The sequence below is a fragment of the Lycium barbarum genome, chromosome 7 (genome assembly GCF_019175385.1).
Source record: "Lycium barbarum isolate Lr01 chromosome 7, ASM1917538v2, whole genome shotgun sequence".
Classification (NCBI taxonomy): Eukaryota; Viridiplantae; Streptophyta; class Magnoliopsida; order Solanales; family Solanaceae; genus Lycium; species Lycium barbarum.
The window spans coordinates 108,897,660-108,969,748 of record NC_083343.1 but is presented as its reverse complement, the minus strand read 5'-3'; the positions used below and the strand labels follow the sequence as shown (position 1 = coordinate 108,969,748).

At 36.9% G+C, this 72,089-nt stretch overlaps 2 protein-coding genes and 1 pseudogene across 3 annotated transcripts; 1 reads left to right on the top strand and 2 right to left on the bottom strand.

Moving 5' to 3' along the window:
* Nucleotides 1-35,376: 35,376 nt before the first annotated feature.
* On the top strand, nt 35,377-47,511 carry LOC132603737 (nuclear transcription factor Y subunit A-7-like). 2 transcript variants are annotated; one of them, XM_060316923.1, is made up of 6 exons: nt 35,377-35,719; nt 43,227-43,495; nt 44,971-45,071; nt 45,154-45,225; nt 46,736-46,906; nt 46,987-47,511. In XM_060316923.1, exons 2-6 carry the CDS (start codon nt 43,228-43,230, stop codon nt 47,146-47,148), a joined length of 774 nt encoding a protein of 257 aa, XP_060172906.1. In that variant the 5' UTR covers nt 35,377-35,719; nt 43,227; the 3' UTR covers nt 47,149-47,511. The 2 variants fall into 2 exon arrangements, with proteins under 2 accessions (XP_060172906.1, XP_060172905.1); XM_060316922.1 differs by having other exon boundaries at nt 35,377-35,740.
* LOC132601722 (uncharacterized) lies at nt 36,714-41,759 on the bottom strand. Its single transcript, XM_060314787.1, has one exon. It carries the CDS (start codon nt 41,757-41,759, stop codon nt 36,714-36,716), a length of 5,046 nt encoding a protein of 1,681 aa, XP_060170770.1.
* A 2,494-nt stretch (nt 47,512-50,005) lies between the features above and the next one.
* On the bottom strand, nt 50,006-54,689 carry LOC132601721 (putative late blight resistance protein homolog R1B-12; annotated as a pseudogene).
* Between the last annotated feature and the right edge of the window lie 17,400 nt (nt 54,690-72,089).

The window sequence follows — 72,089 nt, the reverse complement described above, 5'->3', positions numbered from 1 at the left end:
ACTAAATTGAAAAGCCATCTATTCTTTGGAAAAAATACCAAGTTTTAGCCATCGAGAGCGCTTTGAAGCAGAGGAGTTCCCCGTAGTTGCAGGGGATTTGTTTTTCGCATATCGGGTTTTTTTTAGGTCGAGCCCCTAAAACTCCTTGACAGTTTCGAACCCGAGCGTCGTAAGCCCAGATTTGGAGTGTTCGAGCGTGGATTCACGACTCATACCCAGATCGTGTTCAGTTAACAATGCTTTCGTATGTTTAAACCTGACTAAATAAGTTGTTTTTGTATGCGAATGATGTTGTTGTTCCAATTAGGTATGCATATGTCAAATGAGATACTTACCTTGAATATGCCCCTTTGATGTGATTACCTGGTTTGTATATTTACTTCTTTTGTTATTACTTTTTTTGTTTGAAATACATGGTTTGAGAAATAAAAGAGGCTGAAATCTTTTTCTCTTACACTCCCAAATAATGTTCATAAAGAACTCCCTGAATACTATGTTGAATCTGTCTACACTAAGACCAAAACTATGATGTTCCATATATCTTTGTTTGATGGATTAAAGAGTTAGGGAACTAATCCATCTATAACTGCTATCTGGCCATAAAACTAGCAGTTATTCAGATGCATTGGAGTTTGTTTGTATTGATTAAGGCTGCCCGAAAATGTCAAACTTGTTGGTTCTGTTATATGTTTAGTTTTAGCATTATATATATATCATGTTTAGTCTTGATTAAGTTCAAAATACCTGCTGTATGGTTTAATGGTTTAAAGCATAGTCTGTGGTGGTCACTTATGCATGACTCCTGATCCAACTGCTTACATCATTTGAATCTTGGTCACATGTTTAGTTAAGTTGGTCAGTTTGTTAAAAGGCTTATGTAGTATGTTTGATGGTTTACCAGATCTCTACGTAATTCGTAAGTGGTTGTTTGGTATTTGGTAGCATAAACTCATCTTTGAGCATGCATATGGTAGTTTGTTTAGTCAATAGATATAGTATTTCAAAAATAATGTTTGGCCTTAGGAAGTTTAAAATTTATTGTATGTTTAACCTTTATGATAATTTGCATACACAAATTTGTTGGGATCTAAAACTGTGATCATAAAGACCAAAGGACATGTGACTTGAGTTGTTAAATTGACCGAGACCTTTGTATGCCCTTTTTATGACTCTGTCTAAATTATATAGCTTGTGTTATTAATTTGCTATTGGTCTTAGGATCTCAGAATATGTTTCCTTAAAATGAGTAAAGTATTTAAACTTAATTCTGCTCCTTTAACACTATGTTTGAAGCTCTGTACTTACGGAATATGCTAATATTGAGTCTCCAGTTCATCTAGATTCTACTGTTTGTCTCGCTGGGCTTAATCCATGGGTTGAATTGCCTAGAATCCCCCTAATTGTTAATAAACAACCAGAAACTTGTGTATAGCATGCATGCTGTCTGGTTTTCCCCTTTCATATTACTCTTCCTCTTTGATTCTGTTCGACTGAGTCCAAATGGAGTTCGAAGATCTTGATGTTTTTCTCGTTGTCTTCTATTCTGTGTGACTGGTTTTAATCCTAAAATAGTTGGCTAAAAGGTAAGTGATTGCCTAGAGATACCCGTAGACAATTCAAACTGTTTTCTTTTTGTTTGGTTGAGATACATGGCTTAAAGTATAAACTAAAATCTGTTTTGACTCCATCAACATACATAGGAAATACTTAAATATACACGATGATATACATAATATATTGACTTGTTTTTTTTTAGTTTAATTTCACATGTTTATTCTCATTTTCGGTGATTATATGCTAATCCTTTTCCTTTCATTTTTTGCATGATCATCGCATACGAGTCTAAGGGACTCGTTCTTCGCTCGCATTTGGTGTTGGGCTGAAAGCCCAACGAAATCCTTCTCTGCCCAGCCTTGTGTCCACCCCACAGCAGTCCTGAAAGTTTGTTATTGGGCCAAAGCCCAACAACAGCCCTTTGAACGCAGCATTAAAAACGTGGGCTGAGCCCACTCCTACTGGCAGCATAATTAGTGGTCCGAAAGTGGGCTGAGCCCAGTTTGATATTATTTCCTCCCCTTATTTCATTTTCTATGCATTTGATTTGTATTTGTGCAACTAACATTTTATTTGTTTGTTTCCTTAGCTAAATGAACCCTAGTAGAATTAGTATAGAATTCAGTTTTAGTAAGGGGTAATTAATTTAAGGAAAGCTAATAATTAATTCTATAAGTTTCGGTTTTTCCTTTCATATCAAAATTACTTATAGTATTTATAGTATCCATTTTTTAGAATAATGGATTTCAATAGCGTGAATTCGCATTTTTCGAGTTAAAGGAATTATATTTTATTATCTCAGAATTCTAACACCACTAATATACAAATATGAGCTTAAATATATATTTTATAAATAACCTTTTAAATTTTGAGTCAATTACGCACACTTTTAGCATAGTTAATAAAAGGATAAAGAAAACTCACATCTTGTCTATACGCCTAAATTGCAAAAAAAAATCAATAAATACTTCGCCATTTGAGTTATTTCTAATATTTATAAAACGCAGCACAAACCTGCCTTTTCTTTTACCTATATGCAAATTATTATGTTTTCTGTAAGTCTTATTTTAAACAACATTATTATCTAAAGCATCATCAACATTTATGAGTCTTATTTAAATAAGCATTTGAAGTCTTCTTTGAGGCAAATTATTATATTTTCTATGAATCTTATTTTAAATAGCATTTTATTCAAAGTTTTACCAACATTTACAAGTCTTATTTTAAATAGCATTATTATATTTTCCTTTAAAGCCATTTTTCTTAAATTTAAATGCTATATTTGTATCTTTAGCCTTAATTCATTGACCTAAGCTTTAGTCGGACGACCGTAAGTTAACGGATTCTAAAGGATGCCTAACCCATTCCCTTTAGGATAATATAGAACCCTTACCTAGAATCACACTGGTTAAGCAGACCATTAACAGAGGTTTAGTTTTAACTTTACCTTAGTTAATAATTTGGTGTCCTAATTCACCATAAAAATCAATTAGGTGGCGATTCTTTAAACAAGCAATTTAGGAGTCTCCAATATGTTGTACTCCGCTTCAACTCTCGGGTTAAAATGGGGTGTAACAATGTAAATATTTATTGTTCATTTTTCTTCAGAAATGCACAAGACACATTTAGACCTCTCTGTAGCGGCATCTTCATATAACAACATCTCTCTATAATAATCAAATTTTTTCGGAACTGATTTTTATGTTATATTGTACCTTCCTATAACAACTTTTACCTATATGACTTGAATGTAATTCAATGGTTGTTGTTTTAGTTTCTTTACTCATTTCAAGTTTATTTTATTAAAAAATTTAGAAAATATTTTTTTTTTCTATTATTTAGCTTAAAAGAAAAAGACGAAATGCCTCTATACGCTCGCGCGGGTATCATAATTTACTACATAATGTCCATTATGTACAATAGAAATGAAATGTATTAAAGAGTAGTATATATTTTGGCTTATTACTTGCAAATAAATTCTCTCTCATTTGTTCGACGCTAAATTTGTCAAGCTTGATTTTCTTTTATCATTTGGTAACAATCTTGAGAATATAATTAGAACAATTGATAATGTTACAGTTGGAGAACAGAGAGAATATGACATTAATGGGAGATCAAAGACTAATTCTTTAGTTAGAAAACTTATCAGTTTCCTTAATCACCGCACGAAACACAGACAAATTTCCTAGTTTGAAAGTGAAAATGGACAAGAGCATGTGCGGTAGTGATAAAGCAAATTGGAGTAGCAGAAAGATTTGCTGCCATTTGGACACAACTTGGTTTTTAAAATTCTTTTTAAATAAATATTGTTTGTTTATGAAATTTAATTAGTTTTTAAAGAAAAAATTTCAAGAGTTCTAAAAAATTATTTGAGTTTCTAGGTGAAATTTTTTCTTCCCCTCACAAAACTTTAACTTTTCTCAAATAAAATACATCTCCAAACACAACTTCACCTTTCAAAAATTATTTCAACACAACTTCAAAAACTTCTTTTTTCCAACTTGAAAAACTCTTTTTTTTTTTTTTTTTTTTTGCTTTTAGAAATCCATAAAGAATAGTCCTTTATACATCACACGACACGACAAAAGATTGACCTTTCTGTGATTTAGCTATGATGTGGTTCTTATTTGCCTACTGGTGATTAATACAGTTGATTAGTTACCAAAAGAGAAAAAGATAGACCTTTCTTTTTCTTTATGACTCATAAAGTATAATCACAACAAATATTTTTGTGCAACCTCTATATTTAATTTGCTAGAGCTAAACAAAATTGTGGTGATTTTTGAGTTTACAATCTTTCACCTCATATACGTAATCTATTCAAAGTTTGGGTATGAATAGTATTTAGAATTTATTTCGTGGTTTGTTTAGATTATTTTTTATAAATGACAACATGCAATTTATTTAGGCCGTATGTCGAATTGGGATTGTGGTACAGTGGCCGGAGCGATCATATTTCTAGTGGAACAATGGCTAGAATTTTCAAAGGGCTTCTTGAGAGGTTTTTGGTGATTGTGCTTATGGTTCGTTGGTCGACCGGTGATGTGGGATTTTGGTGCAAATTTGGGTCAGTAATTTAAATTCATTCACACGCTAAAATTTGGGTGAGAAACACATGAAATGCCATGTGAAGTGTTTAAGAACACTCTCGTCAAGAAGAGTTACATAAATGGTCATTGACATTATTAAAGTGTCTTTCTCATTGTTGGTGACAATTTTAAGAGGCTACTATGTATTTCGCCATTAAAAATGTTGCGTTCGATATGATAATATTAGGATTGAATCAACTCAACCATGAATAGGTAATATGGATGTGGGGGCACACTAGGAGAGATAAGATTAGAAATGTAGATATCCGAGACAAGGTGGGAGTGGCCCAGTCAATGATAAGATGCAGAAAGTGAGGCTGAGATGGTTCGGGCATGTGAAGAGGAGAGGTGCAGATGCTCCAGTAAGGAGGTGTGACTGGTTGACCGATGTGGGCATGAGGAGGGGTAGAAATAGGAGAAAGAAGTATTGGGGTAAGGTGATTAGATAGAACATGGTACGACTTCGGCTCACTGAGGGCATGACCCTTGACAGGAGGTGTGGAGGTCGAAAATCAGGGTAGAAGGTTAATGAGTATTCGACTTCTTTTCCGTTCCCGCAGTTTTAGCATTATTCTTGTATTCTCTAATTCTTAGATTTCTATTACTATCTGTTATTTCTTTTGTATCAGTTATTTTATTATCTTGTTGTTGTTTCCGCTTGTTGCTACTGCCTATTTTTCTTCTTTCTTGAGCCAAGGCTCTCTCGGAAACAACCGCTTTACCTTCTCAAGGTAGAAGTAATGTCTGCGTACACACTACCCTCCACAAACCACTTATAGGGTTACATAGTATTTGTTGTTGTATAACATAATAATTTAATTAAATCAATGAGTATAAGATGTTTGGGCAAAGCATATACGCTGGTCAATCATGTTTTTAAACACTTAATTTATCAACATGTTTGGTAAATATCGAAACTGTTTATAAATCATAAGTTGAGCTTATAATTACTTTTACTTTGATCGAAATTTTCATAATTGTGTCCTTAATATTTTTTTTTTTTGCAACCCTCAAAATAATCTTGCTAAAACAATCACTTTTTATTACCAGTTTCAATACTTTTATCTTCGAAACACGTAATAATCTTTTTTATAAAATAAATTGCTAACACTTAATACTATCAACTAGGGTTGTTCATGGTTTTGGTTAAAACCAAAACCAAACCGAAAATTTAACCAAACTGAATAAAAAAACCGACATTTGGTTTGGTTTTAAATTTTAAAAACCAATAATATTTGGTTTGGTTATGGTTCTATTAAAAAATAACCGAATAAATAACCGAACCAAACTGATAAATTATATATATAAATTTTATAATTATTTATATGTATAGTATTAGTTTTTCATAAATAATTATAAATATTTTATACCTTTTAATCATTAATTTGATTTTTGATCTACTTATTTCACATGATTGTTTAAGGCCCATGTTTTTAAGAATATGTCCAAACCCATGTCTTTAAGTCTTTTAACTATTTAAGTGTTAAGTGTAAACCTACTAACAGAAGCTCACGTTAGAGTCTAATGTCTTTAACTTAAATTTTTAGCCTTTCTTTGTCAGCCATTTGATTTTAGGTTGTTTCTTCTTTTTTTCCGAATTTATACCTTTCCTTTTTCTTGTCTGAAAGGGTCCTAAACTTCTAATATTTTTCATATGAAAAGGACAGAGGTTGTAGATTTGAAGGTTCCTATAGAAGATACTTCAGTAACATCAGCATTTGCTGCAACTCAAACACATGTTAATGCCCTAATACTTCTTCCGTGGGTAATCCTCTTAAAAAACAGAAAATAACAACTCCTTGTTATCGAGACCCTAGCCTTGGGGATAATGATAGAAAAACATCTAAAGTTTGGAATCGTTACACAAAGTTTTTTTTAATAAAATGGGAGAATTGAGGGCAAAATGCAAGTACTGCCCCAAAGTTTGGGATCATTACACAAAGTTTTTTTTATTTCATATATTTTCATTTTAATTTTAGGTAGTCTTTATATTTAATTAATATGTATGTTTGTAACAACAACTAAAAGCTCCTATGCTCTACTATTGCAAACCTGCCTTTTCTTTTACCTATGTGCAAATTATTATGTTTTCTGTAAGTCTTATTTTAAACAACATTATTATCTAAAGCATCATCAACATTTATGAGTTTTATTTAAATAAGCATTTGAAGTCTTCTTTGAGGCAAATTATTATATTTTCTATGAATCTTATTTTAAATAGCATTTTATTCAAAGTTTTACCAACATTTACAAGTCTTATTTTAAATAGCATTATTATATTTTCCTTTAAAGCCATTTTTCTTAAATTTAAATGCTATATTTGTATCTTTAGCCTTAATTCATTGACCTAAGCTTTAGTCGGACGACCGTAAGTTAACGGATTCTAAAGGATGCCTAACCCATTCCCTTTAGGATAATATAGAACCCTTACCTAGAATCACACTGGTTAAGCAGACCATTAACAGAGGTTTAGTTTTAACTTTACCTTAGTTAATAATTTGGTGTCCTAATTCACCGTAAAAATCAATTAGGTGGCGACTCTTTAAACAAGCAATTTAGGAGTCTCCAATATGTTGTTCTCCGCTTCAACTCTCGGGTTAAAATGGGGTGTAACAGCTTGGCGACTCTGCTGGGGATTTTTAGGTTCTTAACCATAACAACTTAGGTTAATAATTAAATTTGTTGGATGTTTGGTTGTTTTCTTTATTTTTTGCCTTTATTGTTGTTTTATTTTTTTCTTTTATGTTCTTTTAAGTGATTGTTTTATTATGTAAATTTTCTATGTAATATGTATGTTATTTCTTTCCTTAAATTGGCATTCCGCTCATATTTCTTCCACTCCTGGAAAACTCACACATATTCACACACTTAAAGCGGCTTCGCAGTTTGCGCCCGTGCACTACTAAATTACCCCTTTAGTTGGATTGGTCTAGTGGATTTAGTCGATCAGCGGTGCAGTCGACGGCCACGGACTTTCCACTTCCAAGTTGTCCGCTTGGGAGAGCCTTGCGTCATAGGAAAACAACTCCTAGTCAGCCTAAGATAGAGCTAAGCCAAAAACCTTTAAGGGCATGCACGAACCTAGGAGGCTTAATACCCAGGGTGTATTAAGTCCATTAGTCAACCTCTTCCAAATGTCCAGGTGGGTCTACGACCCCGAGCGACGGTTATCACGTTATGTGCATTGATTTGAAGGATGAATGTGCGTTATGTGGACCATGTGCTATTTAGGTAGAACTAACCATTTGTGAACGCAGGTAACCATGAGTCAACACAATGCCTACCCGAGATTCAACATGGTTTTGAGCGTCCCTTCCCAACTAACAGCATGGTGGGTTGATTTGGGGGATTACAGACAGCGGGTTGTACGTGGAGCATTGGGACTCTTACCGTCTTTGATGGATATCCAGCCCTGCAGAGACATCATCGAGGCTGCAACTGTGTTTTGGGATGAAAAAAGGGTCGTGTTTAGATTTGGCAACATTGAGATGACTCCGTTGTTAGAGGAAATAGGAGGCTATATAGAAAATGTGGCATTATTACGCAAACCAAGAAAATGGCAAAACTGTGGCATGATTATTCCGAGGCAACCTTTACCAAAAGAATTTGCTGACAACTTCGGGTTCAGGGAGGGTAAAGGTGTGGAATGTTTGCAAAAGTCTATGATACCACTCGAGTATTTGTGTCACAGATTCGGTTATCAAAGGAGTTTCGTCGATCATCAGGATGAATTCTTCTCATATGACTCTTGGAAGCAGAAACGGTGCTTCGCTTTCGCAGTATGTTTTTTAGGGACTATAGTATTTCCTAAAGGAACCACAAAAGACATTCACACCCATCTTGTTACTGTAACTAAGACTCTTTTTGGTGGCATCGACGGGAAACACTACACTCTGGTCCCTATGGTCGTGGCAGATATCTACCGAGCATTAGGGCGTTGTAAGCGCGGGTATAAGTATTTTGAAGGATGCAACTTGCTTCTGCAAATTTGGCTGATGGAACATCTTCAGAAAGTCAACGGGGGTCTAGCATTCCAGAAGCCGACGGGTGAGAATCACATTCTGGGTCATGTTCCAGGCGCTATCTTGACAGCAAAATCATTTGAGAAACCAAAGTGTGTGAAAGAGTGGGTAGAATTTCTTAGCCATTTGAACGATGACTCGATGCAATGGATGTTCAGTTGGTTTCCGTCTGAGGTTTTGGTGTTTCGAACGAAGATCGTACCATTTTTTGTCTTGATAGGACTTCGAGGTTTGCAGCCTTACGCCCCGCTGAGAGTTTTGAGACAATCAGGGAGGAAGCAAAACATACCTTTAGTGGCAGATATGAACCATTACTGTGTTGACTACAAAGAAGGGAAAATTCCTTTTGCGAAAGAGGTAATTCGCATGTGGAAATTGAGAGAGACTACAAAAGCAGATTCAGTTGAGCCAAATAGATACCAAGCTGGATGCGGGGACAACTATATGGAATGGCTGGCCGCTGATTTGGAGGAATCAATCAAACCCGACGTTAGTCTGAAAGATCGGATTAAGGATGGGGAAGCTGAAGCATGCATCTTACTCCGACAATTGCGTAAGAAAAGTCTTGTTTCTGAAGCCGAGCATCATGCGCAACTTAAGGAAAAGGAAAGGGAAGCAGAGAATTGGAAGCAGCAAGCACTTAGTTACGAGCAAAGTATGCAAGAGTTGGATACACTTCTGGCTGAACAGGGTGATACTTGTATCAAAGAAGGCATCAAAACAGGGGGTGTTTTAGCTATGTCATACCTTGCCCAGAATCGCCGAAAGATCAATCAGTCAATTCGGGCAACCAAGAGACTCAAGAGCGACGAAGGGCCTTCTTCATTTTAGTTAACTTGTTCAGTAGCAATTGTAATAATTTCTTTTGCATTGGGATTTTAAGCATTGTATTTGTTTTTGGGCCTTCAATTAATAGCACGCTGGAATGACACATGACTACATATTTTATCCTTCAAATCCACGCTAGGCCTACCTTTGGCACAAAAAGGTCCCTTGCATAATAGGACGCATTGATTTCCTTCCAATATGTTTTGTTTGCTATTCAATATATGCTTGTTTGCAATATGTTTTGTTTGCTATTCAATGTATGTTTGCTACGCAATATGTGCTTATTTGCTATGCAATATGTGCTTCTTTCAACATTGTCTGCTAAATCTCCATATTATTTTAAACAGCAATCATTCGCACCATACTAACACAACTTTCTTCATTCTTTAAAGGTTTACTTTTTACTATCCCCCAGAGGTTGATTCGCGTTGACTGTGAACTGGCAGACCACCCATACTTCACGAGATCAAAAGCGCGAGCATCCGGCGGTATGAATGATTCAGGGGCCTCCGAACAAACTGGCTTGTGACTCGTCACTCTTCCAAGAGAGGAACCTGAGGCTTCAGGAGGGGGAAATGATGAACTCATTGCCCAATTGTTGCAGCAAATGGCCAATATGCAAACCGAAATTGAGCGACTGCGGAATCTCACCAATCTGTCCATCACCCTGAACGCCCCTCACCCTGAACAAAGAACAAACGCGACAATTCCACCATCTTTTTCGCCTGTCGATTCGCCCGCTCCACAACCTTCTCCCTCAAACCCTCCGCTTTACACAGTCCACCCAAATACCTCCAACCCCCAACAAACTAACCAACAATCCGCCTCACAACAATCGAATCCACAACAAGCCATTCCACACCAGATCCACCCACAACCAACCATCCCGCAACAAACTGTCCAACAGCAAACAACCCCGCAACAAGCCAACATACAACAAACTACCTCACAACCAAATGACCAGCAACAAGCCAACTTCCAGCAAATTAACTTCCAACAAACCAATTCGCAACCTTTCACTACCCTTTACATTCCTCAACCTGCAGTTACCCAAATTAACCCACATACCCAAAACTACCAAGCAGTTCAACATACACCACTGGCGCGTATTGCTAGCCATAACACACAATATGTGGCAGAAGCTCAGCCTTTCACTACCCAGATACAGGCCTTGCAGCATCCAGAGGTTGACCCTTATGAAGAGTTGGAAAGGGAAGCCAGGGCAAGAACAGACGAGGATGTGGCAAAAGAGCTTCGCAGTCTGAGGGAAGCTGTCAGAAATATCCAGACCAACAGGGGATGTGAAGGGCTTGAATATGAAGATCTGTGCATTCACCCTGACATTGAATTACCCGCTGGGTATAAAGTGCCGAAGTTTGACATGTTCGACGGGAAAGGAAACCCTCGGGCTCATTTGAGATCATATTGCGATAAGCTTGTCGGAGTGGGTAAAGATCAAGCTATCAGAATGAAACTATTCATAAGAAGTCTAACAGGAGAAGCACTCGATTGGTATACATACCAAGACCCGCAAAGATGGCACAGTTGGGGAGAGATGGCCCAGGAATTTATGGACAGGTTCAGGTTCAACACTGAAGCTATCCCGGATCGGTTTTATTTGATGAAGCTGGAGAGAAAATCAACAGAAACTTTCCGGGAATATGCTATGCGCTGGAGAGCGGAAGCCGCAAAAGTCCAGCCCCCAATGGCAGAGAGTGAAATGACGATACTTTTTGTGCAATCTCTGAAAGATCCCACATATTATGAGAGAATGTTGAGCGTCATTGGGCAGAAGTTTTCTGAGGTTATCAGGATGGGGGATTTCATTGAAGAAGGGATTAAAACAGGGAGAGTTACAAATCTTGCGGCCTTGCAGGCCACAAGTAAGGCTATTCAGGCGGATCTTTCTAAGAAGAAGAGAGACGAAGTGTCCCCGGTCATGGCCATCCAGGATCAAAAGCCAACCCAAAAATCAACCTATCAATATCCTTCACCCCAGCCCTCGCACTACAACCCGCACACTCAAACACCTCAGCCTTATTACCAACCCCCACCTACCCCTCTTCCCGTCTATCACACTCAGCCAGCATACTATTCACCTCGAACCCCTTCCTATCAAAACCCACCACAACACCGGCCGAACTACTCACCACAACCCCAGTACCATTCACCAAACCACCCACAAAACACCCCCAGACCACGCCCAAATGTCGAAAGAAAACCAACCAGGACCTACACACCATTAGCCGAACCCTTAGCCCAACTGTACGAGAGGCTGAAAATGGCTGGGATACTCCAACCGATTCAAGGAAGAACTCCTGATCCCATCCCAGGGTGGTATGACGGGACTAAACATTGTGCATATCATTCGGGAGTTGCAGGGCATGATACCGGAAACTGTTTTGCTCTCAAGGATAGAGTTGAGACATTAATCAAGGAAGGGGTCATACAGCTTAAGGAAGCCCCCCTGAACATAAACAACAATCCACTGCCGAATCACGGCGATGCAAATGTGCACATGATCATTGTTGACGAAGATTGCAATCTGGAGGGGACTATCGTCCCGGTTAAGAAAAGGGAAAAGGTCGAATCGTCAGCTTGTGTTGCTCCCATAATTACAGTTCGGATGATGGCCCCATTCGAAGTGCTCACTCCAAGGCCCAGGATCACAACTTTCGTTGCCCCAGCACCTTCTCGCAACACCAAAGCGGTCCCCTGGGATTATCAATCCGGTGAAAAGGACAAAGAGAAAAGAAGAGTAGTCGTGGAAACCATTGCCACCGGAATGACTAGGTCTGGACGATGCTATGCCCCCGAAGAGGTAGCACGAGGGGCGCCAAGCAAGGAGAATGGCCCGAAGAAAACTGTTACAGAAGCTGAAGTGGAAGAATTCTGGAGAAAAATGCCGACGAAGGAATACTCTGTTGTAGAACAACTGAAGAAAACACCAGCTCAGATTTCCTTATTTGCATTATTGATGAGTTCTGAAGCTCATAGGAGTGCTCTAGTGAAAATACTGAATGAAGCCTATGTTCCGGCCCAGACTTCCAGTGAGAAACTGTCAGCTATGGTAGGGGAAATCCTTGAGGCCCACCGGGTCTCTTTTCATAACAACGAGTTGCCGCCTGAAGGTTTGGGGCATAACAGAGCATTGAACATCACCATCAGATGCAGGGATAAGTTCATCTCCAAAGTATTGATCGACGGAGGTTCAGCTGTGAATATATGTCCTGTCGCTACTTTACGAGCCTTGGGGATCGATGTCGGAAAACTCCGCGGCAGTCAGGTCAGTGTCAAAGGTTTTGACGGAGCACAAAGAGATGTTGTTGGAGAGATTGATTTGTTTCTGGAGATTGGGCCTGTGGAGTTCATGGTGAAGTTCCAAGTAATGGACATATCTACTAGTTACAACTTGCTGATCGGGAGACCATGGATCCACATGGCTGGCGCGGTTCCTTCCACTTTGCATCAGAGTCTAAAGTTTGTGTGGAATCATCAAGAAATAGTGATCCATGGAGAAGGCAACAATTCTCTCTACCCGGAATGTTCAATTCCTACTATTGGAAGTGTGGAAAGGCTAGACGGATATGTTTTCCGTATCAAGGAGAATGTGTGCGCTGCTCAAGCGAGGAAGATGGAATTGCCACAGGTACTTACGATGGTGGCGTGGGAGATGCTGAAGAATGGCTTCCGACCCGGTCAAGGCCTCGGTTTGAACTCGAATGGGATTGTGGAACCAATCCAACTGCCCGGACACAAATATACTTTCGGTCTCGGATATGAGCCCACCCCTGAAGAGATTGCTTTAGTTAGTCTCAAAAGAAGAAGTGACGGTCCCTTGCCAAAGCCTGTTCCTTTCCTGAATCAGTCATTTCTCAAGGCTTCCGCTGCCCAAGCATGAGAGGAAAAACTTGAAGACAACCTCCTAGAAAGTTTTAAAAACTTATTCATCATCGAAGAAGAATCTGGGTGCAGCATGGTTTCGAGTGGGTGTTCTGAAGACCCGACTATCCGGGATGCAGAGCCGGGATGCCGTTTGAATAATTGAACTTGTACCCCGCCCCCGTCTCTTCGGGAGTCTTGCAATCAAATTAATAAATCTGCGGATACTACGAATGTGACACATAATGAAACAAGCGAGCCCGTAGGAAATGCCGAGCAAGACTTTGAAGAATATGAAGGAGATATGCAACCTGAAGGATTAACTAAGGATTTTGAATATTTTGAAAATAAGCCAAAACCAAATTTGGATGAAACGGAAATTATAAATTTGGGTAATTCAAAAATCATGATGGAAGTGAGAATCAGTGTCCACTTGACCCCGTCGCAGAGAGAAGAATTGATCAAACTTTTGAAAGAATACATAGATGTGTTCGCTTGGTCTTACGATGATATGCCCGGATTAAGCACTGACATTGTTTCGCATAAGTTGTCTCTTGATCCATCCTGTCCTCCGATAAAGCAAAAGAAGAGAAACATTAAATCGGACTTGAGCTTAAAAATCAAGGAAGAGATCTCCAAACAGTTTGATGCCAAGGTCATTCGAACTACGATGTACCCCACTTGGCTAGCCAATATCGTTCCCGTGCCAAAGAAGGATGGCAAGGTTAGGGTATGCGTAGATTATCGGGATCTCAACAAAGCCAGTCCGAAAGATGACTTTCCCCTTCCGAATATCCATATGCTCATTGATAATTGTGCAAAGCATGAGTTGCAGTCTTTCGTTGACTGCTACGCGGGATATCACCAAATCCTGATGGACGAGGAAGATGCAGAGAAAACAACATTCATCACACCTTGGGGGGTGTACTATTATCGGGTGATGCCTTTCGGGCTCAAAAACGCAGGGGCTACCTACATGAGAGCCATGACCACCATTTTCCATGATATGATCCATAAAGAGATTGAAGTCTATGTGGATGATATTATCATCAAATCACGAAAGAGCTCAGATCATCTGACGGATTTGAGAAAGTTCTTCGACAGGTTGAGGCGATACAATCTGAAATTGAATCCCGCAAAGTGTGCATTCGGTGTTCCTGCAGGGAAGTTGTTAGGCTTCATTGTGATCAGGAGAGGCATAGAGTTGGACCCCTCGAAGATAAAGGCCATTCAGGAATTGCCTGCCCCAAAGAGTCGGAAAGACGTGATGAGTTTCCTCGGTCGTCTCAACTACATCAGTCGATTTATAGCACAATCGACGGTGATATGCGAACCAATAATCAAGTTATTGAGGAAGGATGCTCCTACCAAATGGACTGAAGATTGCCAGAGAGCCTTTGACAAAATCAAAGAGTATTTGTCTAGCCCGCCTGTTTTGGTGCCTCCAGAAGCTGGAAGACCTTTGCTATTGTATCTGTCCGTATCGGAGAACGCGTTTGGATGTGTATTAGGACAACATGACGAAACAGGAAGGAAAGAGCGAGCAATATACTACTTGAGAAAAAAGTTCACGCCTTACGAGGCACGATATACATTATTAGAACGCACGTGTTGTGCTTTGACTTGGGTTGCGCAGAAGTTGAGACATTATTTATCTGCATATACTACTTACCTCATCTCGAGGATGGACCCACTCAAGTACATCTTCCAGAAGCCTATGCCTACGGGGAAGCTAGCTAAGTGGCAAATGTTGTTGAGCGATTTTGATATTGTGTATGTTACTCAAAAGGCTGTCAAAGGGCAGGCGATAGCTGATCATCTTGCAGAAAATCCTGTGGGCGAGGAATACATACCCCTTAAAACCTATTTCCCGGATGAAGAAGTGCTGTTCATCGGGGAAGATATCGCAGAAGAGTACCCAGGGTGGAGACTGTTTTTCGATGGGGCGGCAAATTCTAAAGGGGTCGGCATTGGAGCAGTTTTGATTTCAGAGTCAGGCCAGCACTATCCCATTTCAGCCAAAATCAAGTTCCCGTGTACCAATAATATGGCAGAATATGAGGCTTGTATTCTTGGCCTCAGAATGGCCGCTGATATGCATATACAGGAACTTTTGGTTATAGGCGATTCAGACTTACTGGTTCATCAAGTGCGAGGCGAATGGACCACTAAGAACGGGAAGATACTGCCATACTTGCATTGCGTGAAAGATCTATGTAAGAGATTCATCAGGGTGGAATTCAAACACGTTCCAAGGACACAGAACGAGTTCGTTGATGCTTTGGCCACTCTGTCCTCTATGATTCAGCACCCGGACAAGAATCGCATAGATCCTATCAAGATAAATGTGCACGATCAACAGGCATATTGCTTCTATGTGGACGAAGAGCCTGATGGAGAACCTTGGTACTACGACATTAACAAATATCTTAAGACAGGAGACTATCCGGAAGGCATAACCAGTGTTCAGAAGAAAACACTTCGGAGATTAGCAAACCATTTCTTCCTAAGTGGAGAAATCCTGTATAGGAGGACTCCGGATTTAGGATTATTGAGATGTGTTGATGCTAAAGAAGCGGCCCGGTTGATTGAAGAGGTGCATGGCGGCACATGTGGGCCTTATATGAATGGCTTTACTTTGGCCAAGAAGATCCTTCGTGCAAGCTCTTTCTGGATGACTATGGAATCAGATTGTATCCGTTTTGTGCAGAAATGCCACCGATGTCAGATTCATGGTGATTTGATTCGAGTTCCGCCTAATGAATTGAATGTTACGAGTTCTCCGTGGCCTTTCGCAGCTTGGGCTATGGATGTCATCGGTCCTATCGAGCCAGCCGCGTCGAATGGACACAGGTTCATTTTGGTAGCCATTGATTATTTCACAAAGTGGGTGGAAGCATCTTCGCACAAGTCGGTAACAAAGAAAGTGGTAGCGGATTTCGTTCGGAGCAACATTATTTGCTGATTCGGAGTCCCAGAGTCAATTATAACAGATAATGGAGCTAATCTCAATAGTGATCTGATGCGGGAGATTTGCGAGACATTCAAGATCACTCATCGCAATTCCACTCCTTATCGTCCTCAGATGAATGGAGCAGTTGAAGCAGCCAACAAAAACATCAAAAGAATATTGAGGAAGATGATCGATAATTACAGGCATTGGCACGAAAAACTGCCGTTAGCTCTCCTCGGTTATCGCACTACTATGAGAACTTCAACGGGGGCAACACCTTATCTTTTGGTCTATGGGACAGAGGCGGTGTTACCTGCTGAGGTAGAAATACCATCTTTGAGAATCATCCAAGAAGCTGAGTTAAGTGATGCTAAGTGGATGCAGAATCGATACGAACAATTGATGCTCATTGACGAAAAGAGATTGAATGCCGTTTGTCATGGACAGCTTTATCAAAACAGAATGGCCAAAGCTTTCAACAAGAAGGTAAGACCGAGGCAATTCAAAACAGGGCAATTGGTACTGAAACGCATATTCCCATGTCAAGATGAAGCTAAAGGAAAATTTGCACCTAACTGGCAGGGACCTTATATGGTTCATCGGGTATTGACTGGAGGAGCGTTAATCCAAGCAGAAATGGATGGCGAAATTTGGCCGAAAGCTATCAACGTAGATGCCGTCAAAAGATATTATATTTAGAAACCTTCTCTTATTTGTATGTAATATTCTGCAACACTTTTCCATGTAATGGCACTACTCTCCCGTGGCGGGATGCATAACAAACCTATATCGGGTTAGGTCTTTAAGATAGAATTCCAATTTTTATTTCTGCATTGTATATGAACTACGCTTGACCTGATTCCCATGGGGGATACGTAGGCGGCCCGCATAGGCCTCGGTCACATCACTTTAATCCTTCAATATCATTTCTGCTTGTAATTATGAACTACGCCTGACCTGATTCCCATGGGGGATACGTAGGCGGCCCGCATAGGCCTCGGTCACATCATTTTATTCTCCCAATTTTATTTCTGCCTGTAATATGAACTACGCTCGACCTGATTCCCGTGGGGGATACGTAGGCAGCCTATATAGGCTCGGTCTCACCATTTTAAAAGCTCAACATCCTTTGCGCCAGAAACTGGGACAATTTTTTTTAAAGGCATCACCGCAAGATGACAACGAGAGACTTAGAAGGATATTGTTTCAACAGAGTCATCGGGCAGAAGAAAACTTCGGAAAAGGGGCATTCGCTTTTGTTTCACAATGTGTCACAGTTCCGAGTTCAGCAGAAATTATTTATCACCATACATATATTTTACTATGGCTATTTTTTTTCGAAATAATGTGATCCTAATCAGACTGTTTACTACTCGGCCAAGACTTAAAATGAGCGGGGTTACAAGTTCATACGAAGCTGGAGGCATGAAGCGCAAAGAGCCAGATTCTCAAAGTCAACTCGAATCAACCCCCTCCCCAAACTTACAAAATTTTCTTTGGATGCAGGTTTCCAAGTTGCAGAAGCTAAAATATGTACGACCTTGTAAGGATGGCGCGTCGAACAGTTTGAGCATTTCTTCTATCAATTGTGCCTTCAAATATCAATAACTTTCGGCAATCACAATAAGCTAATCTCGCAATTTTTTTTTTATTTTTTTTTTCAAATATATATCAACGCATTAATATTTTCTATTGCCTTCGAATACATTGCTTTGTTTATTTTTAAATGCCACTGCATATGCTCGCGGCCGCATTGCATTGCACCTGCATTACTCACCGTTTTCATATGATGCATGGGCTGCGCACCGCCCTTTGCATCGCTTTCATATATTGCCTGGGCCATGCACCGCCCTTTTAAATTTCTGCATAAGGCTGTGCACCGCCTTTCATATGATGCATGGGTTGCGCACCGCCCTTTGCATCGCTTTCATATATTGCCTGGGCCATGCACCGCCCTTTTAAATTTCTGCATAAGGCTGTGCACCGCCTTTCATATGATGCATGGGCTGCGCACCGCCCTTTGCATCGCTTTCATATATTGTCTGGGCCATGCACCCACCTTTTAAATTTCTGCATAAGGCTGTGCACCGCCTTTCATATGATGCATGGGCTGCGCACCGCCCTTTGCATCGCTTTCATATATTGCCTGGGCCATGCACCGCCCTTTTAAATTTTTGCATAAGGCTGTGCACCGCCTTTCATATGATGCATGGGCTGCGCACCGCCCTTTGCATCACTTTCATATATTACCTGGGCCATGCACCGCCCTTTTAAATTTCTACATAAGGCTGTGCATCGCCTTTCATATGATGCATGGGCTGCGCACCGCCCTTTGCATCGCTTTCATATGTTGCCTGGGCCATGCACCGCCCTTTTAAATTTCTGCATAAGGCTGTGCACCGCCTTTCATATGATGCATGGGCTGCGCACCGCCCTTCGCATCGCTTTCATATTGCCTGGGCCATGCACCGCCCTTTTTAATTTTCTGCATAAGGCCATGCACCGCCTTTCATATGATGCATGGGCTGCGCACCGCCCTTTGCATCGCTTTCATATGATGCATGGGCTGCGCACCGCCCTTTGCATCGCTTTCATATATTGCCTGGGCCATGCACCGCCCTTTTTAAATTTCTGCATAAGGCCATGCACCGCCTTTCATATGATGCCCGGGCTGCGCACCGCCCTTTGCATCGCTTTCATATTGCCCGGGCCATGCACCGCCCTTTTAAATTTCTGCATAAGGCCATGCACCGCCTTTCATATGATGCCCGGACTGCGCACCGCCCTTTGCATCGCTTTCATATTGCCTGGGCCATGCACCGCCCTTTTAAATTTCTATATAAGGCCATGCACCGCCTTTCATATGATGCATGGGCTGCGCACCGCCCTTTGCATCGCTTTCATATGTTTACTGGGCCATGCACCGCCCTTTTAAATTTCTGCATAAGGCCATGCACCGCCTTTCATATGATGCATGGGCTGCGCACCGCCCTTTGCATCGCTTTCATATTGCTTGGGCCATGCACCGCCCTTTTAAATTTCTGCATAAGGCCATGCACCGCCTTTCATACGATGCATGGGCTGCGCACCGCCCTTCGCATCGCTTTCATATATTACATGGGCCATGCACCGCCCTTTGTAAATTTCTGCATAAGGCTGAGCACCGCCTTTCATACATTACATGGGCCATGCACCGCCCTTTTAAATTTCTGCCTGGGCTGCGCACCGCCCTTTGCATCGCTTTCATATATTACAGGGGCCATGCACCGCCCTTTGTAAATTTCTGCATAAGGCTGAACACCGCCTTTCATATATTACATGGCCCATGCACCGCCTTTTTAAATGTCTGCATAAGGCTTTGCACCGCCTTTCATATGATGCATGGGCTGTGCACCGCCCTTTGCATCGTTTCCATATATTGCCTGGGCCATGCACCGCCCTTTGCATCGCTTTCATGTGTTACATGGGCCATGCACCGCCCTTTTAAATTTCCGCATAAAGACATTGCACCTCACCTGCCTTGTTTATTATTATTTTATTAATGCCCTGCATATGCTCGCAGCCGCATCGCACCGCACTTGCATCGCTGTATTTCGATATTTATTCTTACTGACTATTTTCATCTAGTTTTTAGTTTCACAGGAGCTTTAGCGCAACGTGGAACTATTTCTTCGGCAGCGAACTGGGGCAATACGTCGGGAAGGACAAGCAGACTTCTCGACAAGGGTCAAAGATCTACCTCGAACACTCGGCTCCAAATTTGAATTTCCCGTTCACATTCCAGCACAATCAATTTTCAGGGTTCTATCACGATACCCAGTGTCATCATAATTCGACACTGGGACAATATTTTTTGCGAAGGTTCGCATCAAATCGTGAGTTGCCAGTCATAGGTGTCGTAGTCTTCCCAGAACTACACACGGCCTGATTCTCGTGCAACCCGAGATATGTAGGCGATTCAGAGACCAGAGTTCGGCCGTAATTTTCTTTACCCTTAGTCCTTCATAATCCTCTAGCCGGGACAAAATAGGCTACTAAGTCAACGTCTTTGCCCGAAAATTCTTTCATCATTACCAGGCAAAGAGGGACAAGTTGTTGACACCCAATTTTGTCCCGCCTCTTCCCCGAAATACCTATTAATACTTCTGGTATTTTTGAAAATTAAAAATATGCACATGAGTTTTACTATAATTATTAGTCTTTTATTAACACCCACGTTTTATTTATTCTACTGCAATTATTAGTATTATTATTATTATTACTATTATTATTAATTATTATTATTATTCTCAAAATTGTCACCAATTATTATTATTCTTGTCATTTCTGTTATCATTATTATTATTATTATTAATCAGTATCATCAGTGTCATTTTGTTATTAATTATTAATCATCATTATCATCGTTGTTTTATTATTGTCATTATTTTTATCAACAATCGTTATTTATTATTGTTATTATCATTATTTTATTATTATCCTTATTATTATTATCATTATTATTTTGTCATTATTATTGTTATCACTATTATTATTAATTTATTATCATTTTGGTTATTATCATTATCCTTAATTTATCATCATTTACTATTATTTTTATTATCGATAATTGTTATTTGTTATTATCATTATTTTTATTATTAATTATTATTATTATTATTATTAATTATTATCATTATTATTACTGTTATTCTGTTAGTAATTATCAATATTTGTTATCTATTATTACCATTATTATTGTTATTATTATTATTATTATTATTATTATTATTATTATCATCATTATTATTACTGTTATTCTGTTAGTAATTATCAATATTTGTTATCTATTATTACCATTATTATTGTTATTATTATTATTATTATTATTATTATTATTATTATTATTATTATTATTATTATTATTATTATTATTATTGTTGTTGTTGTTGTTGTTGTTGTTATTACCACCACAATCATTATTATGGGCATCAGTATTATCGTCATCATTTATCATTATCATTGCTGTTAATTATTAGTATTATTATTATTAGCGGTTTTATTACCGCTAGTCATTCGTTACGGTTATTTAGTATTATTGAAACTTGCATTTCTCGGCATTTTATCAACTTCCGCATACACATCACATTTTATTTCGCACATTTAAAATGATAGCTTTATTTATTGTTTAAAATATTATTGCACCGTCATTGCAACATCATATAATTCTATTATCCGGGTCTTTTATAATTACATATCTCCGTACTAGGTGATATTCTGGCACCCTTGGTACATCGTCAGTCAAAATAGGTCTCTTATACAGATTTAGGAGCCAAACTATTTCTTGCACTCGGTCCTTATTTTGACTTACCGGACCCCAAATCAAAGTCCGATTAACTCCTAATATTTTTTGGACTAGCCCATATTTTGTCCCAAAATGTTAGATCAGTCATTGTTCTAATTCACTAGCCCATTCTTTAAATACCCAATCTAAAAATCGACCCGGTCCACAAATGGACCGGGTCCGGCCCATTTTTTAAAAAAAATAAGGGGAAAACCCTAAGGGTTTCCCCTCATCCCTTCATTCTCTTCCGCCTCATCCTTTCCTCTCCTCTCCATTTCCCTTCACCCCCCAAAAAAACCCTAGCCGCCTCTTCTCCTTTCCCGCCTCTCCGCCGACGCTCCCACTTCCCCCTTTCACTCCTGATTCTACGCTTCCCCCACTTAGCCCTGTTCCCCGTTCTTCTCTCTCTCCCGCTCCTCCTCTCTATTTAGTCAACACGAAGCAAAATAAAAAGGGGGAGTTGAATCGAGGGATGGAGAAACAACAGAGAGGGAGAACACGAGGAGAACACGAGGAAGAAAAAGGAGACGCACAGCAACGAACCAAAACCCTAAAAAAAGGAACAAATTTCCAGTGGTCCAAATCCTTAAAAAATCAAAATCGGAAAAACCCCCAAAAAGAAATCTGGATTTTGTTCAAGAACTAAATTGAAAAGCCATCTATTCTTTGGAAAAAATACCAAGTTTTAGCCATCGAGAGCGCTTTGAAGCAGAGGAGTTCCCCGTAGTTGCAGGGGATTTGTTTTCGCATATCGGGTTTTTTTTAGGTCGAGCCCCTAAAACTCCTTGACAGTTTCGAACCCGAGCGTCGTAAGCCCAGATTTGGAGTGTTCGAGCGTGGATTCGAGACCCATACCCATTTCGCTGCACCTGGAGAAGGTCAGCAACCTCCCTTCTTCCTCACAGTTCATTTTATTCCCTATTTGCTATTTATGCGAGCTATTTTTCGTATTTTGGTCGATTTTAGTTCAATATTACTCAGTGCAACTTCATACATGCTCAGTGTGTTAATCGTGTTGTTTGATTGATAGCTGATTTGGATTAGGCATCAAACCTGTTTGTATGTTTGATTAAATGCCCATGTATAGTGTAATCCATAGCCGTATGCTTAGTTCAGCGATTAGCATACTTACTGTGTTAAAATTCTGAGTCAATAGGTTTGATAGGTTTGATTATGTACACCACGTATTAACTGATAGCGACAGTCTTGAAATCATGTTACTAATTTACATTCATTAATATGTGTCCTATTTCGAGGAATATGGAAAGATCGTGTTCAGTTAACAATGCTTTCGTAAGTTTAAACCTGACTAAATAAGTTGCTTTTGTATGCGAATGATGTTGTTGTTCCAATTAGGTATGCATATGTCGAATGAGATACTTACCTTGAATATGCCCCTTTGATGTGATTACCTGGTTTGTATATTTACTTCTTTTGTTATTACTTTTTTTGTTTGAAATACATGGTTTGAGAAATAAAAGAGGCTGAAATCTTTTTCTCTTACACTCCCAAATAATGTTCATAAAGAACTCCCTGAATACTATGTTGAATCTGTCTACACTAAGACCAAAACTATGATGTTTCATATATCTTTGTTTGATGGATTAAAGAGTTAGGGAACTAATCCATCTATAACTGCTATCTGGCCATAAAACTAGCAGTTATTCAGATGCATTGGAGTTTGTTTGTATTGATTAAGGCTGCCCGAAAATGTCAAACTTGCTGGTTCTGTTATATGTTTAGTTTTAGCATTATATATATATATATATATCATGTTTAGTCTTGATTAAGTTCAAAATACCTGCTGTATGGTTTAATGGTTTAAAGTATAGTCTGTGGTGGTCACTTATGCATGACTCATGATCCAACTGCTTACATCATTTGAATCTTGGTCACATGTTTAGTTAAGTTGGTCAGTTTGTTAAAAGGCTTATGTAGTATGTTTGATGGTTTACCAGATCTCTACGTAATTCGTAAGTGGTTGTTTGGTATTTGGTAGCATAAACTCATCTTTGAGCATGCATATGGTAGTTTGTTTAGTCAATAGATATAGTATTTCAAAAATAATGTTTGGCCTTAGGAAGTTTAAAATTTATTGTATGTTTAACCTTTATGATAATTTGCATACACAAATTTGTTGGGATCTAAAACTGTGATCATAAAGACCAAAGGACATGTGACTTGAGTTGTCAAATTGACCGAGACCTTTGTATGCCCTTTTTATGACTCTGTCTAAATTATATAGCTTGTGTTATTAATTTGCTATTGGTCTTAGGATCTCAAAATATGTTTCCTTAAAATGAGTAAAGTATTTAAACTCAATTCTGCTCCTTTAACACTATGTTTGAAGCTCTGTACTTACGGAATATGCTAATATTGAGTCTCCAGTTCATCTAGATTCTACTGTTTGTCTCGCTGGGCTTAATCCATGGGTTGAATTGCCTAGAATCCCCCTAATTGTTAATAAACAACCAGAAACTTGTGTATAGCATGCATGCTGTCTGGTTTTCCCCTTTCATATTACTCTTCCTCTTTGGTTCTGTTCGACTGAGTCCAAATGGAGTTCGAAGATCTTGATGTTTTTCTCGTTGTCTTCTATTCTGTGTGACTGGTTTTAATCCTAAAATAGTTGGCTAAAAGGTAAGTGATTGCCTAGAGATACCCGTAGACAATTCAAACTGTTTTCTTTTTGTTTGGTTGAGATACATGGCTTAAAGTATAAACTAAAATCTGTTTTGACTCCATCAACATACATAGGAAATAATTAAATATACACGATGATATACATAATATATTGACTTGTTTTTTTTTAGTTTAATTTCACATGTTTATTCTCATTTTCGGTGATTATATGCTAATCCTTTTCCTTTCATTTTTTGCATGATCATCGCATACGAGTCTAAGGGACTCGTTCTTCGCTCGCATTTGGTGTTGGGCTGAAAGCCCAACGAAATCCTTCTCTGCCCAGCCTCGTGTCCACCCCACAGCAGTCCTGAAAGTTTGTTATTGGGCCAAAGCCCAACAACAGCCCTTTGAACGCAGCATTAAAAACGTGGGCTGAGCCCACTCCTACTGGCAGCATAATTAGTGGTCCGAAAGTGGGCTGAGCCCAGTTTGATATTATTTCCTCCCCTTATTTCATTTTCTATGCATTTGATTTGTATTTGTGCAACTAACATTTTATTTGTTTGTTTCCTTAGCTAAATGAACCCTAGTAGAATTAGTATAGAATTCAGTTTTAGTAAGGGGTAATTAATTTAAGGAAAGCTAATAATTAATTCTATAAGTTTCGGTTTTTCCTTTCATATCAAAATTACTTATAGTATTTATAGTATCCATTTTTTAGAATAATGGATTTCAATAGCGTGAATTCGCATTTTTCGAGTTAAAGGAATTATATTTTATTATCTCAGAATTCTAACACCACTAATATACAAATATGAGCTTAAATATATATTTTATAAATAACCTTTTAAATTTTGAGTCAATTACGCACACTTTTAGCATAGTTAATAAAAGGATAAAGAAAACTCACATCTTGTCTATACGCCTAAATTGCAAAAAAAAATCAATAAATACTTCGCCATTTGAGTTATTTCTAATATTTATAAAACGCAGCACAAACCTGCCTTTTCTTTTACCTATATGCAAATTATTATGTTTTCTGTAAGTCTTATTTTAAACAACATTATTATCTAAAGCATCATCAACATTTATGAGTCTTATTTAAATAAGCATTTGAAGTCTTCTTTGAGGCAAATTATTATATTTTCTATGAATCTTATTTTAAATAGCATTTTATTCAAAGTTTTACCAACATTTACAAGTCTTATTTTAAATAGCATTATTATATTTTCCTTTAAAGCCATTTTTCTTAAATTTAAATGCTATATTTGTATCTTTAGCCTTAATTCATTGACCTAAGCTTTAGTCGGACGACCGTAAGTTAACGGATTCTAAAGGATGCCTAACCCATTCCCTTTAGGATAATATAGAACCCTTACCTAGAATCACACTGGTTAAGCAGACCATTAACAGAGGTTTAGTTTTAACTTTACCTTAGTTAATAATTTGGTGTCCTAATTCACCATAAAAATCAATTAGGTGGCGATTCTTTAAACAAGCAATTTAGGAGTCTCCAATATGTTGTACTCCGCTTCAACTCTCGGGTTAAAATGGGGTGTAACAATGTAAATATTTATTGTTCATTTTTCTTCAGAAATGCACAAGACACATTTAGACCTCTCTGTAGCGGCATCTTCATATAACAACATCTCTCTATAATAATCAAATTTTTTCGGAACTGATTTTTATGTTATATTGTACCTTCCTATAACAACTTTTACCTATATGACTTGAATGTAATTCAATGGTTGTTGTTTTAGTTTCTTTACTCATTTCAAGTTTATTTTATTAAAAAATTTAGAAAATATTTTTTTTTTCTATTATTTAGCTTAAAAGAAAAAGACGAAATGCCTCTATACGCTCGCGCGGGTATCATAATTTACTACATAATGTCCATTATGTACAATAGAAATGAAATGTATTAAAGAGTAGTATATATTTTGGCTTATTACTTGCAAATAAATTCTCTCTCATTTGTTCGACGCTAAATTTGTCAAGCTTGATTTTCTTTTATCATTTGGTAACAATCTTGAGAATATAATTAGAACAATTGATAATGTTACAGTTGGAGAACAGAGAGAATATGACATTAATGGGAGATCAAAGACTAATTCTTTAGTTAGAAAACTTATCAGTTTCCTTAATCACCGCACGAAACACAGACAAATTTCCTAGTTTGAAAGTGAAAATGGACAAGAGCATGTGCGGTAGTGATAAAGCAAATTGGAGTAGCAGAAAGATTTGCTGCCATTTGGACACAACTTGGTTTTTAAAATTCTTTTTAAATAAATATTGTTTGTTTATGAAATTTAATTAGTTTTTAAAGAAAAAATTTCAAGAGTTCTAAAAAATTATTTGAGTTTCTAGGTGAAATTTTTTCTTCCCCTCACAAAACTTTAACTTTTCTCAAATAAAATACATCTCCAAACACAACTTCACCTTTCAAAAATTATTTCAACACAACTTCAAAAACTTCTTTTTTCCAACTTGAAAAACTCTTTTTTTTTTTTTTTTTTTTTGCTTTTAGAAATCCATAAAGAATAGTCCTTTATACATCACACGACACGACAAAAGATTGACCTTTCTGTGATTTAGCTATGATGTGGTTCTTATTTGCCTACTGGTGATTAATACAGTTGATTAGTTACCAAAAGAGAAAAAGATAGACCTTTCTTTTTCTTTATGACTCATAAAGTATAATCACAACAAATATTTTTGTGCAACCTCTATATTTAATTTGCTAGAGCTAAACAAAATTGTGGTGATTTTTGAGTTTACAATCTTTCACCTCATATACGTAATCTATTCAAAGTTTGGGTATGAATAGTATTTAGAATTTATTTCGTGGTTTGTTTAGATTATTTTTTATAAATGACAACATGCAATTTATTTAGGCCGTATGTCGAATTGGGATTGTGGTACAGTGGCCGGAGCGATCATATTTCTAGTGGAACAATGGCTAGAATTTTCAAAGGGCTTCTTGAGAGGTTTTTGGTGATTGTGCTTATGGTTCGTTGGTCGACCGGTGATGTGGGATTTTGGTGCAAATTTGGGTCAGTAATTTAAATTCATTCACACGCTAAAATTTGGGTGAGAAACACATGAAATGCCATGTGAAGTGTTTAAGAACACTCTCGTCAAGAAGAGTTACATAAATGGTCATTGACATTATTAAAGTGTCTTTCTCATTGTTGGTGACAATTTTAAGAGGCTACTATGTATTTCGCCATTAAAAATGTTGCGTTCGATATGATAATATTAGGATTGAATCAACTCAACCATGAATAGGTAATATGGATGTGGGGGCACACTAGGAGAGATAAGATTAGAAATGTAGATATCCGAGACAAGGTGGGAGTGGCCCAGTCAATGATAAGATGCAGAAAGTGAGGCTGAGATGGTTCGGGCATGTGAAGAGGAGAGGTGCAGATGCTCCAGTAAGGAGGTGTGACTGGTTGACCGATGTGGGCATGAGGAGGGGTAGAAATAGGAGAAAGAAGTATTGGGGTAAGGTGATTAGATAGAACATGGTACGACTTCGGCTCACTGAGGGCATGACCCTTGACAGGAGGTGTGGAGGTCGAAAATCAGGGTAGAAGGTTAATGAGTATTCGACTTCTTTTCCGTTCCCGCAGTTTTAGCATTATTCTTGTATTCTCTAATTCTTAGATTTCTATTACTATCTGTTATTTCTTTTGTATCAGTTATTTTATTATCTTGTTGTTGTTTCCGCTTGTTGCTACTGCCTATTTTTCTTCTTTCTTGAGCCAAGGCTCTCTCGGAAACAACCGCTTTACCTTCTCAAGGTAGAAGTAATGTCTGCGTACACACTACCCTCCACAAACCACTTATAGGGTTACATAGTATTTGTTGTTGTATAACATAATAATTTAATTAAATCAATGAGTATAAGATGTTTGGGCAAAGCATATACGCTGGTCAATCATGTTTTTAAACACTTAATTTATCAACATGTTTGGTAAATATCGAAACTGTTTATAAATCATAAGTTGAGCTTATAATTACTTTTACTTTGATCGAAATTTTCATAATTGTGTCCTTAATATTTTTTTTTTTTGCAACCCTCAAAATAATCTTGCTAAAACAATCACTTTTTATTACCAGTTTCAATACTTTTATCTTCGAAACACGTAATAATCTTTTTTATAAAATAAATTGCTAACACTTAATACTATCAACTAGGGTTGTTCATGGTTTTGGTTAAAACCAAAACCAAACCGAAAATTTAACCAAACTGAATAAAAAAACCGACATTTGGTTTGGTTTTAAATTTTAAAAACCAATAATATTTGGTTTGGTTATGGTTCTATTAAAAAATAACCGAATAAATAACCGAACCAAACTGATAAATTATATATATAAATTTTATAATTATTTATATGTATAGTATTAGTTTTTCATAAATAATTATAAATATTTTATACCTTTTAATCATTAATTTGATTTTTGATCTACTTATTTCACATGATTGTTTAAGGCCCATGTTTTTAAGAATATGTCCAAACCCATGTCTTTAAGTCTTTTAACTATTTAAGTGTTAAGTGTAAACCTACTAACAGAAGCTCACGTTAGAGTCTAATGTCTTTAACTTAAATTTTTAGCCTTTCTTTGTCAGCCATTTGATTTTAGGTTGTTTCTTCTTTTTTTCCGAATTTATACCTTTCCTTTTTCTTGTCTGAAAGGGTCCTAAACTTCTAATATTTTTCATATGAAAAGGACAGAGGTTGTAGATTTGAAGGTTCCTATAGAAGATACTTCAGTAACATCAGCATTTGCTGCAACTCAAACACATGTTAATGCCCTAATACTTCTTCCGTGGGTAATCCTCTTAAAAAACAGAAAATAACAACTCCTTGTTATCGAGACCCTAGCCTTGGGGATAATGATAGAAAAACATCTAAAGTTTGGAATCGTTACACAAAGTTTTTTTTAATAAAATGGGAGAATTGAGGGCAAAATGCAAGTACTGCCCCAAAGTTTGGGATCATTACACAAAGTTTTTTTTATTTCATATATTTTCATTTTAATTTTAGGTAGTCTTTATATTTAATTAATATGTATGTTTGTAACAACAACTAAAAGCTCCTATGCTCTACTTTATTTCCAAGTATGTGTATTAAGATGACAAAAATGGTGCAACCACTACTAAGTTAGTGTTTAGCTCTATATGTAATAGTTTAACAACTTTGGGTAACTTGAGTACTATACTATCACTAATAGTGAAAATGTTTCTATGATGTATGTTCCACCTTAAATTATAAATAAAAGTTATCGTTTGAACAAAAAAAAAAACATGTCTTTTTTTACTTTTTAATGTTTTATTGATAAGTTTCATGACCGCTAGTCATAAATTGAAAAATCGAATCAAACCGACAATAACCAAACCGGTGGTTATTATTTCATTTGATTTGGTTATGATTTTAGACATTTAAAAATCGACTAAATTGATTTGGTTATGATTTTAATCAATAACCGACCCAAACCGAACCATGAACACCCCTACAGTATCAACTACTTAAGAGTTGTAATCAATTAAACCAATCAAACCTGTTGGTCCAATTTTATGTTACTGAGGAGATGTTTAGAGCTTACACCTTATGTAACAGTCCAATTTCAACAAATTTACAAGTAATACAATAGTCCAATCTCAACCGCTATCACTTTTGTATATGATTTTAATCTCAAGAAGAGAAAAAGAGATTGCGATACATTTATTACCCTTCTTTTGGGGCGGTCTTTAATTTTTGGCCCTCAAATTGGTGGTCCATAATATTTGTCCTTCGCTTAACATCAAGAGGTCTTCGGTTCGAATCCAAGCTCAGTAAAAAAAATAAAATCACAAAACATAAGTTGAGGTTCGCAAGACAGAAGTTGGGATTCGCAAGGTATAAGTTGGGCCAACTTATGCCTTAAGGCAAACAAACTTTTACTCAAAAGCCTTAAGGCAAACCTCTGCTTTAAGGCCTAACTTTTGTCCCAAGAACGCTCAAAGTTCTTGGGCAGAGGTTTGCAAAATTCCAGCAATATATATATATATATATATATATATATATATATATATATATAGACACACACATATACTAGTCTCTATGAATGTGCCTCGCATGTTATTTCATAGCAGTTTCAATCGTCGCAAAAAATATTAGGTAATAGTATAACAAATATTTATTTATTGTCATTTACAGATATAAAAGTTTTAAAAATCATTACTAAATAAAATAAAATTATAATAATGTGTCAGTTTTAAGACTATTTCGTTATTTATTTTAAACAAATTTAAGTTAATCACAAAGGTGAAATATATTTATAATATTTTAAAAAAGGAATCAAGTCCTCAAGTTGCCGTAAATTTTTATGACTTCATGGTAGTTTTCATTATAAAATATTTAGGCGAAAAAATTTCAACTTTTATATTTTCTTTGACTTGTAAAAGATAATTAATCAATTTTACGATTGTTATTCTTGTTTTTTCTTATCCTCCTAATTTAAGCATATCGTTATTGATTGCAACAAAAATATCCTAACTGATGGTCAGTCAACTTTGAGTTTATCACATAAAAGTCACTTTTTATTTAACTTTTTTTTGGTTACATAAAAGTCATACAACTTGTCACACGCCAAATATTTTTCTATTTTTTGTTATGTAGAAGTTATCCTACTTAAAGTTTATCACATAAGTCATTTTTCTATTTTTATCGTTACATAAAAGTAATCCAACTTTGGCAAGTTAACTAAAAAGTATTTTCACCTGAATTATTATATTTGTATCGAAAATACGACATGACACTCCAAAATAGCTAGTTAGCTTACTAAAATATATTATTAAATGTATTGAATCAATTTCAGAGACCTTCCCCAGGTTTCTCTTCGTAACACTGATCTCCTTTGTTTTATGTAATTATGTATATCTTCTTATTTTGATTTCTTTGTAACAATTCAAAGCCATGGACATATCAAGCTTGTAGATTTTGTGTTTGTCATTGAATTGCTTAATGCTCTAACAACAAATCTTCTGTTAATTAAAGAAATGTATTCATAAAATTCACTAAACAAAGAGTATATTACCAACAGCAAAATAGTTAAATGGGAAAATGGCTTTTTTAGTCCTTGTGTTATTGCATTATTCATGTTTTAGTCCTTGTGATATGTAACTAAGCACATTTAACCTTCAATTAGCAATGTGTGTGCTTTTAGTCCTTATACTTAAAAAAAACCAAATAAATCAACGTGTTGTTAAATATTAACGAGGGCAAATGTGGGTTTTCATATTTCATTATGTTGTACTCCATGAGTTTTTTCTTGTATAGAGTAGTATTCCGGTGGGTTATTTAATAAAAATTTCTTATTAAATGAACATGGAAATTTGCTCTACGTACTACCGCAACCCAAAGCAATACGCACGAAACGGAATGCTTGAAGTAAATGAAATGGATAAATATTTAAGAGAGGAAAAAGTTTTAGAACAAGGGAAATGAAAATAAAGATTAGGCTAGGTATAAATTTCTAAATGGAAACTAAGAGAGAGAAGTGGGGAAGCTCCTTAATATTTAACTGTCCGTTGATATATTTGGTTTTTGTTAGTATAAGGATTAAAATCACACACATTATTTAATTGAAGGTTAGATGTACTTAGTTATATATCACAATGACTATAAGAGGAATAATGCAATAACTCAAGAACTCAAAAAGCTATTTCCCCTAGTTAAATAATATTTCTTAGATTAAATATACCTTAATCCCCGGCCCGCTCGATGCTTGCTTACGGTTAGCAAAGCTAATGCCTCACTTTTCACATCTTCAGAAACTAACAACTAACAGAGGCCTCCTTCTCAACGGTATAGATGGAAACAATATCACAATGAGTAATACATTTGTTAATCCAATGAAACAATTTTTTCCCATTTTCAAAGGTATCCACTACTGCCAGGGCGGTTTTATGTATTAAATTTTGGGTCACGTGAATGCATGGTCTCTCCGGAAAATTAGATATTTTATGTATATATTTTTTAAAATAGGTATAATATTAACTGCTGGACCACATACTACATGAAGACTAAATGGTGCACTTGGTTAAAGCTTGAGTTATTTACCTATAGGATTAGGGATTAATTCCCACATAATACATTTTTTTTCCTTCTTTTTTTTAGTTACGATAATGTCCAACAAATAATTATTTTTAAGTATATTTTAGCTTTGAAAGGGTATAAAAGTTGATCAATATTTTATGGCTATTTTGGTCAACTAATATATATATATATATATATATATATATATATATATATATATATATATATATATATATATATATACATTTTTTTCTTTTGCCTTAAGGCAGAGTTTGAAACTCAGTTTATGTCTTGCGATTTTTATTTTTATTTTTGACTGAGCAGGGGTTCGAACCCGGAACCAAGAGGCTTTTAGCGAAGGGCAAAAATTAAAGACTACTCCCAGCGAAGGACAATCCTACAAATTGCCCATTGTAATAAGTATGGCCGTTTGGATAAAATTTGAATAAAGTTTCTTTTTTGAAGTTGAAATTTTAAAAATACTACATTTGAAAGTTAAAAAGAAAATGGACGAAAAAAATAGAAAAAGAAAAAAAAAAGTGACAAGAACAGGTACAATAGTGATAAAGCGAGTAAATTCCCTAAAAGGTCACCCATGTATTGAAACAACTATCACTTTTTTTTTGGGACTAGAATATCACCTAACTATCACTATTTTCCTCAAAATATACTAGACAAAAAATTTTTTCTTCTCTCCTAGTTGACATGCTATGTCACATCAGATTCTATTTTTTTTTTTTAAAAAATAGGAATAATTACATAAACCTCCCCTCAAGTTAAGCCTTATAACACTAACTTCCCTTGTGGTTTCCGATATTACGCTCACCTCTCTTATTTTCATTTTTTTTGTAACCAAACTCCTTGTTGTGATAATACGTATCCAATATTTCAAAGTTGCCCTTTCTTGGCTTTATATTGAATATTTAATTGTGGGACGAAAATCTTTAAAATATATTACTTTATAATTAAAATATTCGACCTAAAGCGATCAATTGGGCACAACTTTTCATTAGATGAATTATTTATTTTCTTGTAAATTACCAAACTTGTTAACTGTTATACAACTTAAACATATTAAAGTTTTGATGTAATTTTTTCAGTTACATAATATTTAAGTACAAAAACTGTTAATTAGTTTATTATAAAATACAGTTTACTACCATAGAAATAAAATATTGTTTGGTGCATATGTGTAGAAAATCTAATTTTATATTTGAACATGATTTATTTTTTGTTCTTAAGTCCAAAAAAATTATCAAAATAAAAATGTATTATCTCATGTTAGATGAAAAAAAGTAATAGTTATATTATTTTTTATAATTTTACTTTTTTTTATAGGTTTATTCGTCTTGTGAATCCAAATCCAAGATAAATAAAAGTCAAACGTAGTATTAAAACTTGAATGAGATATTGCTCGGATTACTAGTCATGTAAGAGTACTATTAAATAATTATATTAGTGCCACAAAAGGGTATATTTGGAATATTGTTGCAAGATTATCATTTAAACAAGTTTGGATACAAAAAATTAAAAATAAGAGAAGTGAGCGTAATATCAGAAACCACAAGGGAAGTTAGTGTTATAAGGCTTAACTTGAGGGTAGGTTTATGTAATTATTCCTATTTTTTTAAAAAAATAGAATCTTATGTGACATGACATGTTAACTAGGCGAGAAGGAGAATTTTTTGTGTCTAGTATATTTTGAGGAAAATAGTGATAGTTGGGTAATATTCTAGTCCTAAAAGAAACAAAAGTGATATTTGTAGGCGATTCTCAATATATGGGTAACCTTTTAGGGAATTTACTCTGATAAAGCAAATTGGAGTTGCAGAAAGATTTTTAGCTTCCGTGTGGACATAGATATATAGTACCTTTTTTTTTTTTAAAAAAAAATGATTAAAAACAATTGTTTGTATCGGAATTTGATAAGTTTTTGAAGAAAATTTCTTAAAAACTAGTTTGGATTGACTTTTAGGTGAAATTCTTTCTTCCACTCACATCAACTCTCTTTTTAATAAAATATATATTCAAACACAATTTCAACTTTTAAAAAAATTATTTTCAACAGAATTTTAAAAATATTTTGTTTTTAAATTTCTATCAAATCTATATCCAAACACTAGCTTAGCTTAGAAGCAAGAGAGAAATCAGAAACAAAAAATATTACTTTAAATACTGAAAAAAAACAAACAAATCTTCTTCATTTCCTCATTCTTTTTTTGTTGTTAGAGAGGACCAACCGGTTCCCTATAGGTGGGAAATTAAAAAAGATTAGTCCTTTATACATCACACGACACGACAAAAGTTGATGAGAAAAAACATTTTTTTAAGTAGGCATTTGGGCATAAAAATCAAATATTTTGTCATTTTATTTGGAATTTTTAAAGTTAGAGTTGTGTTTGATTATAATTTTCGCAAAGAATATTGATTTATTTAAATATACTGAAAGTGAAAAAATTATAACCAACACAACTCCTATTGTTTAGTAGGAGCCATTTGGCCATGAGAATTTTTCACTTTTTTTCAGAATTTCTTTTCCACTTTGAGCATGAAAATTCCAAATAAAACTTCTTGTTTTCACTTTTTCGTTTTTTCACTTTCGGCACATTTAAACAACCAAATATTTTTTGTAAAAATTATAACCAAATACAACTTCATTTTTAAAATTTCAAATAAAATGAAAAATATTTGGTTTTCATGACTAAAAGCTTAGGTGTTTTCTGAATTTCAAACACAATTTCAAATTGTATTTAAAATTTTCACAACCAAATGCTTATTTTAAATAAAGTAAAATTTCCCCCCCAAAAAGTGAATAATTCTCGTTACCAAACGGGTCATAAAACCAATTTTCTTCATTTACTCATCTTTTTTTTTTTGGGTTAGAGAGGACCCACAGTTCCCAATAGGTGGGAAAAAACAAACAAAGAAAGCTCTGTGTTTTTTTGTCTCTTTGTTTCCAGCTAATATATCATGTCCTATACGCCGAATAACTCGTCAGCTAAAATAAAGACAAGTGCCTGAGTCATCCAGAAGATTCTTTTATCTGCTACTGCTGTTATAATACTATATTTTACTCTGGTAGTTTCAGTTTGTATGCTTTATTTGTGTACTAATAAAAGGTTTCTTCATGTTTGAAACTTTAAAGAAGATGATATATGGTGTTTGAAGAAGAGACAAGTGCTTGAGTCACTTTTAATTTATCTGCTACTACTGTTGTTATAAGTAGTATTATTCTAGTCTTGTATTTTCAGTTTTTATGCTTAAAAAATTGGGTTTGTTGTGGATTCTTGATGTTTGAAACTTGAAGAAGAACAATGGTGTTTGAAGGAGGGACTCGTGCCTGAGTCATCTAGAAGGTTCTTCATAAACTCTAGAAGGTTCTTTTAATTTATCTGCTACTGCTGTCATAATAGTATTATTCTAGTCTTGTATTTTCAGTTTTTATGCTTTTATTTGTGTTCTAGTAAAAGGTTTCTTGATGTTAGAAAGTTGATATTTTTTGGTCTGAATTTGGTGCACGTTAGTGTTTTTGAAATCTGGGGTTTTGCCCCAAGTTAATGTATGTTGAATTTTGTGTAGTTAGATTAGTTACTCTAAAGGGTTCAAATGGAGTGAAATAGATACTGAGGATTTATATTGCCAACCCAAACTTGTTTGAATCTTGTTACTCTTGTTTTAGCTTGGTATTTCAATGGTGAGTCTTTTGGGGTTTATACCTTTTTTTTTTTTTTTTTTTTTTTTGGTTCTGATAACTGTGGGGTCTGGCCAACATGGACGCACCTCAAGTAATACCACAGGATACCTGCCACATCCCACCCAGTAATTGGTATTAGGTAACTCTGTCCACTAATGCTAGGACAGATGAGAAGAAATTACCCAGTGTTTTTGTCATGTCTCTGTTGGAATTTGAACGTGAGACCTTGCTCTTGTTTCCTGTTGATGGTCTGGATTTATTTGTTTTTTTCTTGCATTTTGATTCTAAATTACTGTATATTCTGTGCTGTCTGATGCAGATTGGGATTTTTCGGGTAAAAATTAAGAACAGCTACAGCTAAGAAAAAGAAGAAAAAGAAATAAGCAACAATAATGATATATCTGATAGATGAAAATGAGGGGAATACAAGGCATATATGTCAGTGCTTGTGCTCACTACAGACAAAACACCATAACTAACTTATAGGGACTGAATAATAAATACTGATACTAGATTTAATATAAACTCAGGGACTAAACTGTGAAAATCACAACTTCTTATTTATTCCCTTCATTAACTACTTAACAGACTGTACTACTTCCTCTGCCTTCAGTACAACTCGTATCAGTCCTTCCCTCTTAAAATCTTCCTTGACCTCAAGGAATAAAAGCTGGAAACCTGAGGAGCAAAGCATTATAGTCCTCCCATGTGGCCAAATCTTTTGGTAGTTGTTCCCATTGTACTAACACTTGAGGCACAACCTTATTGCCCTTTTGAATCATTCTTCTTTCTAACACCTTAGCTGGTTGAGGACAGTAGGGACTAGCAAGTTCAACAACAAGTGGATGGGAGAAAACAGATGGTAGTGTGTGACAAGGTTTTAGTTGTGAAACATGGAATGTAGGATGAAGAAGTAAGTGTGTTGGCAAGGATAGTTTGTATGCTACTGATCCTATTCTTTGTAATACTTGATAAGGGCCATAATATTTGGCTGACAGCTTGTTGAAATTTCCTCCAGATAATGTAACTTGCCTATAAGGTTGAATTTTTAAGTATACCCAATCCCCTTCTTGAAACTGCCTGTCTGACCTATGCTTATTAGCTTGGTCCATCATTCTCTGTTGAGCTCTCTTGAGATGAAACTGTAGAAGCTGATTCTTGAACTCCCTTGTCAGTAAACTTCTATCAACTTCTTTCATGCCTGACTCTCCTGCTATATAGGGTAAATGCATAGGTGGAGGTTGTCCATAAAGGGCCTCATAAGGAGTGGTTTGTATTGAGTTGTGGAAAGTGGTGTTGTACCACCATTCCGCAGTAGCAAGGTAAGAATACCAATCCTTCTGAGATTCAGAGCAAAAGCACCTCAAATAAGTTTCTAAACATCTATTGATCACCTCTGTTTGACCATCAGTCTGGGGATGGTATGCAGTAGATGTGTTCAAAGTGACCCCCAATATAGAAAACAATTCTTGCCACAACTTGCTAGTAAATACAGGGTCCCTGTCACTTATAATGTCTTCAGGCATCCCATGAAGTTTATAAATGTTCTCCATGAACAATTTAGCTATTTCACTTGCTGAATAAGGGTGGGATAGACCAACAAAGTGAGCATATTTGGTTAGTCTATCTACCACAACCCAGATAACAGTTTTTCCCTTAGACTTAGGTAAACCATCTATGAAATCCATGCTTACACTTCCCCAAGCCTGTGTAGGCACCTTCAAAGGTTGTAACAATCCAGGGTAAGGGGCATTATCATATTTATGTCTTTGACAAACATCACAACCCTTCACATATTCTTGAACATCCCCTCTCATCCCCTTCCAATAAAATAATGCATATAACTTCCTGTAAGTGTGATCCACTCCACAGTGTCCTCCTAGAGGTGAATCATGCCAAAGAGTTATAATTTCTTTCCTCAATTGTTCCACTGGTCCTACCACCAATCTCCCATTCTTTCTCAATTGATCATTAAGGAAAGTATACCCCTTTTCTGTCCCACTTCCAGTTTTAAGAGTCTGTATCAATTCAAGTATTTCTCCATCTTGCTCCCAACTCTGCATAACCAGCTGTAGCAAGTTAGTCTTAATTGTGGATAGTGTCATTGCAGAAAACTCTACTAATGGCAGCCTAGATAATGCATCTGCAGCCTTGTTTTCCTTCCCCTTCTTATACTCTATGCTGAAGTCATACTGCATAAGTTTGGTAATCCACTTGAGCTGTGTTCCAGTGTGTAATTTCTGTTCCAATAGAAATTTAAGAGCCTTCTGGTCTGTTTTGACAATAAATGTTCTCCCTATCAAATACTGTGACCATTTGTTAATAGCCATCACTAGAGCCAATAATTCCTTGTCATAGACAGACAAAGTTTGGTGCTGAACAGACAAACCCTTGCTGAGAAATGCAATGGGTTGTCCTTTCTGCATCAATACTGCCCCAATACCAATGTTGCATGCATCTGTTTCTACAACAAAGATCATTGAAAAGTCAGGCAACACCAATACAGGTGCTGTTGTGAGTGCCACCTTGAGCTTCTTGAAAGCCTCAGTTGCCTTTTGATTCCACATAAAACTGTCTTTCTTCAACAACTCAGTAAGAGGTTTACTGATAACCCCATACCCCTTAATGAACCTTCTATAATAACCTGTTAGACCTAAGAACCCTCTCAACTGTTTGAGAGTCTCAGGTACTGGCCAATCTTGAACAGCTTCTATTTTTTTAGGGTCTGTAGCTACCCCTTCTGCTGATATGTAGTGTCCCAAGTACTCTACCCTTTCAGCAGCAAAAACACATTTACTTCTTTTAGCTAGCAACTGGTTCTTCACCAACAGTTCGAAAGTAATCTTAAGATGCACCAGGTGGTCTTCCAAGGTTTTGCTGTAAATTAAAATGTCATCAAAGAAAACCAAGACAAATTTTCTTAAATGATCTTGAAATATGTGATTCATAAGACTCTGAAAACTAGATGGAGCATTAGTTAGCCCAAAGGGCATGACTAGATACTCAAAATGTCCAGAATGGGTTTTGAAAGCAGTTTTGGCAATATCAGCTGGTGCCATCCTAATCTGGTGGTACCCAGCCCTTAAATCTATCTTTGAGTAGATTTGAGAGCCTCCCAATTCATCCAACAGTTCTTCTATAATTGGTATTGGAAACTTGTCTTTTATAGTCCCCTTATTTAAAGCTCTATAGTCTACACATAGTCTCCATGACCCATCCTTCTTACCAACTAGCACCACTGGTGATGCATATGGACTTGAACTATGTTGAATGATCCCTTGCTCCATCATTTCCCTTACCATCTTCTCTATAATGTCTTTCTGTATTGGAGAATATCTATAGGGTCTAGAGTTAACAGGATTGACCCCTTCAAGCAATGGAATATGGTGGTCAAAAACTCCCCTTGATGGAGGAAGTTTCTGAGGTTCCCCAAAAATACATTTATACTCTTCTAACAACCCTGTCACAGCTACTGGTTCATCTTCTACCACAATTTCCTCCCTTTTGTTTATCACCATTTCAGCACTTCTCACTTGTATCATGAAAAACTGCGAGCTCACCTCCGTCATTTTGGTGATGGACCTTGCTTCTACAGTCTTAAACTTGGGTTGAATCCCTTGTAATTTCAGCAACTGTCCTTGATGTTCAAATTCCATAAAGAGTTTCTGAAAATTGAACTTGATATCTCCCAAAGGACACAACCATTGTACTCCCAATACCATATCACTCTTGCCAACAGGGAACACTAAGAAGTCATCTTGAAACATGGCCCCTTGCATGAACCATTTGAACCCTTTACATAACTTGTTAGTAGGTATTCCCCTTCCATCAGCTACTTGCACCAATTGGGCTTTAATTGTTATCACCTCACACCCCAATCTTTTAGCTGCTTCCTCATCAATGAAGTTGTGGGTGGAACCACAGTCTATGAAAACTTCTATAGGATTCTGTTCATTAAATCCCTTAAGTCTTAATGTCTTGTATCCCATAGTGCCATTTAAAGCTTGCAATGATATGGCACAACTTTCCAGTGTTGTTTCTTCCACACACTCCTGTTCTATTAGATCCTCTTCTTCTGGAACTTCTAACTCACAATCCACCAGTTCTTCCCCTTCCTCTAGTTCCATGGAAAACAGTTGTCTTTTAGCTTTACACCTGTGACCAGGTGTATACTTTTCATCACACAAAAAACACAATCCCTTTGATCTCTTTTCATCCAATTCTGCTGGGGTCAGTCTCTTCCTTCTATTGGTATCCATCCTTGCAGTAACAGGCCTTCTATACCCCCCAAAATTTCCCTTCTGAAAGGTATTTGAACTATTACCAATGGCTGGCTTAGATTGAGAGTGAACATATCCAGAAGTTATTCCCTTAATTGCCTTGCTTTGAGCAGCAAAATTAGATTCATGTAATCTTGCCAAGTAGTAAGCTTGTGGCAAGTTACAAGGATTTCCAATCCTCACAGCATCACTCAATTCAGGCCTTAGGTTGTTCAAAAATATACTAATTGAATGTTCAACAGATAAGTTCAGTCTAGTCATGACACTATCAAAAGCTGCCTGATATTCTTTTACAGAACCAGTGTGTTTCACCCTCATCAACTCTGTCATAGGGTCAGTGTATTCTGCACCAAATCTATCAGCAAGTGCATACAAGTATTCTTCCCATGTGGGTAATGGCAAGTGAGCTCTTGCTTTCATATACCCTTGATGCCATTGTAATGCATCACCGTCAAAATGAATTGCTACTAGTTTCAACCTCTGGTGGATGGAAATGTCTTCTACAGAGAAGAATTGTTCCACCTTATACAACCAAGTTCTTAAGTCCTCCCCGGAGAACCTTGGAAACTCAATTTTGGTGTACTTAGTGAATGAAGGAATAGGAAGGTGGATATTGTGACTGTTTTGTACTGGATTAGGATAGGGTATTTGCTGACTAGTGTTGTAGTTTGGTAGTGGTGATTGGGCTACAGGAATTTGATGGTATATGGATGATGGAATGTGAGTAGGTAGATAAGTACTTGCATATGGAATTCCTGAATTAGAGTAGTTAGTACCAAGGGTTGCACCATAGGGCAGGTGATTATAATTGGAGAACTGTGTTGGTTGAAATTGAAATCCTTGTGTAGGTGGGGTTGAATAATTTTGATTCTGGAACATGGGTTGAAACCCTTGTATGGGTGGAACTGGGTAATTATTGGGTTGAAACATGGGTGATTGGTGAAATTGGGGCATAGGAATTGACTGTATGGGTAAGGTGTGTTGGTGGTTCGAAGTCTGAATTCCTTGGGTGTGAAAAGGTGATGAGATTTGGGAATAAAGAGGTGCAGAGGTTCCATTAACAGTACTAGTAACAGCATTAACAGACCCAATTGCGAGTGAATTAACTGGTAGATTAGGAGCTTGACTATAACTTACCCCTGCTGCATTTGAATTAGATGGAAGCATGAAGGAGCAAGACCCAATCGAAAGTGGTGTATCCGATGGGGAATACAGTCGTTCCCCATTGTCCACTGCTTCCTTGTCTCTTTCCGGTCTCCGATCAATGTTGACTGCATCTCGGAGCTCACGTATTGACTGTTCTTGAGCTCGTCGAGATTGTTCCTGCCTCTCTTCAAATTGTTCTTGTCTACTGGTAAAATTAGACATCTCAGATGACAATTTTTGTAACATAGTCACCATTTCTAACATTTCCGACGACATTGATACCCACAAAGCCAAGATCTGCTCTGATACCACTGATGCAGATTGGGATTTTTCGGGTAAAAATTAAGAACAGCTACAGCTAAGAAAAAGAAGAAAAAGAAATAAGCAACAATAATGATATATCTGATAGATGAAAATGAGGGGAATACAAGGCATATATGTCAGTGCTTGTGCTCACTACAGACAAAACACCATAACTAACTTATAGGGACTGAATAATAAATACTGATACTAGATTTAATATAAACTCAGGGACTAAACTGTGAAAATCACAACTTCTTATTTATTCCCTTCATTAACTACTTAACAGACTGTACTACTTCCTCTGCCTTCAGTACAACTCGTATCACTGTCACCATTCTCGTTGGATGCTATTTATCTTCCCTATACTAGTAATTATTTTTCCTCTCCCTGGGGATATGCTACTCCATTTCTTTCCTTCATTGGAGTTTTCATATGTATATCAGTGTTGGACATAGAGGATTCATATAGACAACAACTACATCACAAAAAAGGTTTTTATTTTGCTTTTTTTTTTTCTCTGGGGGAGGAGGGGGGGGGGGGGGGGGGTGCAGGGATATTGGAGAGTCTTTGAATGATGATTTGTGCCACCTTATTGATTTTGCCTCTGCTATTCTTTTCTTTATGCTATGATGCTTTCGCTTGTCTGGTTTTGTATTGTTGTCTGTTCACAAGTACGAGTGATTTATCAAACAACAACAACATACCCAGTGTAATCCCACAAGTGGGGTATGAAGAGGGTATGGTGTACACAGACCTTACCCCTACTTTTGTGGGCCAGAGAGGTTGTTTTCCGATAGAGCCTCGGCTCAAGAAAAAAAAACGTGTTTCAGTACAGGTTTGAAAAAATGCACGAGTAAAAAGCTACGGTGAAAATACTGATTTATTATTTTGTTGTAAATTTTGTCCGTCGTACCTATGGCTCATTCACTGCTTTGACGATAAATGATGCCATTGTTTACGTTTTGCAAGCTAAACTTTGCAGTAATATGCTTACTTGGTCCAGTGTTCGAGTGATACCTCAGTCACATTGCTTTCTTGAGACCATAATCATATTTTTGTTGGTTGTTCTTGGATTTTACTGGAAGGCTTGCTTTCCAGTGTATGGTAGTAGCTATGTGGAACCTTGTATTGCTTAGTTCTGAGTGCACTTGGCATAATTGCCTTGACTAAATTTTAGTATTTGTAAAAGATGCATTTCAAGTAATCACTACCCTAAATACTGAAATAGGAAAATTTTGGTGAACTATTTGCTGAAAATTTTGGAACTTGAGAGTTTTGAATGATGAATATTTATGTACAAGTCGAAGGATTTGTACTTTCTTGCTGGAAGTGAACTTCCCTTGATAAATATGTTAATTGATATAGCATTAATTTAACTTGGGTAAGGTGTAGATACTCAGTTTTTTTCAATTTCTGAACGAGGTCATGTATGATTAGCAGAATGAAGGACTTGCTTCAAAAAGACTCTGGTATTAGTAGCGTCTCGACAGCCCCATCTATCAGTGTTAGTCCTTGTTGGTGGACTACCAAAGCATCACAAATGCAACAATTGTCGACCTTTCGTGGTCCTCAAGATCCCAAACAATTCGGTTATGATTTGGAAGATCAGGATTCCTCTTCAACTCAGTCAACAAGTCAATCATGGCCTGAAGTTGCAAATGAAGGAGAAAGCAAAATCTATGGGAAAAGCAACATGCCTTTTCAAGCAGGTAATGATATCGACTTATTGTTCGATGTGTTTTAAGATGCAAATATACAGTGTGCAGAAATGTTGAAGAGCTATGGCCTAGAATAAGACAAATGAAGATGGCCTATGATCTCCTTTACTCTGTCGGTTCTTACTGCCCTGTGATTGAAGTATGGTTCTTCTCACTTTAAACATGCAACACTAAGGTAATTGGAACTATGTTAACTCATACCTAATAAAAAAATGGAACTAATGTTACTCATACTCTAGGCTTTGTTTGTGTTGTTCTTTAAAGAAAACTTAGGGGTCGTTTGGTTACAGGTTAGGAAGTGAATTATTTATGTATTAAAACCAGCATAACTAGTACCATGTTTGGTAGCATTTTAGTTGCTATGTAGTAAAATTTAGCACACCAAGTACGACGTTTGGTTACCAATTTACAATCTCGCATAACTAAAACATATTCAAGTTATGAGTCAATTTAGTAATACATGAATAATTAAACCCTGCATAACTAGCCACAACATTGCTTTATAACAAAAAACTAACCACTGCATTACTAATACCTGCATAACTCTAACCCAACAACCAAACGATCCCTGTGAAAAGCTTCAGGTGCTAGACCATTGTCACCACCTAGTCTTGAAGGATTAATTAGAAAATTTAAGAGCCTATTCGAACTTGTCCTCTTCATTCTCAAGGAAAGAGAGTTGTGAAATGAAATGATCAAATGATTATTATCATTAACCTTCTCCCTAAACGTTCTAGTTTTGCATGCATGCGGTATGTTCAATCTAGCCATGTAATCCCATGCTATCTTATAGCTGATCAGGTCTATTTCCTACTTCATCTGAACTAATTATAAGACTTGCTTTCAATTTTGGGGTGGCCCAGAGTGTTTGACGTCATTCCTCTAATAATACTATCTAATGCAACTTTTAGAACTTTCACATACAAGACCAATCAAATGAATTTCACACGTATTTAACTATTCAGTTTTAAACTTTGATGTATGAAACTGATTTTAGTACTCTCTCCGTCCCAATTTATGGTACACTTAAAATTTTTAGTCTGTCCCAAGAAGAATGTTACGTTTTTATAATTAGAAACAACTTAACTTTAAAATTTCCCCTTTGATCCTTAATGAAATGATTTATCTCTACACAAATGTCTAAGGTTTGTTTTAGACTACAAATTCAAAAGTGTTCCTTTCTTTCTTAAAGTTTGTGCCTAGTCAAATGGTGCCACATAAATTGGGACGCTAATATTTTCTTTCACTGCCACCAGTATAATACCTAAGCTAAATTAACATTTTAAACGACATATTCGGTCAAACTCTATCATATAAAATAGGATAGAGGGAATATGTGGTTTACAAGATCTTCGTTAGTATGGATACTTTGAAGCCTCAAGTTTGTATGTGCGTCTGCTTTCACTACTTCTTTTTGGACTTTTAGATACTTCTTACTATGGTCAATCTTTTTGGATCATGTTCAGGAAATTCTAAAAGTATTGAAAGGCCTGATGAAGCTCAAAGTGAATCAACGTTTTCAAGTCATGAGCATGATTGGAATTATCAAGGCAACCACAAACAATTTGTGAGTGGTCCTTAATTCTCTCTGCTTTTTATATGCTGTCATTTCTGATCAAGTAATGACATTTCAAAATGTTCTTTTCTAGGCTTATGCACCTTTTGCATACTCTGATCCTTATTGTCACGGTTTACTTGCTGCTTATGGACAACACCCCATGGTAAGTACATTCATGTTCAACTATACTACTCGAGTATTGTTTAGTTCTAGTTTTAGTTGAAAGAAAAGGTGAACCATTTTCATTCTAGCAGTGTACATTCTTTATCAAACTGCCTTTTATTTATATTTTTAACCTTTGGAAGATTGTTTATTTGAGCCATTGTTAGTTTACTTACAGATGGTGCTATAACCAAACAATATTTTGTTAGCAGACAGTCGCTTATCAAACGTAGTACTTCCTCCGTCCCAATTTATGTGACACCATTTGACTTGACAGAAAGTTTAAGAAAGAAATGAAGTCTTTTGAAATTTGTGGTCTGGAACAAACCTTAAGCATTGTGTGACTATAAATCATTTCATTAAGGCTAAAAAGAAAATTTAAAGTCAAGTTGTTTCTAATTATAGAAAGGTGACATTCTTTTTGTGACAGACTAAAAAGAAAAGTGTGCCGCATAAATTGGGATAGAGGGAGTAGTATAAAAGTAGTAATTTATTTGCAAATTAAGATTTTCACCTAAGAATAACTTTCCTGTTAAATTTTTGTTTAGTATCTCCTGATTTTGTATTTGTAGACACTGAACCTAAAGTCTAAACTAAACCATAGGTGTTGAAAGATAAAAACCTCTAGAGGAAAACTTTTTTGTCTGTCTTTTGTGATTATTGATTATGGGAGAGTAAATTGTGGATTCAGTCTGTTCAAGCTGCAAGTTTGACTGTAACTTTGTGTAGCATTTGCTTTTCAATAACCTTTGAACTTGTAAATCACTAGGGCACTCCAAATCACTCAAAAAGTAAAGTGTACTTCTCTCCCATTTTCTTTGTTTATCTATTTTTCCTTTGTAAATAGATGTATCTGAGGGTGTCTGGGGCAGCTTCTATTGTTGCCATATTTCATGCTAATGTCTGGATTTTTTTTTTCCTAGCGAAATATTTACATAACTATGTAGCACTAAAATAAATAGAAAATGATCTAACTCTGAACAGAAGTTATTTGTCAGGGTTGGGTTGACTCAATCTATTATCAGCATTTGTGAACTTATTCTTGTCAAAAGCATCTGCTAAATTAAGGGTCAGAAGGGAAGGTCACACGTGTTCTACGCCTTTAGGAATTCTTTGTGATGATTAATTACATTGCATGTCCTTTAGCTAAGATTGCTTAATTTTTTCCCTTTTTAAATTGCAATTTGGGATCCCTTACAATAATTATTTTTTGTATTAGGGATCCCTTAAATGTGTTTATTAAGAGGTTATCCTAGAACATAGCTTCGAACAGGAGGTTGAATGTTAAAATGTCGCATTCATAGAGTTGATGAGATCCTTATAAACTTCTACAAGTAGGTACTAGCACTCAAATTATTGATGCTAAAAAGCATATCAAATGCTTTTTGTGGTTAGCGGCGTAAGTGAATTCCAGGCCTCAGTAGTTAGCTTATAAATATACTTCAGTGGATGAAACAGCCCATAATTTAGCCGGTATTTGTTCTTCATACTTACCTAGCAGTTCGGTTCAGGTTCATCCCCAAATGTTAGGCACCATATCCGGTCGAGTGCCACTTCCTCTTGACTATCAGCAAGATCATGAACCAATATTTGTCAATGCAAAACAGTACCAGGCTATTCTCAGGCGGAGAGAGTACCGTGCAAAGCTGGAGGCTCAGAATAAACTCGCAAAAGCGCGCAAGGTAAGGCTCCCTAAATGGTTTAGTATGTGTGTTAGACCTGGTTCAATCAAGTTACTTACTAATTCACAAAATATTTTCAGCCGTATCTCCATGAGTCCCGCCATCGTCATGCACTAAATAGGGCTAGAGGACCTGGTGGACGCTTTCTCAATATGAAGAAGCTCGTTGAATCTGGATCCAACTGCTCAAACTGTGATGATACCGAACAGCAGCAGCAGTTGAACTACTCTGCTTTCTCGTAACATGTTGGTGGGGCCCACAGAGTGTGCTGAAGGTGGTACTTCTGGTGATGTCCGACCCTACCTCTCGGTCCTCCGGTGGGGGGCAGGGCAAGTAAAATTGACATCACCGGTTCATCTTTGGCCTCTGTTGGTGAGAGGAGTGCTAGTGAAAGTGGGGAGGTCATCCTTGGCTATGTTAGTGTTTCTAGTGAACTATTGCCTACTACTGAGTCCAGTAGCTTGCGTGTGTGAAAATCCTAATTATCTGGATGAGTGCCAATTAACACTTGCTGCTTCAACTATTTTGTATGTGTACTTTCAGTCCTCAGAGAGTTGATTGGTTTGGACTTTTTAAAAGGTCGACATATAAACGGTAGTTATCAACTTCTTGTGCATCTACAAAAGTTGTGCATCTACAAAAGAGTGAATTTTTTAAAAGGTCACTCAAGTATGTAAAATTATTTAGCTAAGTCAGTTAATTTAGTTCCTCAACTTATGTTTTTTCTCTTAAAAAGTCTATCGGATTTGTCATTTAGAAAAATCTGACTCGGCAAAATAAATTGATTTTTTATGCAATGTAAACATGAACCTCACCAAATAATTAAATATTAAAAGACGGGACCTAAAAAATCCTGTCCTCCTGGCTTTCTGGAAAATGGATTCATCTGATTCCTATAGTTGTCTTGCTCTATTTGTTGATTCTTTGGTGGTTCTTTTATCTGGTACATTATATTAAGGGTTAATTACACTTGACACTCTTGTAATATAACTTTGTTTCAGATATATCTCATATATTTTAAAACCAAACAAGTACTCTCTCTATACTATTTTTTTTCTTTGGTAATTAAAAACTTTTTATTACCAAACTGAAGATATGTACAAGTCAAAGGGGGTTAAAAGAAAACAAGCAGCAAGCTAGACAGAAGGCCCTAGCTTCCCAATTTCCTCTAGAATTCCTAAGACTTCAGACCAACATTTACATGTCACCAAGGGATAGAAATTCAAACTTTGGAGCTTTCAAGCTAGGTGTGGCTTCATACTTCCCATGTGAAATACATCCTGAATGATCAACTTGACAATGGTAGAAGCACCCCTTCTCTTGTTCACAGTGGCGTACGCAGGTCGATATTTATAGAAGATACAACAAAAATATAAATATCAGATTTGTATGTAATAGATAACCTTGACCCATTGGTTAAATTTTGTTTTTTGTTTTAAGTTATAAGACGTCGTGGGTTCGATACTACATAACTACAATTTTTAGCCACAGAGGTCATATTTGCCAAAAATATGCTTGAGTTGAGGTTCTAACCTGCAACCTTGGACAAAAAACTCATACGCCTAACCAACGCTCCAAGCGAGTTTCAATATTCAGGGGTGTAACTTTCTTTTAAATAACGTGTATGCACAGTATTAATATATATGGCTAATAAAATTATCCGTCGAAGCGGTGTCGCCTGACACCCCTCGGGGTTAAGGTGGGTCTGCCCCTGCTTGTTCATGAGCACGCACTGATTTCGTTCCTGCCAGATGTAGTAGACGCTAGCATTCAGTACCATCCCGTATACTTCAGCAGTTGAGTTCTGCCTATTGTATCATGCGACAGCCGACTCTAGCTCATCATTCTAACACATTGCTTGCCTCATAACTCCTTGCCGTTGTAATAATTTTCCCAATACCTCAGCAGCAGTTGCACATTGAAAGAAAAGGTGTGCTACATTCTCATAATGGGCATTCACCAGTCAAATTCAAGCCCCATTATTTACTCAACCCATCAGTTGAATAGAGATCAATTTTGGATTGTCACCATTGTTGCAAGTCATTTTCCTCCGAGGCACCTTCACATAATCACCCCTTAGCTTCTGGTACACTTTCTTGATTGAGAACTGCTCCACATCCAGAGACTGAGTCATTGAAATCCTAAACATATACCCCTATGGGGTAAATCTGAAACTAAGTATATTAAATATAATTATTGAAGACAATTAGAATTATAATTTTTTTTTTCAAACATCCATGTAATCCTTTAACTTTGTACTTAAGACGATCAAATAGCCGAGTTAAGGGGGGTATTTAAGACTACTAATAGTTTAGGGGAATCTAAATAAAACACGTCAAGTTTAGGAGGGTCTTTAGGTATTCTGTCTAAATTCTTTGTTTGGGAAAAAGTGAAGGGGAAAAGAGGAAGAAAATGAGTGAAAAATAACTTACACTTTGATTTGTTAGTAAGCAGAGAAAATGAGAAGCAGATAAGATCGTTCCAGGAATTCTTTAGCATATATGATATACCAGAAAGCAAGACAATAAACAATTGCACACCTCTGAACTGCTAAAAAGTAAAAAAAAAAAAATTGCTAAAAAGTAGTACTCGATTTACATAGTATCCTCTAAAGACTATTGTTATAATTAGTCCCTATGGCAAATGAATGGACTGAGTTATGTAATACTGAGATTCATCTATCTGTGCTGTACAGATTCATGCAAAAACAACTGAAGACATAACTGAGCAACAATTGTTTTTTACAAGTTATATTTCAAAGAGAAGCTAATGTGAAACTAATAATGAATATGCTAACCGCGTTAGTCAATAACTCACAGAGCTTACAAGTTACAAGCATGGAAACAACCAGAGGTGAATCCAGGATTTTATGAGAATGGGTTCACCATTGCTTTAAGATAAGATATAAATTTTTATGGGGACATCGACTTCCTGAGCAAAAGATAATTAATTACATTTTTTTAAGAAGTAAGTTGTTTTATAAAGGAAAGAAAAGTATATGATGCAATATGAAGTAAAAATACTTTTTTACTTGAGTAATAATATAAAAAGGAAGGTAAAAAGGTAGCTATTTACCACAACCTCTCAGGACTAGCTGCTCTAGCATAGAAAATTGGCAGCTGTTGCTTCCCACTTTTCCAAATTTGTGTACCCAATTCGTAGGTATTTTAAGTTCTGAAACACAACCTCTTCATTCAATATCCAATATGTTCCTTCAGATGCATTATCTATTTTGAGTACCTCAAGATTGGGCAAATTAGCAAGTATAATAATGTCTTCCCATGGTATATGAGTTGCGGAGAATCTCAAACTCTTTAGATTTTGGGGGAAAACATCCTTATCACGTGGAAAGTGCAGTAGAGGGCAATTGCTTGATGCATGAATATCTAGCATCACAAGCTCTTCAAGGTGGATAACTGAATAAAGAAGCTGGGACCATTCAGCAACATACTCTATCGATAAAATTCGTAGCTTGTTTAAGTTAGTTGTTCGTAGTAAGATTTCCTTCAACATAAAAGATGACCGAAGAACAAGTGTATGCAAGTTACTGAGAACTAACTTTTTTTCACCAGTGGAATGAATTTCTGCCACAAGAGGACTTGGCATATACATCATCCCCATATTCAGTTGCCTCATTTGTGACATGTTCCAAATTTCTAGGGGGATATACGGATATCGCCTTGGCATTGTCCAGAATGCCGGTGAAATTACCCAACCCTGCCTTATATCTTGAACTGGACGGATAATCAATGTTTGTAAATTCCATAACTTGGATATTGAAGAAGGGAGATCTTGACCAGTGTATGCAGCAACATACCTCAAATGTACAAGTTGAGTTATCACATTTGAGAAATCACAACGTATCTCTGATGCCTCCAAAACCTTAAGCAACTTGAAATGCGAATTACACGGATAGTTTTCAAAAAAAGTTTCCCCAAAACACATTCTCAAATAAACAAAGCTGCGGACTGTACTCATGGTACCATTCTCAGGCCTTAGCCGATGACGACGACACCAGTCTCTGAAAAAGTTAGAAATCACACGTCGTCAGGGGCGGACTCACCTTGAAGGGTGGGGGGACACGTGCCCCTGTAACTTCGGAAAAACCCTATATACATATATTTATATACCTTGAAAAACGATCATATATTTTAACAGGACCCTCAAACATAATTGTTAAAGTAGTTCAGTTGGTAGGAGTGCCCTTGAGCTGATGCTCACCGATCGTGACCCGAGTTCGAATCTTAGCTCCTACAATTTTTTTATTTTTTTTTTGCAGTAAACTTAATAAGCAAAAAGAAACTCCTTTGGCTCTCTCCATTCTCAAACCCTTCTTCGATTCTTCCATTATCAAGTTTCTCACGAATCACTAAGTTAGGAACGTCACCTATAGTCGAATCTATTGTCGATATTCATTAATTTTTCCGGCAATCGAATTCGAGCCAACGATCGGACTTCTCTTACGGTAAAGCTTTCCCTTCTTTTTTAGTGATTAATATAGACTACTTATTATATAACTATATAATAGTATTTAATTACTAGGGATTGAGGAATACATAACTTTATAGATTTAATTTAATTAAAAATTGTATTATCTTATACTAAGCCCTAAAATCTTATCATATTCTTAAATTTGGGATTTTGTTCAATCAACTTAAGGTCTTGAAAAGTCAGGTTTTTTTTTTTTTTTTTCAAATGGATTTGGGAGAAGTTTATTGATTATTTATCCTCTTTTTAATAACATAATGATGATAATGAGCCTAAGATGAATAACGTAGTACTATTAGTAATTTTTTTTTTAAAAATAATTGTTTAGTTTGTTACTTTGAGAAGTATTTGCAACTGTAAGCAATGATGCTATTATTGACCATTTTCAAAAAATGAAAACGCATCGAGTTCAAGTATGAGTTGATGATGTACTTTTGTTATATTAGTATCAAATTAATTATATTTGATAATATTGAAGTTTGTACTTTGCTATTGTAATCAATAAATTTTTTAAGAGTCGCGCGCTTAACTTTGTCTTTAGTAATTAGCAGCACTAAAGCTAATGATGCCCCCATTGCGCTAAAATCCTGGGTCCGCCTCTGCACGTCGTGAAACATTATTACTAATGACATGCCAGAAATTCTCACCGTCAGCTTCTCTTATGCATAGCTTCCTAAGGAGATCGTGAATTTTGCATGTTTTTATCCTTCCATTGGCCCCTCGTCTACCAACCAAAATTAGACTTCTGTCAATTAACTCTTTTTAAGTACTCCTCTGCCACCAGCTCCAACTTTTTACAGCTTCTTTCCTTAACGAATTGCTCAGCGATCCATAAGCTAGTCAACTTCGACACACCAATCTCCATAGCTTTCGGAAAAACCCCAATATAAAGAAAGCAAGCCTTCAAATACTGGGGCAGGTAATTGTAGCTCCGAGAAAGAATTGCTTGACACTCTTCAGAAATCGTACCAAAGAATGAGTTCAAATTTTCCTCAACTTCCTTCCAATTAGCATGGGTTGGGTCCATCTTGCCAAGAAGTCCAGCAATGACAACGATTGAGAGAGGTAATCCTCGACATTGTTGTACGATATGCTTCCCTATTTTCTGTAGTTGTGGAGGACAGGGGTCTTTTTTGAATAGTCTTTCGCTAAATAAATTCCAACTATCATCTAAACTTAGAAAAGATAGATTATGAGAAGGAAAATCAGGGCTTGTATAATCAGCGACATACTTGAGGCGAGTAGTTAATAAGATTCGACTTTTGTTATTGTTGTTTGGAAATATTCTTTGCATTAGGTTCCAAGCCTCAGTGCTCCAAAGATCATCTATAACAATTAGAGTACCCATCAGACCTCTATGCACAATCTCCATTAGTTGATCATCACTCATTCTCTGATTGCTTTCGTTATTCCTATCCCGACTAATTGAAGAGACTACATCAAGAAGCATTTGTCTTTCATTATATTCTTTCATTAGAATGTGCCACCACAACTTAAGGGCAAGTTCTACAAAGTGGTGGTTAGACCGACTATGTTGTATGGGGCGGAGATTTGGCCAGTTAAGATCTCTCACGTTCAAAAGATGAAAGTTACCGAGATGAGAATGTTGGATGGATGTGTGGGCACACCAGGAGTGACAGGATTAGGAATGAGGCTATCTAGGACAAGGTGGGAGTGGCCTCGGTGGAAGACAAGATGCGGGAAGCGAGATTGAGATGGTTTAGACATGTGAAGAGGAGAGACACAGTTGCCCCAGTGCGGAGGTGTGAGAGGTTGGCCATGGATTGTTTCAGAAGAGGTAGGGGTAGGCCGAAGAAGTATTAGGGAGAGGTGATTAGACAGGACATGGCGCAGTTACAACTTACCAAGGACATGACCTTAGATAAGAGGGTATGGAGGACTCAGATTAGGGTAGAAGACTAGTAGATAGTATCGTTTATCCTTTCATATTAGTAGTCGCATTATCGCGATAGAAGTTCCTGTGCTATGATTTCTGCTACTATCTGTTATTTTCTGTACTTTGATTATCTTATTTTATCTGTGATAGCTACTGCCCCTTTGCAAACTACTTTATCATGGCTTAGTCGCTTTCGTTATTTTCATTCCATATCGCTTTGAATTTCTTGGCCTTATCTGACCTCTTTTTATGCTTTCTATTGAGCCGAGGGTCTTTCAGAAACAGCTGTCCTACCTTGGTAGGAGTAAGGTCTGCGTACACTTTACCCTCCACGTTGTGGGATTTCACTGGGTTGTTGTTGTTGTTGTTGTTGTATATTCTTCAGAGATGATAACCCATGCATGTGTGTCAAATCGGTATCGAATTGATGAGTCATCATAAACTTTTCTAGCAAGAGTGGTCTTACCCACACCACCCATACCAACAATTGATACAACAATTAGCTCATCTATTTGGCTAGTGAGGTGATCTATTTTGGTGTTGAAGTCATTCACCATTCCAATAACAATATTTTCCTCAGTTACATACCTTTTTGATGAGGAAGAACTTGTAGCTTCTGCACGTTGACTTCCTCTTCCTTGCTTGTTAAACTCGATTTGCATCACCTCTTTCCTAAGAGAATCAACATCTTTTTCCACATTTTGCAGTTCTTCATTGAAGGCTTTACAAGCACTTTCTAGATTATCTGCAAGAATGATGCTTCTTAGTCTTAAATTAATTGCATCTTCTACTTTGTATACTACATCTATGATCTTCTTTTCTGAAATCTTGAGAGTTTCAATATCTTCGGCTTTCTTTGTTGTATCCTCAAGGAAATCTTGAAGAGCACAAAGACTTTGATAAGTAGATTCAGGTTGCTGTTCACTTCCATAAATCAAAGATGGATTAGGCTGCAGGAGTTGCTCTAGTGTATGCATAAGTGATGAAAGAGCAGCATAAGCCATTTTCTCTGAGCTTAGATTACTGTCCTAATTTTGTTTCCCCTAGGTAAACTTTGACTGATACAATTAGTGGTATCATCTGCAATAGGTTGGCCCAAGAACATAATGAAGTTATTAGGGTAAAGATGTCTAGTGTAGATACAATTACACTTTTAAAAAAAAAAAAAAAAAGATGTAGTGGATTGCCCGTTGGTTTATTATAAAACGAAATTCCATTATGGACAACACAATCAGTTCCACTAGTGCATATTTTAAAGGCTGAATACATAGAGAGTACTTCAATTTTGAGGTTTGTACCTAGTGAACACCTTTAACTCAAGTTAAATTGTAATCCCCTGTTTCAAAATCCTTGTAACATTTCACTTTTCGAAAGTCAAATTATATGAACTTTGATCAACACATTATGATGTATATCTTCACCAACAACTTGTAGTACCTTCCATATACTTTCCGTATATCTATATTTTAATTTTAAAATATTAAATTAATCTAATCTAATTTAGATTCAATGATTAATCAAAGACTCTAAGAACAGTAAGAAAACAAACATGACGAGTATTTTTGGACAGAGGAAGTACCTATTAAACACAATTGGCTTACTTGACACATAGACTGAGCCTCAATATTCTTTCTCCTCCCTCTTCCTTTCTCTCCGCCATCACCGTATTCACAAATTCCAGAAACAGAAAACTCCAAAAAAAGAAAAAAAAAAAGAAGAAGCTTAACTACGAAGATCAAGAATCAAAAAGTTATTCCTAGAATAACAGATTCAAAACTGAACTGTTATCAACAAGCAGCGAAACCCACCTCTAGAAAGATATGGAGTATATGGGTATGTAATAAAAAATGGAACTTTTTGCTTTGTCATAATACACAAACATGCCCTCAAATTAGGCCTCAACTGACAAGTATGCCCTTCAACTTTGGGTGTACACAAGTAGGCACCTCAACTTGTATCCACTTTGTCAGTTGAACATTCCAACTTACAAAACGACCATCTAGACACCTCCAAAATTTATGTGCCACGTCGGTGACTCGTCAACATTTGTGTTTATGTGTTCAACTTTATACAAGTTGAGGTGCTTACTTGTGCACACCCAAAGTTAGAGGGCATACTTGTCAGTTGAGGCCAAGTTTGAGGGTCAGTTTATGTATTATGTTTTTTGCTTTTTCAACAAGAAAATTATTACTGCGAATCTCCATCACCAAACGCAAAACAACACTTCCCTGTTTTGTCGAAAAGACCAAGTAAGACAGCCACCACGGCTTCACCTTCTCCTTCAGCATAACACCACACTCCACCTTCTTTAACAGTTAATGACACTCATTACAGTTATCGCTGTAACAACTTCTCCTCCATCGGCATTGCGAAGCTTCTCTATGTGGGGTCCAGCCGCATAGTCACGATTTAAGTGAAATGTTTATTTCCTTTGACAAAGTGTGTGAATGTGATCTGCAGCAATTTCCTTTTGCAGATACAATCTTTGAATTGGCACAGACCAATTAATGCCAAGAGAAAAATTGCACACTCCATTCCTATAAGTAGGGAGCTCTCTTTCAGTTTAAAGACACACAAAAAATCTCAGACAATACATCTGAGTGAGAGCAAAGTGAGGTATGCCATAGTCTGTGTAAGAAAATAGTCTGTGAAGAAAAATAGAGTGTGAGTGATATTGTAGTGAGGTGGGTGTAACACCTCGTGCATTCGGGCTAAGATTCAACTCGTAAGATGGGGGTATAATGAATCCAATTTGAGTAGTGTATAAATGGTGTCTGAAACCCAATCAAGACATGGGAAGAGTCCTTGAGCAAAGTAAAGTCGGAAGCTACCCTACGGAGCGTGTTTTCAAGTGAGTTTGCACCATATCTCAATTAAAATGAGTATACGGAAAAATCTGTAAGGAATTTGGGAATATTTCCTTCTTGAAAGTTGTAGATCTTTGAAATACCTTTCCAACAGTATATTATAGAGGTCAAAAAAACATATGTACAAAAAGTTATGCCTGTTTTACTAAAACAGTGTTATGTCGATTTACGGTGGAATCTACGGGCCGCAGATTTGGGCCGTAAAATTGGTCCAGAAAGCCCAAATCACTGTAATTGATTTACGGTGGGATCTAAGGTCCGTAAAATTTTTACAGGACGTAAAATAGGGCGTAAAATGGGTCCAACAACAATTTTAAAACTTCGTTTTAAGGCTTTTTCACTTCATTCTTCACACCCCAAGCCCTAGAACGACCTTCTATTTTCTCCCATCATCAAGAGCACCAAGGTAAGCCTATTCTAATCATTCCAAGTCAATTCTAATACATATCCTTGTAATCTAAATAAGAAATCATCATTCCTAAACTAGGGTTTTCAAGAAAACCCATCTCAAGGTTCAAGAACCCAAGATTTTGGAAATCTTCTTCAAAGTGAAAATCTTTAATTCAAGTTTGGAGAATTACCAGGTATGTAGAGTTACTATCTACGTGTGGGAACATCATTGTTCTTCCCACGCCTCATAATCCATAAATTATGATTCTCTACTAAAACTAGGGTTTCTATACCATGCTCATGATAACCCTAGGTCCATGTCCATGATTATATTATGTATGAATCATTATAATTCCATCATTGAGTTCTTAATATTTCTTTATGATTATTGAGAATCCGTCCGTAATCCATGAAAACCCATAGCTTGTATTCCATGGGTTCTTGCATGCATGTTTTTGACTAAGAATGATTATTTCATGAATATCCTATATGTCTACAAGTTTTCATGCAATTAAATCATATAATTACTTTCATGCCATGATACAAGAAATATACATGCTAAATACAAGTTATTTCATGAAACCATGCTACAAGTTATCTCATGAAATCATGATACAAGCTATGTTACAAGTTACTTCATGAAATCATGATTACAAGTTATTTACAAGTTATTTCACGAAACTCATGGGCTTCTTAGCCAACTATACTATGTTCATGTTTTTGGGAGTTGCACGAATTACCGAGAAGGCTCAGATAGCCTGAAACTACGTAGCCACCGTAGGACAAGGATCGCTCCGCTCAGTTAGGACGATACCTTAATTTTACACTAAATGGATCCATCAGGCACGTTACCACCTTATACCCTGGCAAGGTATGGGGGCTCTGCTGGTTCGACGAGGTACCAGACTCCACGTACCCACGTGGTGATATTATATTGTCTGTTATGAAATGATCTCCCTAGCTACCATGTTTTACTCATGCTTTATATTATATATGTATTCATGTTCATGCTCATAACCAGGTTTCAGTTTCACGTTCAGTTCTTATCTTTATCACTTTATGTCCCATGTTATTTCATTCAGTTACTTTACATACCAATACATTCAATGCGCTGACGTTCCCTTTTATTTTCCCGGGGGCCTGCATTTCACGATGCAGTTATTGATTTACAGGATGACACATCTGCTCAGTAGGACAACATTCGTATCAGCTTATTGGTGAGCCCTATCTCATTCGGGGTTTAGTCAACTCTTTATTTAATGATTAGCTATGCATCTAAGGTATGCTGGGGGCCTTGTCCCAGCGAGTATGTTTTCCATGTTCAGACTTATGTTAGAGGTTTCATAGACTAGACAAGTCAGTTATGTCATGTCACACTTTCGGAGTCGTATAGTCATTTTGGCTCATTCATGTTATTTCGGCACTCATGTTTAAACAAGTATTTTGATTAAGTATTATGACTTATTGCATTTTGTAAAGGCTCATCATGCATTCATATTATATTCCGCTCATGTTATGCCTCATGATGATTCAGCAAGCCATGTGGTTCACTCGGTCACATGCAGTAAGGCACCGAGTGCCGTGTTTCGCCCAGGACATGGTTCGGGGCGTGAAAAATCTTGGTATCAGAGCCCTAGGTTCAAGTGTCTTAGGAAGTCTATGAAACCGTGTCCAGTGGGATCACTTTTATATGTGTGTGCGCGCCACACATATAAACAGTTGACCATGAAGACATCTAAGATTGTCTCACTTATTTCAACTCTAGATCGTGCAATAGAGCTATGTTCTTAGAAATCACTCGGACTCGTGTGTTGTTCCCTATTCTACCAAATACGCCTCATCTCAGTGGATGAGGAAGATGTGAAACTAATCATTATCGATGTGTTGCTTTTAGATAGAGTTATCAGGAGTTATTCTGACTCGTGCGTATTACATTCTTTCAGAAAATGTCTACTAAGAGAAAGGCAACTTCGGGCCCGAGGGATACCATTGATGCGACCCCAGAGACGAACTCTCAGACTCCGAGAGTTCTAATTTTTCAATTCTACGACTGTAGGTCATCAGAACCTGCTTCAAGTACCACTAATGTCCCAGCTCAGACCAATGTGAGGAAGAGGGGTTTTCATAATCCTATTTGCTGCAAGTGTAATAAGAGACATCAAGGGGTGTGCCGCTATGGCACCCATAGATGTTTTGGGTGTGGCCGGCAGAGTCACTATCTGAAAGATGCCCACAAGTGAAACAGGATAACAAAGGTTTTTCGCACCCCATTTGCAGTAGGTGTGGAAAAAGACATGCCGGAGTGTGTAGGATGGGTTCGGATGTGTGTTATAATTGTGGTCTCTAAGGCCACATCCAAAGAGAATGCCCTTCAGTCAAGTACAATAGTAACACTAAGGGTGATGGTACAATTCGTTCCCCTAGACCAGGCATAGCCAATTCAACAACACCGTTCGCAGCCCGTAGTACTCGGGCACTAGTAGACCAAGGCACTGATAGGGATGAAGTATTAGGATTAAGTGGGGATCAAGCACGTTATCATGATATGGTAGATCGCCAGGACTCCGATGTGCCGTCACATGTGTCATAGGTATGCCAATAATTTTCCCTCCTTGACACATATGAGATATTATGCCCTAGATCTATTATGTCTTATGTGGTTATTGTGCAGTTGATAGTTCAGATTTAAGACTCTACAAGGTAACATGTTAGGAAGTTAACTGCAGCAGGCATAAATTGTCCACGGTAGTTTTAAGCAGGAAAAAGCCTAAGAGCCAACCACCTGTAATACTAGAAAGTCTCGACTTTTTCAAGGATATATATATATATATATATATATATATATATATATATATATATATTTTCCATATGAACTATGTATATGACTAAGAAGGGACTGAGTGCGATAAGAAAAACCACGAGCAGACGATATTGAATTTTTAGGGATAGTTTTAAATTATTTAAGCTTATTTAGATCAGACCTTGAGAGTATGATGTTAGTGAGTTACAACAAGAAGCAGATATTACTATGAGATAAAAGATATGACAATTCCCTCTTAGGTTATGTGATTAAGTATTTATCCCCGATATGTATAGTGTAGTATAATTTTGAACTTGTATAGGGAGTTTGGGATTAGTTGTTCCAATTTCTTATTTGAGAATTTGAGACAGATAAAATTTCCCTAAGTGCGATCCATGTTTATAGTTCAGTAATATAGTATACAACCCCAGAATAGAGTCAGATAAGGAGGAAAAGTTAGAAATAACCTTATGCTTCACTTTAGTACTCAGAGAAGAATTAGAGAATATGATGTTAGCAAGTGGTTAACAGAAGCATAATGAGTAAATTTGAATAGATACAGTGAATTAGAAATTTTCAGTAGAGTTAGTAGAAGTACGATTTGAGTTACTTAGTCAAGTAGCACTACTAAGTGGATAACTATATGAATACACCGAAGGCGTATTAGAACCCAAAGGGTTTAAGTTAAATTTGAGGTATAGAAATTGGTGAAAGAAGAAAACCATCTAAGCAGTAAGAGAGCAAGCTACAGAAGAAGAGCCTTTAAGAGTTATCAGAAAAAATTTTCCCCAAGACTGACAAAGCTAGTATGCTAGTTATGTACATTAGAAACCCATTCATTTAAGTAATCCAGTTTTCGCAGTAAGTAAGATTTGCTTGAAGTAAGCAGAAGAAATGAGTCGTCAGTATTTCAGAGGAAATTAGCAGAACCATTAGATGACGACTTATCGCTAACTCGAGAGATCCACAGGCTTTAAACGCCAGCTTTTGAACTAAGGGGGAGATCGTGCGATAAGGTGCCGATATAGATTATGTGTTTTGTAAGTTGATAGGTGTTAAGGAGATTATGTCAGAGGATCACAATTTCATGTAGCCAAGATAAGGTGCATATAATGCGATTTTTGTCATGCCCGTTGAGATCAAGTACTAGGTAATTATGTTATGGGATAAAGTTCTAGATCGAATAGCAGGTTTTAAGAGTATAACAGTTTCAATTCTAGACTAATTCATGTACTATGTGGTACTAATGCCCAGACGTACTCTACTCGTGCCTTTCGTACCCATATCATGCCCATGTTAGAGATTTACACTCCACATTTAATATACAAGAATTAAGACTTCATATGATAGTAAGCTATGCAAGGGAATGTCCTTTCATGTTTCGCACATCAAGTGTGCTCATGTAAAAAAAAAACCCGCATTCAGGTCTCACGTATCTATCATGCTTTTATACTCATGTTCATGTTCTAGCATCTAAGTGCTTTTCAAATCTGATGATGATCTTGACTCCTATGATTATGTTCTCCATGTTACCACATACTCGTGCCCCAATCCATTTCGCTATGCATCCCACTTATAGCGGTATCGTAAAAATGATTTTGTTAGATAATAATGAAGGTGAACCAAGATGGATGTCCTACCTATGATTCTATGTAATTCGTGCTTATGTTTCTTTGGCTAATGTTTTAAACCATCTTGTAGCTTGGCAGAAAGGATGCCCTTATCTTTTCCGAAGTACCTATGCCATTTTTATGTTCAAAGTGACTTTCTACCCATGTCTTAGATGCTCGAGGAACGAATTATACATGCCTATAATCCATTCTTTCATGAGCCATATTTATAACAAGGGCATTTACTCACGGTGATAATAGTAAGCTATGTTGAACCATGTCCTATTCTTTCGGTATATCTAAATTCTAAAGGTAATATTTTATTCATGCCTTATGTCTCTGACCTAAGAGTGAGCCTACAATTGTACCCCACGCAAATCACACTTATGTCTTATTATTAGCTCAATACTCATGAAATCAGGTCCAGATGCCACGATATGCATCTATAATGTATCAAGTTGCTCATGGTCCCATGCCCCATGTCATGCTATTCACGTTTCATGCCATATGAATCACGTTCCCATGTACACATGTTCCATGTTACGTCCTCCATGTACAATGCACCATGTCACGTCTGTTCTCTAAAGCAAAGTATCTCATGTGAATAGTACCAATAATTCCTTTTCTCTCAGTCCTCTGTAATTCGCTCACGAGAATGAGCAAGATGAGCTAAGGTATTCATAATCATGATTAACAGTTAACAAGGTAATCAGAAGTAAGGTGCATTCCTATATTCAAATAGATATCTTTTTATGTACCCTGTGGTACTTATCTCAGGAGTATTCTACTCAGATTTGACGTATTCATGTCTTTCCTATGCTAGAGATTTATGAATACCTATGTTAGGATCATATTCTTATTATATGACTCAAGTCTGTCGCATTCACACCGAGTTGCGCTTACATTCAAAGCCTGAGTCATACTCCTATCTCATATTACCATGGTGACATATGAACGTCTACAATTAAGTCCCTAAGTATCCAAATCCTACCCGCGCTAATTAGTATTCAACCCTCGTGTTGTAACAATCATGTTTTCGACATTCAGATCCCATGTTACGATATCCATTTTTACACTTATTCGCATCTCATGGCAGTTTAGCACTCATGTATTCATGTCATCTATTCTTCATGTATTTATGTCCCACGTCATGCGTCTCACGCCCAGGTAATCATGTCATGTTCGTGCGTATTTCCAGTACTCATGTCATTCGTGCCTACGGATTTTCTTCCAAACCCCATGTATAGTAATCATGTAATCATTCAGCCAATATCCGTGTGTTCAAGCCAACTCAATATTTATGTTAGCTACATTCAAGATTCAGTAATCACGTTATGTCACATCATGCGTATTAAGATACCGTGTGAGTTGTGTGTTGGTACTTTAGTTAGCTGGCAGGCATTTGAGAAATGTCGTAAGGGTTTGAATTATGAAGGAAGTCCTGCCATAAATTTTGTAGATTCCAGAGTTAATAGCGATTCTTAACCACTAGTCATAAATCGAGGACAAATGTTTCATGATTCTCATTCATGTAGGTGCTACTCAGTTTCATGTTCCCCATGTACATGTTTCCATGTAATCACATATTCAGTTCTCATGATCCATGACCATGTTCCCACGTAACCATGTCAAGCTCTTATGTTTTATGTCATGTTTCTTTCATGTTCATGTATTCAAGCCATGTTCAGCCATATTCTTGACCATGACCCTGTCACACCCCATTTTAACCGGGTTGATTTAGAAGTATGACATATTGGGGATTCCTAAATTATTGTTTTAAGGAGTCGCCACCTAATTATTTAACGGTGAATTAGGACACCTAGATGTTAACTAAGGGAAAGTTAAAACTAAACCTCAATTAATAATCTGCTTAACCAGTGTGATTCTAGGTAAGGGCTCTATATTATCCTAAAGGGAAGGGGTTAGGCATCCTTTAGAATCCGTTAACTTACGGTTATCCGACCAAACTTAGGTTAATTAATTGAGAGTAAATATAATGCTTAAAACTTAGAAAATGTTTTTAAGATATTGTTAAAGTTTTAAAAAAAAATGTTAGTTAAAAATAAGATTTACAGAAAATATAATAATTTGTATAAAAGAGACTTTAAATGCCATTTTTTTTAAATAGGACTTATGAATGTTGTTAAGGTTTTAGACGAAAGTATAATAGCGTTGTTTAATAGGTGAGACTTGAAAATATTGATGAAGCCTTAAATGAAAGATAGTATTTAATAAGATTTATAGGAAATGTGATAATTTGCATGAAATAAAACTTACAAGCATTATTAAAATAAAAATGACATTTAAAGAAGACTTATAAATATTGCTAAAGCTTTAAATAAGATGCTATTTAGAAAGAAAACTTGTAAAAGATATTTTGCATAATGAAGATTTTAGATGCTATTTAAATGGAGCTCCAAATGTTGCTAAGATTTTATAGGAAATATAGTAAATGCTATTTAAAATAAGACTTGTAGAAAATATAACGTGAATGTGGCAATGTAAAAATCTAAGCTTATAATAGGATTCAAAAGGAAGTGAGTTTTCTTATTAATTATGCCTAGTTAAAAGTATGCATGATTGATTCCAAATTTGAAGAATTGTTTATAAAATATACTTGAATTTATATTTGCGTATTAGTAGCATTTTGAAACATTTATGATAACACGATTTCCTTTTACTTAGAATATATAGTCATACTATTTTGCAAATTAATCATTCCAAAAAAATGAAAAATATTAGACATTTAATATGAAAAAGAAGGGAAATGAACTAATGGAATGATTTTGTTAGTCTTTCTTAAACTAAATTACCCCTTACTAAACTGAGCCCGTTAATACACTAAAGTCTATCTAAGTTAAGAGAATAAAATAGGATAAAGGGTTAGTTGCATAGATACAAGTTAAATGCACAAGAAAAAAATAAAATAAAAAAAAGAAGAGGCCAACAATATTAAATGGGCCAGCCCATTCGAGACTGCTGCTGCTATTCTATTTGGGCTTTGACCCGGAATTCCACTTTTGTTTCTTTGGCTGCGGACAGAGCTGGACAGAGGGGGAAATCGTATTTCGTTGGGCCTTGGCCCAACACCGAATGCGGGAGATGAGTCTCTCGAACTCATACGTGATGGTCATGCAAACAAAATAAACAAAAAGGATTAGTATCTAATTGATAAATGTGGCTAAAACATATAAGACGCAGACTCAAAGCAGACCAGTAGGTTAAATACATACACTGTGTATATGTTCAGCATATATACGCAATTCAGCCAACACGCGTTTATGACATACGAACGGGCGGCACTCGACATAGCCAGAATCAGACACCATGATATTCATTATGCTTAAACGTGTATGAAGTTCAAAACAGAGAACACAGATACCATGATCGTGGTATCAAACAAAAGAAACAGAAGTGAAACTCATCTAACAAGCCAGGCGAAATGTGATAATCAAATGACATGGAAAGACCTTTATAGGGGATTGAATAGTCACAGAATCACCATAACATTCATACAATTTTCTTATACAAATTAAGGGAAAGGAACAGATTCTAGTTTAAGCCTAACACACTCCAAATCACATTATGAAGAAGAAACCAACTTTCCCGAAGTTAGTCGATCCATAATTCTCTGGAAAACCTTAAAAGCATGCTGACTATCAAAAATGGAGAAGTGAATCCTCGAGAAAGTTAAACAAATTTTCTTTAAAAGGAGGAAAAGGAACAACCACTTTGCCATATTATCAGGGACAGCATTTCATCTAAGTAAGGCAAAAAAAAATCAACTGGTTGTATTTTACAAATACTAAGACCATACTTTGGAAGAGAACTCAACTTTCTTGGTTTACCTGATTGCCTAATTCGCTGTCCTTAGAAGAAACCACTATTCTAAACGCAAAGGAACTTATCAACCAGCTTGTCAAAGAAGGGAAGAGAGATACTCCATAGTCATATAAGCTTGTATTTGAGAGAGAAAAGGGACTCTACTTTTGGATATAACCATTAGAAGATGGACATTTCAGATGAGAAATATTCTGGCCAAATAATAATCCTAACTTGCTACAGTTTTGAAGCAACTAAGCTGCAACCAATCATTGACACAAAGTAAGAGTATCCTATTCGAACTGCTAGCACAGGGGAGGGAGATTATTGACAAGCAGAAAATGAAGAAGTTTCAAGATAGAATATTATCTATCACACAAAGAGTTCCTTTCATTTTTTAGTTCCACAAGCCTAATAATTTCTAACTAGTGCTTGAATCATGGACAGACTAGTCATACTGGTGGATTAACGAATGATGGATCATATAATCATTTTTTACTACACATGTAGTACGATAAAGACAACAGTTAAGCAAAGATCGAACTGCACACATCTGAACCACATCTATAAACACATAATTGAACGACACCCAAACTAAACAAATCCGCAAGCACACTAACGATTAATTGACTGATTTCATGAAGAAAAAAACAACAGATTAGCTAACTACTTTGAACAGATGTCGAATAACCAAAACTAGTCTTGATTGAACAGACACTGTTAGCGTTTAGCAATTTTCCAGAGATCCCAATTTTATATATTTGCCAATGAACTAATCAGGCACATTCATATGGACCGAACATTAATGTCGAATAAACCAGTTAATCCACACAATCGTCAACAAACAATAACCTAAAACAGACGCGTTAAGACTAATTGTAGACTAATTTAACAGCTACCATCCCATATACAGACTTACGTACATAGATACCGAATTAAAAGTGTTATGCTTAAAAGAGTGGAGGTTTACCTTCTTCGGACGCAGCGAAGTGAGGCGAGGGTTTTCGATATCCACTCGAACACCACAAATCTACTTCGAAATGCCGCGAATCCTGAATTTATATATCCTCGAATCCAAACAGATGACAAGGGAAAAAATAGAACAAAAATAGTGTGGATTTTGGCTCGATATCAAAACGATAATACTCAAGAACTAATCTTGTCTATGGGGGGAATTTCTGCCATTAACACAACTTGTTCTTGGGGATTTCACGAATCCAAAACAATCCTCCAGGTTCAGGGGAGGGTTTTCGCCGATTAAAAAAACCTTTCTTTTTATTTTCCCTCCCCTTCTCTTCAAGGAATTTTCTTGATTTTATAGTTTCAATTCTTGGGGGGTTTCGCTTGTCCAGCCCCTCTTTATGGGGCGAACTAATTTTTTATTTAGAGGAGCGGGGAGACAAGGTTGAGTGGGGGTGACAGCGAGCGTGGGTGGAGACAAGGTATGGTGGGAGTGACAGTGGGAGTGAGGAACAGCGAGAACGTGGGGGGGGGGGGAGGTGAGGAAGTGAAGTGGGGGGGTAACGTGAGCGTGGGGAACCGGATGTGGTGGAGTTGGCAAAGGAAACGTGGGGCGTCAGGTGAGGCGGCGATGGGGAGGTGGAGAAAAAGGGGGGAAGGGAGAAAGAGATGCGGCGGTGGAGGAAGGAGGAGGTGGAGAAGACGGAGAAGGAGAGTAAATGGAGGAAGGGAGAAGCGGCGGTGATGAGGTGGGAACGAAAATGAGGGGAAACCCTAAAAGGGTCCCCCTTATTTTCACTGAAATGGGTCAAACCCGGTTCATTTATGGACCGGGTCAATTTTTAGACCGGGTATTAAAAAATGGACTAGTGAAATAAAACATGGACTGGTCTGAAAATTGAGATAAAAAATATGGTCTGGTCCAAAAAATATTAGGAGTTAATCGGACTTTGATTTGGGGTCCGGTAAGTCAAAATATGGACCGAGTGCAAGAAATAGTTTGGCTTTAAATTTGAATAAAAGACCCATTTTAATTAATGAATATACCGAGGGTGACAAAATATTACTTAATACCAAAAATGTGTGATTATTAGACTCGGGTAATAAGATCATATGGTGTTATAATAGCCGTGTAATAATATATATTATTTTTCTTTGAAAATCCGCACTAAATAAATACTATTATTTAATTATGCAAAGATAAATGCGTAAGCTGGTAAAAATGCCGAAATGATAAGAATTGTGAATTAATAAATAATAATAACAATAATAATTATAATAGAATAATAAAGTGTCGGTATTGATAAGAGGCTAATAATTATAGTAAACATAATATATATATTTTTATTTTTTCAAAAAATATTAGAAGCTTAAAAATAGGTATTTTGGCAGAGAGGCGGTACAAAATTGGGTGTCAACAACTTGTCCCTCTTTGCCCGGTAACGATGAAAAGAGTTGTCGGGCAAAGACGTTGACTCGGTAGCCTATTTTGTCCCGGCTAAAGGAAATTTGAGAGGGTCATGACCGAACTCCGGTCTCTGAGTTGCCTACATATCTAGGGCTATACGAGAATCAGGTCGAGTGTAGTTCTGGGACAATTACGACACTTGAACCCCAATCGGCGCGAAACTTGCAAAATATTGTCTCAGTGCTGAATTATGATAACACTGGGTATTGTGATAGAAACTTGAGAATTCTGAAGATTGAATTGCAAAAGAATACTTGTGATTAGAGACGAGTGTTCGAGGTAGATCTTTGACCCGTGTCGGGAAGTCTGATTGTCTTTCCCGACGAATTGCCCCAGTTCGCTGCCGAAGAAAAAGTTCCACGATTTGATGTGTGATGCCAACTTTGATATTGTCAAAAGCCATCAGCTAAAAACAATTGTTAGCAATAAAGAAATATATGTAAATAAGCCAGGGTTGGAGAAGTTACACTTGCAACCCCTGTTTCAAAAGTTGAATCCACTTTCGGAGGTGGATGCTTGAACTGAAATATAAGATACCCGCATTCGGAGGTGGGTGCCTGAACTTGAAATATAAGATACCCGCATTCGGAGGTGGGCGCCTGAACTTGAAATATAAGATACCCGCATTCGGAGGTGGGTGCCTGAACTGAAATATAAGATACCCGCATTCGGAGGTGGGTGCCTGAACTTGAAATATAAGATACCCGCATTCGGAGGTGGGTGCCTGAACTTGAAATATAAGATACCCGCATTCGGAGGTGGGTGCCTGAACTTGAAAATTGACATACCCGCATTCTAAGGTGGGTGCCTAATTTGAACATTGAAATACCCGCATAAGGTGGGTGCCTGGATTGAAATTGACATACCCGCATTCTAAGGTGGGTGCCTGAATTGAACATTGAAATACCCGCATTCTAAGGTGGGTGCCTAAATTGGAAATTGACATACCCGCATTCTAAGGTGGGTGCCTAATTTGAACATTGAAATACCCGCATTCTAAGGTGGGTGCCTGAATTGAACATTGAAATACCCGCATTCTAAGGTGGGTGCCTTGATTGAAATTGACATACCCGCATTCTAAGGTGGGCGCCTAGATTGAAATTGACATACCCGCATTCTAAGGTGGGTGCCTGAATTGAACATTGAAATACCCACATTCTAAGGTGGGTGCCTGAATTGAAAATTGACATACCCGCATTCTAAGGTGGGTGCCTAAATTGAACATTGAAATACCCGCATTCTAAGGTGGGTGCCTGAATTGAACGTTGAGATACCCGCATTCTAAGGTGGGTGCCTAATTTGAACATTGAAATACCCGCATTCTAAGGTGGGTGCCCAAATTAAATTTTGAAATACCCGCATTCTAAGGTGGGTGCCTAAATTAAAAATCGAAATACCCGCATTCTAAGGTGGGCGCCTAGATTAAAAATCGAAATACCCGCATTCTAAGGTGGGCGCCTATATTGAAAATTGACATACCCGCATTCTAAGGTGGGCGCCTAATCATGTCCACTTCCTATGGTGCAAAAATGTAAATCCATGCCCATTTTTCACGGTACAAAATATAAATCCACGTCGACTTTCACGCCTGTATTATACGGTGCAAAACAAACCTATATCTACTTTCACATCCGTATTATACGGCGCAAAATAAATCCACTTTACTTTCGAAAACGTAAATCTGTATCCACTTTCTACAATTGTAGGTATATTTTCCGTAATATAATTCTATTTTCACTTCCATGCTCGCATCCACAATGTAAATGTAAATCCACGTCCACTTTAGAAATAGTATTGTAAAAAGATATCCACATCTTAATCCCTGTCCCATTGTGACGGAAATTAAATCTATAATTAACCCCACAATTTGATATACGATGCAATATTTAGATCTTGCTATCTTATTAAAATACCTCATTTTAAAAGAATTTGATAATGATTTGAATATGTATGAAATGATGTCGAAATTGAGGAATTGTAACCGATAACAGGTGATCAAGGTCAGTGTCCATGATTATATGTATTCGATCCATCGATGAATGTCACGAGCTAAAACAATTGTTAGTGATAAGAATAAATAGTTGGGTCTGAAAGAATTATACTTACAGCCCTTGGTTGAGAAGATGAACTTGTGTCCACTGTTGCAATTGAAATTTCGTGATGAGTGGAACGACGCCCACCGTTCGGCATAAGCTACCTTTGCATCCACGCTGAAGAGTATTTGCATTTTGAAGAAAGTTAACTTTTTGATCACGCCCATAATTTAATACATGCACCGTGTTCATGTTAATTGGACCTGTCTCAACAAAGAAAAATTGTGAGTTTAAAAGAAAATTGGTTGACTTGTGCATGTCGGGGAACTTGGCCCTTGAATTGACTTTTGTCTCGGTCGCGTCCACGTTCTTCGATGTCTCACCACATATCTTGCTTTGCCGGGGAGTTTCAGTTATAAAAAATGTATTTTGAAAATAAAAGTAATGAGATTTAGATGACTTTGAAAGGAAATACTTAGTGGCTCTAATATGTAACATGATTAAGAAGACTCGATTTTTGAATTTACTCACATTTTAGAAATATGGATGGACTTTTGTTTAAGACCACTTTTATGCTACTTCTAAAAATTTGTCCCAGTTTCAGTCTTAGAGATGCTTGATTCTGGACAATTGAAAAATAAGAACTTATAATGAAAGTTTTCGAAAGTGATTTGACCGACTTCGAAATTTGTCCCAGTTTCAAGTCCTGGAAACGCTTGGTTCTAAACGATCGAAAAGTGAGAAAATTGTAATGAAAATTTTTTGAAAGTGATTTGACCGATTTCAAAAATTTGTCCCAGTTTCAAGATACTAAGACACATGAATTTAAGCGGTGGGAAGACCAAGTCTTGTATAAAAATCCTTATGTATTTTATAGGAACCAAAATGTTTGGACAAAATGAAGATAAAAATTTTAAGATAGAAGGGCCGAACCCGCCCCGGGTTGCCTACGTATCCCAAAGGAATCAGGCCAGACGTAGTTCGTGATGAACATAAAGATTTTTGAGTTTGTTTTGTTTTTTAATAAAGGGGGGCCGAACCCGATATGGGTTGCCTACGTATCCAAAAGGAAATCAGGCCACACGTAGTTCCACCCATACAACAAAACACTGAAATATTTTGAAAAAGTGGCCGAACCCGATGTGGGCTGCCTACGTATCCAGTAGGAAGTCAGGCCAAACGTAGTTCGTTCCAAACAAAATGACAGAATCTTAATTTAAAAAGGCCGTAACAAAACATAGAGGCAACATGACAAAAGGAACTAAATGTTCTAGTCGATGCCTCCGGCCTACTACAAAAAGGAAATTTAAACTTAAAATACTGAAACTCCCGGCGAACCGGGGCTAAGATAGAAGTCCAATTTTGCAACTCAGGTCCTGGCTCACCAGCCTATAAAGTCAATATTTCAGCAAAGTCTTTGATTATCATAGCATGATCATCTTCATCTTCCACGAACAGGTTCTTGACTCCCTCCACGATATCATCATAGGCAACTTCAACAATCAGATCTGAAGGTTTTGAGAAAGTTTGATCAATGGTAGGAATAGGTTTTGGCAATGCAATCTCCTTCTTTTTATTCTTTCGTGCTTTCTTCACTTCTTCCTCAGTTGGCTCATATCCCAAACCGAATGTAAATTGTTGCGTAGGGAGAACGACTGGCTCAACCCGCCCATTTAGTGTTTTCCCTAGCCCAAATCCAGGTTGGTACCCATTTCTCACCATTTCTTTTGCAACCATAATTGCGGCACATGATCTTTTGAACTCTTGAGTTTGACATACTTCACTCTCCTTAGTGACATTCACAACCTCCCAAGCGTGGTAAGCTGCTCCGTCGAACCCTCCTTCTGCCTCGACGAATGGGGTGGATTGCTCTAGATAGAAAGACGTGTCTCCTTCTCCGTGTATACATATTTGTTGCTGATCCCATTCGAATTTGACAGTTTGGTGTAAAGTGGATGGTACAGCCCCAGCCAGGTGGATCCACGGTCTACCTAACAGCATGTTGTATGTCGTGGAAATATCGAGTACTTGAAAATCCATGATGAATTCAACAGGGCCAATCAACACTTTCAACTCTATTTCCCCAATAGGGCGCCTTTGAGCCCCATCAAATGCTCGAATATTCATATCACTGGTCTTGAGCTCACTAACATTATATCCGATCTTCTTCAGACTTGCTAATGGACAGATGTTGAGTCCAGAACCCCCGTCAATCAATACTTTAGCCACAAACATGTTACGACACTTGACAGTTATATAGAGTGCTTTGTTATGCATACATCCTTCTGGCGGCAGTTCTTCATTATCGAAGCTGATTCGATGGCTGTCAAGTACGCGCTCAATCATCCCAGCTAACGCCTCACTAGTTGTTTCGCTTGGAACATATGCTTCATTCAAAATCCTCAACAGTGCATTCCTGTGCATATCTGAACTCAAAAGCAAAGAGAGAATAGGAATTTGAGCATTGGTCTTTTTCAACTGATCCACAACTGAGTACTCACTAGCCTTGATCTTCCTCAAAAATTCTTCTGCTTCGGTTTCAGTCACGACCCTTTTGGGAGGTACATTGGCTTCCTTAACTTGCCCCAATCTAACTAGCTCTTCTGGAGAATAGCATCTTCCAGACCTTGTCATTCCTGATGTCTTAACCTTGTCAGTGATCGTGTCCTTTCCTCGACATTCCATCACAGTTTGTTGATAATTCCATGGTACGGCTTTTGTATCGAGCACTGGTAACTGATTTGGTGCTTGAACTACTTCCACAGGCGTTGATGAAGCTCCTAATATCTCGACAGGCACACAACCCCTTATCACTACAGCCGGAGAAGCAACGGCTACAAAATCATGA

What these genes read in the sequence shown, in the direction of transcription:
- LOC132601722 (XM_060314787.1), bottom strand. Translation starts at nt 41,759, where the DNA reads ATGTCGTCGGAAATGTTAGAAATGGTGACTATGTTACAAAAATTGTCA.
- LOC132603737 (XM_060316923.1), top strand. Translation starts at nt 43,228, where the DNA reads ATGAAGGACTTGCTTCAAAAAGACTCTGGTATTAGTAGCGTCTCGACA. An exon ending in CAACATGCCTTTTCAAGCAG is followed by an intron (nt 43,496 to 44,970) that starts GTAATGATATCG and finishes GATCATGTTCAG; the next exon opens with GAAATTCTAAAAGTATTGAA. An exon ending in AACTCGCAAAAGCGCGCAAG is followed by an intron (nt 46,907 to 46,986) that starts GTAAGGCTCCCT and finishes AAATATTTTCAG; the next exon opens with CCGTATCTCCATGAGTCCCG.